Source organism: Wolffia australiana, chromosome 20 (assembly GCF_029677425.1).
Source record: "Wolffia australiana isolate 7733 chromosome 20, ASM2967742v1".
NCBI lineage: Eukaryota > Viridiplantae > Streptophyta > Magnoliopsida > Alismatales > Araceae > Wolffia > Wolffia australiana.
The window spans coordinates 6,923,947-6,996,035 of record NC_135854.1 but is presented as its reverse complement, the minus strand read 5'-3'; the positions used below and the strand labels follow the sequence as shown (position 1 = coordinate 6,996,035).

The window sequence follows — 72,089 nt, the reverse complement described above, 5'->3', positions numbered from 1 at the left end:
TTCTTCATCTGTGGCCAATAGTATCGCGGCTCAAGCAACTAGAGGGTTTGGTCGCGTCCAAAGTGACTGCCAAGATCACCAGAGTGCAGCTCCCTCAACAACTTCTCCCTCAATGATGTGGGGGGGATGCACAGCTGGTCTCCTCGAAACAAGTAATCCTCCTGAAAATGAAATCCTCTTTTCACATTTCCCTCAATGCAGGCCTTCCACGTTATGGAAAATATTCATCATTTGCATACAACTCCTTTAGGTGCTCAAAACCAAACACTTCGGTGTGTAGGTTTACCAAACAGGCAGCCTTACAACTCAAAGTGTCAGTCACCTTGTTTGTCACTCCAGACTTATGCTTGATGACAAAAATAAAACTCTGGATGAAAGAAACCCAACGTGCATGCATACAACTGACTGAGATCTGGCTATTCAATGACATCAAAGCTTGATGATTAGTGAATAATACAAACTCACGTTGGATCAAGCAGTGCTCCCATGTTTGGAATGCTCGTACCACAACACAGAATTCAAGCTCATAAGTTGTCCACTTCTTTCTGGCATATGAAAGCTTCTTGTTGTAGAAGCCACCGGATGACCTTCTTGGGATAGTAATGCCCAACTCCCACAACTAAAGCATCACAATCAACTTGAAACATTTCATCAAAATCATGCAAAGCTAAGACAGGAGCAAAACATGATTTGCCTTTGATTCTTCGAAATTCTACTCTGATTCCTCACCCCATGAGAATTTTTATTTTCTTCATACATTTAGTGATTGGAGCCATGATAGCGCTAAAATTTTGAATGAACCGTCGATAAAACAAGGCAAGTCCATAGAAACTTTGCACCTGATGGACATTTGTGGGAGTCGACCAATCCTGAGTCGCCTTGATCTTCCCTTGGTCAACTTGTATTCCATCTGCATTAACCACATATCCAAGAAAGACAACCCTACTAGTCATAAAGCAACACTTCTTAGAATTTATGTATAGTTCATTCCTTTGCAACACAATTAAAACCTCTCGTAAATGCACCATGTGTTCACCTTCAATTGTGTTATACATCATAATGTCATCAAAGTAAACAACCACAAATTTTCCAATAAAGGGTTGTAGTACCTGAATTATCATGCTCATAAATGTGTTGGGAGCATTGGAAAGGCCGAATGGCATAACAAGCCACTCATATAGACCTGCCTTTGTCTTAAATGCAGAGTCTTCCACTCATCCCCTTGGCGAATCCGAATCTGATGGTATCCAATCTTCAAGTCAATCTTAAAAAACACTTTGGAGCCACATAACATATCCAACATATCATCAAGTCACAGAATGGAAAATGATACTTTACCATGATCTTGTTGATTTATCGATTGTCGACGCACATTCTCCAGTTCCCATCCTTCTTTGGAACCAACAAAGCAGGAACAGCACATGGGCTCATACTCTCTCTAATGAGTCCATTCTTCAATAGTTCATCAACTTGATCCTATAGAATCTGATTCTCCTTGGGGCTCTTTCTGTAGTGGGGCAAATTTGGCAAACTTGCTCTTGGAACGAGGTCGATGTGGTATTGTATATCCCTCATTGGTGGAAGAGCAGAGGGTGTGTTCTCAACATCTAGAAATTCAAGTAAGAGCTTCTGCACCTGTTCAAGGATTTCTTAGGAACCACATTGGGTAGGATCCATCTTGTGTACAACAAATAAAACATCAGGATTTTCATCAATGCAAGAAAAAATCTCCTTTTTGTCAATTAAGATCATATCCTGTTTCTTCTTGCTAGGAGCAGGCTTGCAGGTCATGGGATTTATCACAAATTTCCGACCATATTTAAGGTTAAAAAAAATTCTACCTCTGTGGGTTGCATCACGGTCAGATTGCCACGGCCTCCCAAGGATGATGTGACATGCATTCATATCCACAACATCACATTGCAGTTCATCTACATATCTCTCAACAATGGAGAATTTCACCAAACAAGCCTCACTGAATTTGGCTCCAATATCATCATAAATCCACCCAATCTCCTAAGGTTGCTCATATGGTTCTTCACCATGTTTAGAGATAAAATATTTTCACTCAATCAATAAACTCCCTCAATCAATAATGACATCGTATACCTTATCTCTAATAGTGCACCGAGTGCAAAAGATATTCCGTCATTGAGGGTGCTCTTCCTTTCTTGGGATAAACATGAGTGATGGAGAGCATCAAGACGATGCCAATGAACCATCAGCGGACACGTCGTTGTTGACCCCAGCATTACCACCAGTCTATGCCCAGTCCAACCAACACGTCAAAGTGTCCTTGAAGACACCTAGGCTTAAGTACCCCAGGTAGAGCACGTGTTCACTTCTCCCATTAGCTGTTTTTTCTGTTGTTTTATTCTCTGTTTTGTGTTTATCACGATGAGTACCCCTACTCGTCATGACACGTCTGTATCATTTTAATTTCGTATCATTTTCTTTCTTAGTTTCTTTAATTATGTTGTAAAATGGGGTCCTTATTGGGCCCCTTGTTGGAACCTTTGTAAGGAGCCCATCATGCCACTATATAAGACCATGATGGCCCCACGTTCTGGGCAGATCTGGATTTTTTGCATCTTTGGCAGTTACAATCGCCGTACAAATCTCATCCAAGAAGAAGGAGAAAGAGAGGAGGAAGAGGAAGAGAGGAGATGAATGGAAGGAGAGAAGGGAAGGGGAAGGGGAAGGAAACGAAGGTGGATATCCTGACGCCTCTCACCGTCCCGCTCATTTGCTCATCTCCCGTCACCACACTTACTAGTGCAAGATCTTCCAACGTTATACCTCCGATCGTGCAACCGCTTCCATCGATAGTTGCATTCGACGGCTTTCCTGGGTCCAACGACGCCTTGTTTGACTTATGTAGGTGCTTCCTCGTGCAGCCCTTGGGGCGTTCAAGGCTTTGATCTGTCGGGTGTGTTGAGAAACTAACGACACCCGACCTCACACGCTTTGGGGACCTGACATCGTGCCACCGAGGTGTTTCACGCGATGGTCCCATTGTTTGACTTCACCGTTAAGGACGCCATCGCACTCACCTCTGGTCCCTGGGCTTCCTCCTGCACCAGCTTCATCTATTGAACATGAAGTATGCATTTAACCTCCCAGAGTGCACCCTTCCAAGGCTCATCGTCCAGCTTGCGGGACTACGCCGTCATTAAATTTTTTATCCGAGAAGTCATTTTCTCAAATTGCTGCGAGCCGCCTTGTGCTATGCTCAACCCCACACCTATTGCCGTCATTACCACCACTAAGGGTCGCCGTTGTGTTACCCTACAAGCTGACTTCCGTGTCACGCATCTCCTGTGGCTCTACACCGTCCACCATTGCACTGAATCTTTTTCGTTGACTCCAACGCTGCACCTCAGACACTACTTGAGCTATTCCAGTTCCCCCTCCCAACCCAACTCCGCCACCATCTTATTCCACCCAGCTGGTCGACAACGACTCTAACGACGAACGCCATCACCAATAAGGTAAACCATTCCCCTTTGCTTGTCAGTTATATTACGTCTTCTAGTATATTTTTGACTGCACTCCACTACGCTCGGATTAGATTAGGTGAGAGAGATTTTAACGAGAAAACTACAAATTTGAGTGTCTTTCTTGGTACGGGCTGAGCCCGTCCTATGTGCGATCCCTTTCGGACTTGTTATGTTTGGCACCGTGGTCACCATCGTTGCTCCAACGAGGGTTAGACAGTCACTGTCACCGTCATCGATCATCTACTTCGGAGCTTGGAGATTTGGTGGATCCCACTCGTCAGCCTTGCATGTACTCATCACCTAGGTCACTCGCATCACGTAGTTACAGATCTCGTTTGGGAGTTACCCGTCTGACGACGTCATTGAACGGCGTCTGACATTTCTCACTACAAGAGAGAGAGAGGTTCGCCGTAGTGGCCTTCCACGATGTTTTCTTCAAACTCTTCATTTTTATCATCCAGCTCCTCATCATCATCATTTGCATTTGAAAAATTTATCACCTTTCGAGTAGTGCAAACATTATATTTGTGCCCTTCTTCATTGCACCGATAACAATTCACTACAATATTTGGCACATATGGGCTCTTGGTTGTCGAGCTCCTCCTGGGGGGGACTGAGCCAGTCAGCCTTGGGTTGAAAGAGTTAGACCGCCCATGGTGCCCTTGGATTTCTCACCATGCCTGACATCATCTTGCAAGGGAGAAGGCCCACCTTGTGCAGTGCGAGATTTTGGCCTTCTTTGCATCAGGTGCTCAATTCACTCTACTGCTAACACCACATCAGTAAGCTTGTGAAACGGCTGAAGATAAAGCTTATCTTCGATACCCTACCACTAGATGTTCTTGTATCTTGCAATACAGTACTCTTTAAGTTCATTCAAATCAAGCCTTGTTTGCAATCGCTAGAAATCTTCAATATAAGCACGAATCGATCTATTTTGCTGTTGACAAATTTGATACTATTTATATAAAAATTATCCATAATCAGGTGGAAGAAATATACCTTTTAGCAGCTTCTTCATCTTCTCCCCACTTACAAATAAGCTCCTTTCCAGATCGCGTTCGCGTTGTTTGCACCTGCTCCCAATAAGCGGATGCACACCCCTTCAACTTGTAGGAGACCACCTTTGCTTGTTTCTCTTTTAGGACCTTTGTGTAGTCAAATAATCTTTCTTCTTCAACAAGCCAATCAAATAACTTTCCAAGTTGCCATTAAAATGAGGTATCTCCATCTTCATTTAATATTCTTCATCATGACGGCTTCTGGCGATTGTGGAGGAGGAAAACTCCACATCTTTTGGAACTTAATGATGCCGTGCATCCTCTCCACAAGATCTTGCATCAGATCCTTTTCTAGGATTTTGACTCTGAGGGGATTTCTCAAAAGTAGTAATACGCGACAATATTTGAATCAATGTGTCATGCACATTATCAAACTGCTCTTGAACAACATCTCTCAAATCATAAAGCTCTTACAAATCATACCTCAACTGAAGCATCTTCCTCAATCTGTGTTGTCTTGCCTCTTGACATCCTTTGTGTTAATGCTGAAATGATAGACTCGCTCTGATACCACTTGACGTAGCCTTAGTACACGAATGATGTAGGAACAAGACTTGAGTCCACAAGCCTTACTCTACTTGAAGGAGCTAAGTACTGAATCCACAGAACTGGTCTCTCTAACCCTTGCATCCACAAGGGGTTGTACTTGAATCCACAAGCACAAAAGCACTCTCTAACAATGAGAACACTCAGAGGGGAGAAACAATAGTTTCAACAAAGATAATAGATTTCAATAATGCTCGTTCAGGGGTACACGGCCCCTTATATAGGCCACAAGAAGTGCAGGGTCGTCCATAATGACTGTACCCATGACAAGAAAAGTCAAAACAATGAGAAACACAATTCTAACAAGCTAAAACAGAGGATAAGCAACCAACTCGCGTGGGAGATCTTTCACCGCCGTAATGGATACGATGGAATGTGAATTGCCAACGATCTTTGAGGACTATGGCAAATCACTGACTCTAGGGAGGGGAACGAGAGATTGAGGGCAGAGCCCCACCGTTCCTCATTCTTAGATCCTGAATTCGATATCCTTCTTCCTTCATGACTCTTCCTTCTCTCGCTCCCTTCTCTATTCTCTCTCAATGGAGGAAGAGGAGACCAGAACAAAAAAAACACTTCGATACTTCCCCTAGTCAAAAGGGGAAGAGGTCAATGGGCTCCTCAATTGGGTCAAAAGGGGAGATGGTCGATTAGGGATGGTCGAGCACGGGAGCCTTCATAAAAATGGGCTCCCCCATTAGAAAGTCAGACAAAAAAAGGAGAAAACATAAAGGAACAAGGGGGACATACGAGACGAGACATGAATGCGATGAGAAAACAGCGGCACGATGGAAAACACAAAACACGAGAGAGAGAAAAGAAAATAAAGGTGATAATTCAAGCATCTCTTCACCCAATCTTTGATGATGGTGTCAGCAACGCGGACAACATCGTCGACGATCTTCGATGGTGTGCGCCATCAGCATTTGACCAAACCGGGGGAGCGTGTGAGCCAGTGGACAATCAAGTCATTCATTGAAGCCAGCGCGGGGTTGCGAGGCATGGACTCTTAGCTAGGGGGCGTCCAAATCATGGGAAGCTTCACGAGGAGTTCTGGGAATTACCACGAAGCATCGCCAGGTTTACTATGGCTGCACCGCAAATGAATGACCAATGGCTGATTGAGTCACTCAGTTTGGGTGAGAAGGGCCGTTGATCGCCTAATCAATGATCATTTTTGCGCACACGCGGTCGCTCGAAATGGAGACGACTAGGCACATTGACCTGACAGCTGTACGCAGAATCTGACCAACACACCTTTAGAGCCAGCTGGGGTGCGTGCACATCATTTTTATCATGGACGGTTGTTCGAGATGACTTGCCGTTCCACGAGCGCGATGCCATCGTCGGGTTCTCAACCGGCTGACTAGGGTCCGACCCGTTGGGTGAGAGAGACTCACAGCCTGTAAAAAATACACGTGGTTGTCGATGCTGCAATTAGTGGTTTGCAGACGTTCTGGGTCTGTCCTGGTATTTGAATATTTGCGCCAAACCCAATTCTTGAGGCGTTGCACCGGCGTCCATCCGGCATTGACCTAGAGGGGAGCCGTCCGATGGTTAGGGCCGTTCCAAGGTATGTCTAGATCACAGGCACAAGGGGGACGGTGACACTGTTGGCATTTCCCTTGATCCTGCCCCTTCTTCCTCTCCTCTTCTCCTTCTTCTTCCTCTTCCTCTCCTTCTTCTTCTATTGGTGAGATCTAGGGCGATGGTAACTGCTTATAAACAAAATCCAGATCTGGGCGTCCTAGGGGACCCATCCCTCCCTTATATGGGGGGTCAAGATGGACCCCTTAGGTAGGTCCAGAAAGGGATCCATTAAGGGGCCCTTATACATGGATACGCCTTTTTTACAAAAAAAACAAAGAAAATGAAAAAAGGATATAAAGACGTGGCCTCATGGCCCATGTCTAACATGACACGACACAATGACCTAAACTCCATGTAAATGAAAATGGGAACATGATAAAACAGCAAATATGATGAGTACAAGATGGTGCGGTCATGCTTTTCACCCAGGGTGTTAAACCCGGATGTCTTCTCCGTCACTGTGATGTGGCAGTCGGATGGGACGCAAACCGATGGGTTGTTGACAAAGATGGCTGCAGTTTGGATGACACCTTTGATGGGGCCAGATGGCATGCTCCATCATTGATCTTCCTCGTGAATTTCTGAGCCGCGATAGCTGGTCTCATTTTTTTCGTGTCAGCCCTTCACCTCGAACATCTAGATTTTGTCCCTTCAGGTTCCAACATTCTTTCCCCCACTCCTTATGTCGTTAGCTGGTCTCATTGTTAGCCACCAACTCCCGAAGGGTAAGATTTTTCATTGTAATGTCAACTAGGACCACTAGCCACGTCGTTGTACCTCACCTTGTTGGACGTTCAGTTGGTCAAAGTGGGTCATTGTGGTTCAGCCCACTCCTACTCATTTAGTTGATCATCGATCCATTCAGCAATTTCCACGTATTTCACATAAAATTTTCAACGCTTTCTCATTCTCTTGTACTCATTCCACGCATTCCTATTGTTTCCCCTGTGGTGTAACATGAGCCTAACAATTCTGGTAGTCATGTTACATCAATACACCCATATCATATCAAGAGAATTATCCACTATATTCAATAAAAAAACCACAAAATATATCACAATGTGGGTCAAAAGACTCAATCAAAAGATAGTCTAGTGCAGATTGCCACAAGGAAGTTTTGGAAGGAACTCATGAATGGATATATGCTAAAAAAAATTAGGGAAGCGCTCCTTCCACTTTGTAGAGCTTTCCTCCTCTAATTCAGCAGGTAGACTCCTACTGCTCTAGTCCCTTGAAGGCCTATAACCACCAGTATTCAAAGTACTTACAAAACGTTTTCCCCCCTGTTCAATGTGAGCTTGATAATATGATAAATGTACGGTTATTATCATACACTTTATATGATTTTGGTAATATTAATTTAAAAGTTAGAATGTTATTATTTGAATTAACTAAATCTTTATGCATAAGATATATATTTAAATTTTTCACATTATCAGTATTTTTGGCTAAACTCTTTGACTTCTTTGAAGTCAAGCATTTTAAGTACTCATGAGTATTTTATAGTATCACATTGCAGAAATTTTTAGGAATCAGAAGATACAATTCATGAGAAGTTGGAGAGATTCTGAGAGTTTACAGATTCTCAAATGGAGCTTGAAAGGAGCAAAGGGTGTTGTGGGCCTTCAAAGGAGAAATCTAAGGAAGATGGGCCATGACCTGGCCTTCTTATTTGGCCCTCAAAAAGCATTACAAAGGAAGAAGCTGGAGACTACAAGGGGAATCTCTCAACCTATGGAAAAAAGAAGCAAAATGGCAAGAAAATATAACAGAAAATGCCAAAGGGGTATTTTTAGTAATTCTTCCTCTGTATAAATACTCTTTTTCTCCCTCAGTTTCCCTCACTCTGTATGTGATCTAGTAAGCCGCCGGCTAGTAGGACAATGTCTTTTAGAATCTAGGTTGTTCAACCTGCCTAATGTAAGTTTGTTGAAGTTAAGATTCAATCTTGATTATTGTCCTAACAAATCTAAGGATCCAGAATTGAGAGGAAACATTGAGGGATCATTAAGCTTTCATTGAGATTTTCGGAATATCTATCCATTCCCCTTTAAAACCTTCATTTTTTAACTCTAAACATTTATTTTGCCTACTTTCTCTCTTTAAAATCAACTCCTCTCTCTAGACCTTTATTTATATCCCTGGTTTATTCCCTAAAAATTTCATTAAGAATCACCATCCTTTGCACCTTCGAATTCCCTTTAAAACACCTTTTACACTCCTTCATTTTCTATTTCCTCATTTTGACATTTTCTCTATCCACTTGCAGATTATTTATTTTCTCTAAAAGGCATCCCTGTTTCTCTGAATATCCTCCATCATATCCCATTTGAAATTTCAAAAATTGACACAGGAATTCTATATTTGGGCAAAATGTTATCGGATTTTTCCTCTTGTCCCCGCTGTTGTGTGCTGCCCTACAATGCGTGTGCAATAGGAACACTCTTCTTACCGCTGATCTGCGTGTAGACAGCAGGTGCAGCCATCAGGAAAAAGATCACCCTCTGCAGGACGCAATTGAGCCAAGCCCCATTGGGCTGACCAACTAGGCCATTCAACCATCCAAACAGGATAGGCACCACCAGCGCCGCCCACCGTAGGGGGTGACGATCACTAGAAACAGAGATTTTTGCTATTTTATGCATTAAAAAATTAGGAAAATTTGGGAAAAATCAAGAAAATTAGAAAAAATTATTTTCTGCATCAACAAATTCCCAAAAAATAGGAAATTTTCTAAAAGTAATATAATTAATTTCTAGTGGTTTTAAAATTAGAAACATTCTAAAGCAATCTCTAACTCTCGTTTCTTATATTCCTAGTGGTTTTTGGTGTTAAATAAATTCCAGAAAATTCTAAAAATATTTATTTTTGATTTTTGTGTTAATTAAAAATAAGAAAATTAGTGTAAAATATTTTATGTTTTACTGTTTTTCCATGCATTTTATGCTTCAATTTAAATAATCAAAAATTATAGAAATTAGCTAAACAATTTGGACAAATCTTAGAAATTATATGTTTCATTGGTAACTGATTCTTTCACTTCACGCTGAAGAAAAATTCTGAAATTAGATTTCTGCCTCTTGATGGATGGACCTTTGACTTGCCCTATATTTATTATAGAGTACTTAAGTGGAAATTTTTACAAAATTTTTTTGGTTAGGCCTGAATTAAAACTATTCCATTAAAACCCTAAATTGGGTCTTATCATTGCTCCTAACGCTCATTGACATGCACTCTTATTTCCTTTTCCTTTATGATATCTCTCCGTGAAGATTGAGCTTGTCCCTAATCCAAAAATAAGGTTATATTTTGGAAAAGCAATGAACTTGTTCCCATGTCATTAGACCAACACTTCTTTACTACAGGGTGATTGGCAAACTTTAAGGATGTCTTCGGGGGTGCACCTTCCATTCATATTAATGAGATAGAAAAGAGGTAAGTGCTTGAACGTGATGATGATGACCTATTTCTTTTAAGTAATGAATCAAGAAATACTGGATACAATGTGGACTAATTAAGTAGATTCAAGTGATATGCTATGGGGCCTATTTTTTTGATAAGTTTTTCATGTCAAAGAAACATGGGCCAAGTTTTTTAATGATTCTTTTGCATAGTGAATGCATTCTGTGTGATGTCAGCTTCAAATAGACCAGGTTTCCTTCCAAGAAATCTTCATCGTTTGTATGCTTATTTGCTTGCGCTTTCATTCGTGGTTGGACTTTTGATAGAGGATCTTTTAGGGTAGTAAGAATTCCATCCCTTCTCATTTGAAATTTACAGATGGAATCAGAAGGTGATGCTGGTGATCCATAACAAATGAGGGGTAAAGCATGTCTACCATAGGTGTCCTTGAAAGGTGTGGCCTTTCAAAAGTACGATATGAAATGTCATAAATGAATTCTACCCAATGGAGCTAATTTTTTACTTTTTTAGATTTTCAATTTGTAAAGCATCACAAGCAGCATTTAATTCCCCAACTTTTGACTCTTGATTTCCTATCAGTCTCTGGATCAAAGGAGGGCCTGAATTTAAAATCTTTCTATAAATGGCAGGAAAATAACCTCCCTCTGCCTGAAATAATTGAGTTTGGTATGAAATGGAGCTTGAAATTTTATTTAACAAATATTTCCACCATAATTTCAACTTAGAAAGAATTCTTGATTGAGATTTTTTCTTAGACGATCAATGATCACCATGATAGAATCAATTCCCTTCAATTTAAGTGACCCTTCAATGCAATCCATGGTGATGCCATCTCAAATTCGGTTGGGTATTGGCAAAGATGCAAGAGTTCTGAGAGTGAGAGAGTTGAATATTTTTGTTGCTGGTAGTTGGGGCATTAATTCACTTGTATATTTATTGCATTTGTCATGCCCTGCCAGGTGACATGTTGTGATATCATTTTGACCATCCTTTGAATGCTTCCATGTCTACCAATTTCAAAGTCATGAATTTTATAAAAATTTTAGGTAATCAAGGCTCAATTAGATGGTACAGAAATCTGTTCCTTGTAGACTAACATACCTTGAAGAATAATGTAGTTAGGGAATCTTTAGTATTAGTTTCTATGGCCCTTATTATTGTTCCATAACTTGGGTTTGCTTTTTACTTGTTGTCTGAGTTCGTTTTTCTCCAACCAGTATTCCAATGATATGGACCTCTAGTCCCTCACAAGTTCTTTTTAGGATCTGCGTAATGCATCTAGAAATAACCATCTCTGATAATATAATCGTCTTTGGTCCTAAGAAATCATCAATGTGAGAACTAAGTCCTAACTATATGTTTTAATTGCATGTGTGACGTGGCAGCTTGCTCAGTGTTCGATGCGGCAGCAACAAATGGTGATCATTCATGCAATGTACTATGACAAGAGGAGAACACAGCTATGTGGCAAACTGACAACCATTAGATCATAAGCGAATAATACAGATCGGAGCTGGGCATGGTGGCCCACCACATCATGAAATGCATTTCCCTCTCAACCATCCAATGTCACTTAAACAGATCAGATAGCTGAGATTCACCGAGGTTTTATTTCTTCACTGATAAACTCTCTCTCCTCCAACGGTAAAAGTATTGTTTCATCCTCGAAAATCTTAGTGTGAAGTCATGTTTTTAAATTAAATTTCAAGACTTGATTTCCTTGATGACTGAGTGACACCTATCCTGGCACAAGAACCTTGCAATTTGATCAACAGGTAAACAAGATTCGACCCCGTCAACCAACTTACCAACAAACAAGAAATCAGGTGATAATCACCCCTTAATCTCATTTTAAGGCTTAATCTAACACAGGGTCGTGTAGAAAATAAGGATATCCACTTGCCATTGACCACCATAGAGTAGATTTTGATTTTAATTTTGATTGAACTTCAAATTTGCCTAAAACCTTATCGTAAACTCACCCCCTTGGTTGAAATTTTTGTAGGCAAATTAAATCATGGATTTTTGTATCAAAAGTGTAAAGTTTGAAATAATTCCTGAATAGGTCAAACCTCTGTTCATTTAGCTTTCATCTGGATATGATTTCATTTAACTTGAATAATACTTGATGGCAGAGTTTCTCGTTTGACAACCACATGTTAATGTCAAATGTGATTTTGTGATAGTAGATTACGACACTGATATTTAACTCATCTCTTAGACAAAAAATAAATTCATCTAGCAACCGATGCATCTGTTTGTTATCTATCTATGGACAGCTCAATATGTTATTCGGTTCCAATTTGACTGCGGAATTCTTCTTCAAGCACCACATGCTCATGTGAATTGTAAATTTTCACAATCAATTTACAAAAGCAATTTCTCTCTAACTTTAGCTCTAATCCTAAATTTGAATGAGGACTATAAGCATCTCTAAGTTATCTATCCACTCCCACTAATTTCATTTGGTTCTGATTAGGTTTGACCACTGAAATCATTGTTTGCTTGAAACATTCTCTTGAGTGTGTTGATTTTAAGATCTTGATTTGATTGGTCCTAACTTATTGGTAAACCATCAATTTGTTTCAATTTTGGCTTTATTGGATACCCATTTTTTAACATCTTTGTAACTGTACCAATTTCATATAAATTGATTGAGATTTGTCCTTTCAATCGGGGTGTTGATGTTATCCACTCCATTTTTTGTCTTTGACCAGTCAACCTCGAGGGTCATATTCAGATTTTTGCTGAAATTAAATTTCTTTAAAGGTTATATTGACACTTTTTACCTATGTTTTTCTAATTATTCCAAAGTATGGATCATTGACTGAGTCAAATTTGAAAAGTCAACCCTAATTTCATCTGGATTCCACCCCTACTGCTACAATATCAAGTTGGAATTTATTGTTAAGAATAAAAAGTTCATTCTTACCTAGTTATCTAAGTGTTGGTTTTTATGTTCAACCTAAGACCAGGCATCATCTTGCAAAACAGGTCAGTCTGGATATGAAAGTGTTCTATTTTTTAACAACCTAAAGACCACCATAAGCCCACGTGCAGAAGGTCACTTGAACCAAATCAATGATGAAAAGGCCTTCCTAAAGTAGGATATTTGATGGATCTCCTGTAATAGTAACGTCCATGTTTCAAGTTCGGACACATCAGACCCAATACCATATGGCCAGAAAACATTTGGTAGTCGTAGAATTGGTATTATTGATAATGCTTGATTCAGCTTGTCAAGGGATTGTTCAACCATTTTAGTCCAAGTAAAAGAATTATCTTTTAAGAGATCTGTAAGTGGTTGACAAATCACATCATACAGAGATCCATAATGATGATAGTACCCTTTCAATCCTAGAAATCATTTCAATTCTTTCACTATAGTGAGAGTCTTCTATTGTAGCATCTGTCAATCAATGTAAATTTCATGTCCTAAATATTCAATGTACTAGCACCCACATTTCCATTTCATTGGATGAAGATGATTCCTTGTCAATGTTCTTGAGTGACTTTTTTTGTATTATCCATAATTTATCAATGAATACCAACAAAGTTTTCAAATATCTTGATAGAAAATCGATTTCGTAAATGATCTTACTATTGCTTGTGTGATTGTGCATCTCAAAAGTGTCACATTAAATTAAAAATGACTTTGGGGGGGGGAGGTTAAAATGTTGTATTATGAATATTTTTTTGTGCATTCAAACTTGATAATTACCATATCTCAGGTTTCTTTTAGTAATATAAACATACCATGTAGTCCTTCTAAAATATTTTCTATCACTGACATTGGAAATATGTTCGGGATTGTCATTTGGCTGTATTGAACATTAATGCATTTGGTTTAAAACTTCTCATCCTTCTTTTTACCAACAAACTGGGCTAAAAAAATTATTGGATTGTCAAATAAAATTAAAATCAATTCGTTACAGAATAAGACATTACAAGATGGTTTTGTGCATATACAAGTACCTATAGGGTCTTTTGTAACTTTTTTTTATCCCTAGGATTAATTGCATCTGACTACCGGAATCTATATTATGGGGTAATGCTCTGGGTAATTAAAAAATAAGTTAATAATTTGTTTCTATCCATTGTCCACAATGATTAAGAGAGACTTCATGTAACTCATATAGATGAAAGTCTATTGCCCTTTGATAATATCTATATGCTGAATAGTTCCATGCATTCTTGATAAATTTATCGTGTCTAAAATTGAGAAATATGAGAAAATTCATATCCCTATTAGCTTATAATGTACAAAAATGGTTGATTCATCATATCGTGTGCATTAGGTGATGATAATAACATTGTAACTGATGGATATTGTGTAGCTGTGAAGTCCATCACAACACCATACTTTTATTTAAGTTCATTTAAAGAAATATTTATTGATTATTATTCCCGTATGGTGTTTATAATGAAGTCCATGAAAGTGTGCAATGACACATATATTCTAAATAGCGAAGGGTATGGTTTGGTCTCAGTCAGGTTTTAACAGAAAACCTAAACTTAGATCTAAAGTTTTGAATGGTCTTGATTTCGGCCTGGTGTTGGTCCAGTCTCGTTAGGTTGGCTAGTTAGTGTGAAAGTGAATGCCAATATTAAGAAAAAAATTTTAAGAAATAGTTAGATATTACTTTATCTAAAGTAGAAAATAGGTTCATATTTTTCAAGTATCTCACAAAGAGTGGTCCCCCTTTCTCCTACTAATCTCATCTTTGCTACACTGGGTTGTCTCGTCGCATCTTACTAGACTTCATCTGAGTACTTGCTAGTGTGTACCTAAGAGAAACAATAATATTCATGATGATTGAAAATATGCACAAAATAGAAAAGATCATCCAAAACAAATAGTAGAAAACAAGATTGTACCTTTTTTAGTCTCAGATTTCCTCCACTCCCCTGTCCTCAACTTCAGTACCCTTTCCAATACATTCCATCATTTTCATTGAAGCCTAACATTGAATGCAACATTTTCCAAATGTCACAATACCACGTACTGTAAAGAAAAGATGCTCTGATGGAGCACTCAACGCACAAATAGATAGGAATTTCTTTGCCAGCACTACAAGACGTTGATATTTTTCTGAATCAAATGTAACCAATGCATTTTTCTCATGAGACTCATGAGAACCAATGCATTTTTCTCTAGTTGATTTTGATGTTGCATGTTTGCCCAGTTTTTCAGGTTCGATCAATTCAATCGTCAATTTTGATCATCTGGCATGAGTAGTAAGTGTCTCCTCCATATTTGTCTAGTCAGTTGAGGTTGATGAACAACAGTATTGATAATGATATACTTTTCATCCTCATGGACAAATTAAAGCTTATTTCTTGGATTTAACATTGTTGCAACGGCAAACAATGGTTTCGTTATGGATAGATATTTATACTCTACCAATTTATCCTTCATTCCAATATATACATTTTTCAAAGACCTTGTTCATTTAATCCCGAATGGTACTCCTGGTACTCCTCGGTCCCAATGCATCAATCACAAATTACAACTGATTCACTAAGTTGATATACCCATAAAACAGTAGATCCAATTATTACATGTGACTGAAAAATGTTTTGTAACCTGTCTAAAATTTAGGAGTTCTTCTGAAAATATTTTCAAGGGACCCTCTCCTCAGCCATTTTGTCTAATACTTTCCTCCTCTCCCATGATGATTTTGGCATATCATGGATGGAGTTCCACTTGTTGGGGATGTCTTCGATGAGCAGATTTTTATTATCCATGCCCAACTCATGGCATTTACTTTCATAGTGTTGGATTTGCTGCAATGAAGGTCCAGTCGCAATAACAAGTTTTCAAGCCTAAACAGAATTTCTCTAAATGAAAGTTGCAAATTATACATAGAATTTTTACTTTCATCGCAATCATCATCATTTGGGTGAAATTATATCACATAAATTTATTCACAAAACAAAAAAATAAAAATTATGATAAAGTAAATTACCTAGTTCCTTTAAACCTCATCATACATGGCGCATGATGTTGGTTGGTGAACTTCGAGTCACAATTCTTCATAGATCTTTCCAAAGCATCAACCATAGTTTTGTTATTTATATCATTATGAGTTTTTATAGAAAAAATGTATAAAAAGAGAATCAGTCAGACACCAATTATGCTGAAGAATTAATAGTTAATTAATTACCTTCTGACTTGGGTTATATTCCTTCATCCCATGGTGCAATACTTCCGCCAAGTATACACCTTGATGAGATCTAACTAATTCTCGAACAGCAAGAATTCGCTCACGCAGCTGCCATACATCATCAATCCAACGCATGGTAATCCCAAGTATGGCAATACAGTTCTCCACGTGTCCATTGTAAGTGACACTTTTTCAATAGGGTGGAGTAACTCTTTCATGAAAGCATATTCATCTTAAAACTATTTTGATCTAGCGCCTCCTATTGTCTTTGCAGTTGGAATAGTTACATTTTCAGAAGCTATGAATTCAAACAATTTTTAAAACTTTGGCTGATCTACAATTGAGAACTACATATCTATGCTGACAATCAGATCCAAAATCCTTCTTTCATTTATTCTGCTTATCTGCAAGAAAATTTGGGTGCTTTGGAAAATTAACCCAAAACAGGTCTCACATGGCTAGAACCCTTAAGCTTCCTATGAACTTCAATATGAGAATTTTCTAAGTGGTCCTACAACTTCATTGTGCTACCAGTCTTTTCGTATTTCAGCACAACCTCCCTTATTTTGAAAAGCTTGCATTTATAATCTCCATTAGTACTTCTAGTAAAGTATTCCGCCACAGGTGTCAGTTTTCTACTTTGGCAAACCTGTGTTCCCTTCATAGTCACATCACCCATATCATTAGAATAATTTATTGATGAAAACAAGTGTGAATAATAATTCAAGTTAAATATCATAAATAAAATTAAACACAAAATACCTAATCTTTACCCAATTCTATTCTCTTAGCAGGCTCTGTTTCACATACTGATAATGAGAATGAGATTGAGAGTGTAAAAGAGGAAGATAATTCGGAATTAAAATGTGAGCGAGAAGAAATAAGAAGAGAATTAAATATTGAGAGCAAGAGTGAGAGAATTAGAGAAAGGAAGGAAAGAATAAAAGAATAAAAGAATAAAGGGCTGCATGGAGCAAAAGTGATTGTAAGAATGAATAAAAAAGAGGTAATGAGAAAGTGAGAGGGGGAGAAAAATATGATGAGAAAGGGAGAGAAAGCCAGTGAAGGTAGAGAGCGAGAAGATAGAGGGTGAAAGAGAGACTGTGATAACATCACTTTGACTTCGAGAAAGAGAGTAAAAGAACGTAAGAGGGAGAAAATGAGAGGGAGAGGAAGATAGTGAGAGAGGGAGAGAGGACGCTAATGTGAAAAGAAGAGGGAGAGAGTGCAAGAGGGGGATAGGGGTAGTGCATGAGAGAAAAGGAGGATAATGAGGGAGGGGAAGAAGGAGAGAGGGAGAGAGTGAATACGGGAAGTATGAGAGAGCAAGAGAGGGAGATAGAGAGAGAGGGAGAGAGTTAAATAGGAGGAGAAGGAGAGAGAGAGAGGGAGAGAGTAAAATAGGGGGAGAGGGAAATAGTGCAATAGGGGAGAGGGAGAGAGCAGGAGAGACACAAAGGGAGCTAATAAAAAAGGAAGAGGGGGATAGTGAGGGAGAAGAAGACGAAGAGAGGGAGTGAGGGAGAAAGGGAGATAGTGAGAGAGGAAGAGGGAGATACTGAGAGAGGGAGAGAGGGAGATACACAGAGAGAGAAACAGAAATAATGAGAGAGGAAAGGGAGAAAGATAGGAGGAGAGGAAGAGAGAGAGAGGGAGAAAAGGAGAGATGGAGAGAGAAAAAGGGAATAGTGGCAGAGCGAGAGAGAGTGGGATATCGGGCGAAGGGGAGAGAGCAAGCAAGGGAGAAAGGGAGATAATGAGGGAGGAAGTGGAGATAGAGAAGCGCATGAGAGGTGGGAAGAGAGAGTGTAGGAGGGAGAGAGCAAGAGAGGGAGAAAGGGAGCTACTGAGGAAGTGGGAGATAGAGAAAGCTCGCGAGAGGCGGAGAGAGAGAGAGGGTAAGAGGGAGAATTTAAGGAGTTAATGAGATCTTGAGACAGGAATAGGGGGGAGAGGAAGAGCATGAGGGAGGATGAGCATAAAAGAGGCAGAGCATGAGAGGGGAAGAGAGTGGAGGAGGGAAAGAGTATAGAAGAGACACCATGATAGAGAGAGAGGGAATGAGAATGGAAGAGTGGGCGAGAGGGAGAGGGAGAGTGTGAGAGGAAGGGAATGAGAGAGTGAAACACAGATAGGGAGAGAGGAAGAGTGTGAGAGAGGGAGAGCATGAGAGGAGGAGAGAGCGAGTGGGTGAGACGGACAGTGCGAGAGGGAGGTAAGAAGAGTGTAAGTGAGGGCTTGATAGAGAGAGAAGGAATCAGAGTAAAAGAGTAAGCAAGAGAGAGAGATAAGTGTGAGAGGAAGGGAATGAGCGTGAGAGGGAGGGGGGGGGGGAAGGAAGAGCATGGAAGAGGAAGAGGGGGAGAGGGGGTGAGGAAGAGCATAGGAAAGGGAAAGGGGGAGAGTGGGAGAGTGCGATTTGAAAAGCATGGGGGTGGAGAGGAGGACCAGGGGTGGGGAAGGAAGATCATGGAAGAGGAAGAGGGGGAGAGGGGGTGAGGAAGAGCATAGTAAAGGGAAAGGGGGAGAGTGGGAGAGTGGGATAAGAAAATCATGGGAGGTGGAGAGGAAGACCAGGGGTGGGGGAGAGAGGAGGTGTGGGATGAGGACTATTAAAGATACATCGATAGAGGATCTTGAACAGATAAATTCACCTATTGACACACACCAAAGACATCAAGAACACACTTGATAAATCATAAAACTCACTATCTTTCAATCAGCCCACACAAGTATGAAGGAATTTCAATATAAATTTCATAATAATCCAGGCCTCTATTTATATATCAGAGGGTATGATTGAAAGAAGAGGGGAAGACAATGCAATGTTGAAAATATTATCTCAATCGGATTCGTAGATCAAAAGTTATGGCCGTTTGAAGTTGAGACAATCCTAGCCCATGATATCATTCTCTCTCCTCATCAACATCCTCATTTTCTGTGTTCGTCAAGTCAAAGCACCTGAGATTCTGTATTTTTTGTATTCCGTGCCATGAGTACCTAAAAAGGACAAAAAAAAAGAAAGAGCATAAAAAAATGTTTCCTCATCGTTGACGTGGGAGCGCATCATCCTGCTACGTCATCCTCTTTCTTATTTTTTCCTTTGTTTTAAACGAACGGACATGAGGCGCCACTTCATCTTGTGCCAAAAAAGCCAAATATACTTAAAAATTCAAAATAAATCCCAAAAAAATGTATAAATATATATTTCAACTTAGCAAAATCATATATTCCCAAATTTTATGTCAAAAAATTTCAGAACTCTGTCACAAAAATTATATTGTTTTAGAATCTATTGTTAGAAAAATCCCACAAATGCAGAAGATTCAGAATATCATTCAAAAAATAGATGTAATCATTTTAAACTTGATGACATGCAAATATGAGTTATTTAATACAAATATACATGTAAATATGAGCATAATAAAGCGCTAAACATGCATGTTATTAGACCCCCCAACTTAAATCATTTCTAGTCCCATAGCAGTGGCATTTAAAATCTCTTGGTTGATCCATTCACCTTATAGTCTTAACAACCTGAGCTTGAAGTAATTATAATATCAAGTACACCTATAAGTATGGTTATACCCATATAATGCAATAATGTATATGAGAAACTCCCTTGTGATGTGGAAAGAGTTGGTGGTAATGAGTGAAGGCTACTTCTCGCCGGGTATGATACTATAATCTAGGTAATGCTTTCCCTCACTTTCTCTTATCACTTATTCACATATGATGGCTCCCCAAAAGTGCTTCCAAGATAACAAGAAACCCCATAAAATATTTTCCTTTTTATTTTTTATTTTTTTCCTTTCTTTTCTTTCTTCCTTTTTCTTCAACAGGGGTGAACCTAAATGGAAGCCTAATATGAGAATAGATAATGGCGGATCAAATACACATATTATTTGCATCCCATGCTAGTAGAAAGAAGACGAACTCAGATAAGAATACATAGACATAAACAGAGAGAGGTATACAAAGAAAAAGATATCATAAGATGGTGATATCGCAAAGAGAAGAGGAGAAGAAACTTGGGAGTAAGTATATCATAAGCATCTAGAACGATCGGGGAATAGATGGCCACCTATAAGAATGAGTGAAATTGGGTTAATGGAAAGGTGTAAGCTAGGAAAAATGGATCAATAGGATACACATATAGGATTTCAAAAGGTATTTCAAGGTGGCTTGAGGTAAGGTGATTCTGTGCTTAAGAAATAAAATATGATCATTTTTAGCTCAAGATAGATTCACTAAGTGAACATTAAAAGCTCTAGACTTAATTCACTCATTGGCGGGCGGATGATGGGTGGCTCACTTGGCATTCCCCTAAGACGATAGTAATTGAACCCTTTGATTTGCACATCTGTTCCTCACCCTACCAGATATCCTAAACATTTGGAAGAAAAACACATGCATCTAGACCATGGCTCATACAATTAAGAGACGTATTTGATCCGCTACACGACCCTAACTTCTATACACATGTTGCGAGAACAAGGGTGAGTGATTCTCAAAGATGGGCATGATTAAATCATACAATTTTATGCTACCCCCAAACATTAAAAGATGTAAGGAATAAAAAAATTTGGAACAAAATTTTTCCTCCCCCCACTTGAAATATGCATTGTCTCTAGTGCAAGCAGTTAAGAAGAAAGCTAAATTATTTTCAAACCATGGTTCTTGTGCGACTAATGTTACTTCCTTATTGTGGATGCTTGTACTCGCTATATTTTCATCCCCCACATGAATATCCTGGAAAAAGGAACAAAATAACTAGAAAGAGAGCTGATGAGATCATATTGGCTATGTGATAGCCAATTATTTAAAGCTCGAAAGCAAAAATTATTATTTAATGAATATTACTAAAATAAATTATTAAAGATGCTAGAAACTCCACTAAAATGAAAGCTATCATTAATCATGTCTATGCGATTTTCAACACCCATGTGTGCAAATTTGTACTTCAAGGTTGAGTTTTTTGATAATTCAGATGAGAAATTGTGATGTAACAAATAAAATTCAACTGCAATCCTAACAACTTATCTTTCAAATTCATGGAATGGTAATCACAGTATGTAACGGGTTCCTTTGAATGTAATAAATATTTGAGGAAACAATATGTGAAATTAAATAAATGGAATTGATCCGCTATGGGATTTACATTATATGCTACAGAAGCACCTGAAGTACTAAAAAGAATAGTTATTAGTTTTGTAATAGTTGGAGCAGCAAACTCGAATTAGGCAAGAATCTCAATTTTGGGTAGTACGAATGGGGAATTGGCCCAAAAATTGGATAGGGGTCAAGACGCAGCCGAGCGCCTAGGCTTACTCTAGTGCCCCCAATTAAAATATGTTATTCAAACTTTGTCTATTTACTCCTGCTTGAGACTTTTTCTCTAAAATTATTTCTCTTTTATAGTCATAGTTTGAACATCATGTTGTGTTATTTTTGTGAAAGGTTGTTACTTTCTACTATAGTTGGATATGGATCTCAATATTCACCCCTAGAATCATTACTTTGAACATTTAAAAAAAGCATCTGAATAATATAGGTATCACAAAAATAACACAACATGTCTTCATCAAAATATTCTTTTGTTGAGCATATATCATTTTCATAAGTATTATCCATATAAGGAACATCTGTAAGTAGCATAAGAATGTTCAAAGTTTCAAAAGGATATGAAATAGTTTCATCCTTTTGTTCAAAAAATTATTTTTCTTCATTTGATATTATATCACTTGGAATAGAAATTTCAATATCAACCACATGATTAGAAATCTCAACACATTTGCTTGTATTGCATTCAACCAAATCTTCCTCAAAGTAGTCCTCATCTGATTCTTCCTAATTATATAAATATATGGTTTAGAAAAGCAGGTTTCCATTTTTATCTTGCTTATTTTTCTTGTGAAATATAATTTCTCTATGTAACTACATTCTTTCAACAATATCAGAAAAAATAACTGACATCTTGTAAAATGTTCATAATTTTTTATAATACTTTACTTTATTCATATGTCAATTTCAGGATATATATTTTTAACCATATTATGAAGTATTCTCATTCTGAAAATACACATATTTAAATTCCTTGTTGTAATTCTTAAAATGCTCTATCAAATATTGATCACTTTCATAGGAATCAACAAGTCGAAAATTTTATTTTGAATTGATCCATAGTCATAATGCGTACTTTTAGAATATTCATGCATTTGGCTACTATGGAATGATTGAAGATGATGCCTATAATAAGTGCCATGGCTTTTCAATTAACTTGGGACATCAATAAATTTTTTTCGAGAGGATTAAAAATCATAACTAAAAGGTTCACGTAAATGTGGATTAGAATCTCTCATATATCCTCTCATAAAATTTATAAATTTGTTTATGAAGATTCAAAATCATAACATGCTATCTAACACAAAATTATAAAACGACATCTAAGAGTTATCTTCAGAACTAAGAAGAAACAATTTCATATCTGAAATTGATAATTTCCTTATCCTTGGCATACTTAATTACCTTATAAGATATTAGTCTACAGAAAACAATCACAAGAAAGAAAATAAATCACTAATGGCCATCATTCCCCAGCAACGGTGCCAATTGATAATCTCAATTTTGAGGTATGAATTTTGTCGTCGATAATTGAGATTATTCAGAAAAAATTATATTTAAATGTACTTAAGAATATTTAGATAGTCATGAGTACGGATCATCTCCACATGGAACAATGAAAAAGGACTTCATTTTCTCACTATAGTTATTATAAGTATGAGAAGAGATAAATACGAGAATATAATATGGGAAATAGTGATATCGAGGAAATATAAATAGAATTACATGAAGTGTTAGGGGAATATGGTTGATGGTGCGAAATATACTGTAGTGATCGAATGCACAAATGGTGTGATGATAAAGATAGACGAGGTAATGGGAACGCAAGTTGGTGAATGAAAAATTGATAAAAACTATAACTATGATAATAATGTTGGGAGAGAAACAATGAAAGGCAAAGACACTGACCTTAGATCCTTATGTTACCCCAGGATCACGACAATTTGTGAGTGCCGGTAAGCTCCCCCTCTTCTCTTATGCTTCTTCACACACACCCAAGACACCAAGAACACACTTTATAGATCTCAAAACTCACTATCTTTCAATCAGATCACACAAGTAGGAAGCAATTTCAAGATGAATTTCACAATGATCCAGGCCTCTATTTATAGATCGGAGGGTATGGATGGAAAGATGAGGGGAAGACAATACAATGCTGAAAATCAGAGCTGTAGATCTAACATTATAGCCGTTTGAAGTTGAGCCAATCCTAGCCCTTGATTTTCATTCTATCTCCTCATCAATGTCCTCGCTTTTTGGGTTCATTAATAAGTCAAAGCACCTGAAATTCTGTGTTTTTCTGTATTCCGCATTAGCACTTTTCATATTCCACGCTACAAGTACCTAAAAAAGGACAACAAAACAAACGAAATACAGTAAAAAAGACATCTTCTTGAGGCTCAGGTCGCGGGGCATCAGCCCGCCATGTCACCCACTTTTTTCATCTTCTCTTTGTTTTCAATGAGTGGATGTGAGAGTTTCACTTCACCCTGCACAAAAAAAGCCAAAAATACTTTAAAATTTTATATTAAATAAAATAAAAGCCCAAAAATATGTATAAATATATATTTCAACTTAGAAAAATCATATCTTTCCAAATTGTATGTCAAACAAATCCAGAAAAATCAGTCTGTCACAAAATTTATATTTTTTTAGAATCTATTGTTAGAAAAATCCCCAAAAATGCAGAAGATTCAGAATATGATTCTTAAGATAGATTTAATCATTTTAAGTTTGATAACATGCAAATATGAGTGATTTAATGCAAATATACATATAAATATGATCATATTAAAGCGCTAAACATGTATGTTATCAGTGAGCGCTCCTATGAAGATTGATAAGAGCATATGAAAAGGCATAAGGGCATATGAAGAGGCACAAGACCTTTCATATTCCCTAAACATATGTAGCATTTTCCCTCTATTAATACAGGATAAACCTGTTATCAAGTAATATAGAGTTTTCCATCATTTTCTCTCTCTTAGTTTCTTCTTCTACCTTATCTTGCTGCTAATCTAGTAGTCTTCTTCTCCATTATTTTCCTTCTTCACTTTGTATTTCATATCATGGTGATTATCTCAAATTTAGGGTTTTTAATTCGTCATTGGTAATTGAGATCATTCAATAAAAATCATATTTAACCGTAGTTAAGAATACTTAGTTAGTGATGAGAACAGATCTTTTCACAGGGAACGATTATTAGGGAATTACTTTCTTATACTAGTGATGACCAACTAGAGGATTGATGAAAACAAGATTGGAGTATGTAAGCTAGTGATATCCATTAAAAATACATAAGTTATAGGTTAATTTAACTTAAAGAGAAGAGTAAGTGATTATGATGGAGATGACGATGAACGTCGGTATGAACGAGGATAGTGAATGAATGTGAAGTGGTGTGGTGGAGAGGATGGAGAGATGAGAGAATAGAGTAAAATGAGGGTGCAAGAATGATGATAAACACTAAGTATGTTAACTATAGTGACGGGAAAGAAACAATGTAAGGCAAAGACACTTACCTAACATCCTTACATTTCGCCAGGATCACGGCGATTTACAAGGGCCAGTAAGCTCCCCCTCTTCTTTAATGCTTCTTCCCATACACTCAGGACACCAAGTACACTCTTGATGGATCTCAAAACTCACTATCTTTCAATCAGCCTACAAAAGTGTGTGGGAAGAAGTTAGAGATTAGAGGGTATGGATATAAAGAGGAGGGGAAGATCAAAAGTTATGGCCGTTGGAAGTTGAAGCAATCCTAGCCTTTAATTTCTTCTCTCTCCTCATCAATATCATCAGTTTGTGCATGTTAAGAAGTCAAAGTGCTTGGTATTTTGTGGCTTTCTGTATTCCCTGGCTTTTTGTATTCCGTGGCTTTTCATATTCCATGGCTTTTCATATTCCATGGCTTTTCGTATTTTATGGCTTTTTGTATTCCATGGATTTTTGCATTCGATGCCACGTGTACATGACAAAAGGAAAAAAAACAAAGAAAAAAAATCTCTTTCTCGGTGCTGACGTAGCGGGCACCAACTCCAATGCCAAAATACTTAAAATTTTATATTGAATAAAATAAAATGCCAAAAAAATAAATATACATTTTAATTCTGAAATTATATCTTTCCAAATTTACTGCCAAAATATTCCATAAAAATCATATTTTGTCTCGAATATTATATTCTTATAGAATCTAATTGTTAGAAAAATCTCAAAAAATGTATAAAAATCATAAAATCATTCTAAAAATATATTTAATCATTTTAAGCTTAATAACATGAAAATATGAGTGATTTAATGCAAATAAGCATGTAAAAGTGATCATATAAGGTACTAAAATGCATGTTATCACGTAGTATTAGAGCCACTACCTTAAGATCATTAGAATATGATCAATCAATCGTCCAAAAATCTTGCCTCTAGAGAACAATGTGCCCTCAAGATCAATTACAATCCTCATCTAGCCATACTCCACCCATCGATCTAAAGCTAACACCCGCAACTATCATCTCTGGCATCGCCAAGTGATAGTCATAGTGTCACACAAGGACTAGGGCTGCCCCTTACCCATGAATGACGACCATGAGCTCCAGTCTTCTCTGATCCAGATTACTCATGGTGGAAGTGAGATATGGTTGTTATGGCCATAATCATGTCATCCATGATAGATGTGTCTTGCCTATCATTTAGGACTATGAAATGGCTAATTCATCCTGGACTACACTCAATTGTGAGCTCTCATCTAATCCAGAATCTATTGTAATGGACCTGACCAACATACTCCACAACCTTTTCCTCATTCTTAGTCAACTGTCTGATTCTTTCACGTCTAAGTACAAACCCCTATAACTCTTTAAAAAATTAACACCAAAAGATATAAATCTAAATTGTGGATTGTATGAATGTTAGAAACTAGTTAGTTATAATTTGAAAATATCTCAATAATCAATCTAAAGTTAGGTGTTAAAGAGATCAAACTTATCACTAAGGTCAAGGATGTGCAAAATTTGAGGACCAGCCTTCTTTCCTTTAACTCTTGAATCACACTTCTCAAAAAACACGATTTTAATTTCTATGGAGTAAAATTGATATCAGAAACAAATATGATCCTAAATAAATGCTGAAAAACAGCTTCAAAATTGATTCATGGAGTGAAGTATCTCTCTAGCTTTTAGACATTGATTTTCAAAGAGCAAGGAGAAAAGGGTTTTAAAGTTAGGTGATAAGTCAATTTTAAGTGTTTATAATGTGTGATATTAGGCAAATCAACTTATACAAAAAATTTATAACTCCTTAATCACTAAATAACCTAATATAGAGTGAGCAAGGATCAATCCACAGGGAGGAAAGGTATCTAGATTTAAATTAGGATTTATTTAATAATGTGGAAAGATGAGAAGGATGATGGAATTATCTTTATGTATTTATCTACTTTCGTAGATCAAAAACATAAAGATCTAAGTGGTGATTTAAATTAGGGATATTTACCTAAATCTAAATTTATTCTAATAAAACTATAAAAAAAAAAATCTATTTTTATCCAACCTTGCTTTCACCTCTCTGAGTGATGCTCTCTTCACATTGATATCTTCATGGACCCCTACATTTCGCCCGGTGTCTTGACGTCTTACTCAAACATGAATCAATTAATGAGAAGAGAAGATATTGACTAATCTTTTGATGAAAACACAAATTTTCTTGTCGCCTTGGGCTTTGTTTCTCTCCGGCTAGCCATTTGCTAGAAGCCACAACAAATTGGAAGAACTAGATGCTTTGAAAACTCTTTTCTTTCACAACTTTTCCAAATTTTCAGTACATAACAAAACATAAACTGAAAAATTACTTACGAGGCCTTTTATAAGCATTCTGTAGGCCACAAAATAGGTGGTTATCAGAGGAAACCACCAAAAAAATCTCAAGTCAAAAAGCCCTCCAGGTCAACAGTTATTGCCGTTTGAGTAATGTTTATTTTAGGATTTTTTCGATTTTAAGATATTTTCTGATTTTTTATGATTTTTCTAGCCTTTTCTCAATTTTTTATGATCGGAATGATCCTCAACCATCAAATCGTCCGATCATCATGATCAGTAGAATTTTTCACCATTTGATCTCCTCTTAAAAATCGGATTGCTTTCTAGCCGTCAGATACGGTCCAAAATAGTCGGATTAGCCGCAAGCCGTCCGATCGATGTACCCCAGGAACATTGGATCTTCTTCTTTAAAGTCAGGTTCTTTTTTGGACGTTGGATCTGGTTACTTTATAACCGGATCACTCGTGGACCGTCCGATCAATGCACCTTTGACCTGCAGAAAATAACAAAAGAAGAGGAGGTAAGCTGACCTTTTAAATGAATAGCCAGATAATCCCATATGGATGAATTTAAAAATAGTTTTAAGCATAAATAAAAATGCAAATGTAATCCATTGAAAACTTCTTATTTGGGCCCATTTCTCCTCTTGCCACGCATACGTGAGCGCCCACGGGTGCCCCGTCAATGCCACTTGTTCCCTCTGGGTGCTGACATGGCCCACCACGTAGTTGAGCCTGCCATGTCAGCCAGGGCCAGGTGGTTAATGGGCCTCCTTTTGCGCTTTTAACATAAGAAAGTATTCAAAAAACTCCATATAAATTCTGAAATTTTAAAATTAAATATCTTTTGATTTAGTCATCCTTTTAACATGAAATTTTCACCAAATTTTATCATCTAAAATTCTATTTTTCATTAGAACAACTTAAAACATTAAATTATATTCAAATTAATTCAAAATAACTATTTATATATTTTTTTAGGAATTTTAGATAAGAAACTGATAATATGCAATATAACTTACAAAGTTAACCCCAGAAATGCATGAATTTTTATACATAAACAAGTATGAACTGCATATTATCATTAGGGCTCAAAACTGTCCATAGGGACTGAGAAATTAGAAAGGGCATAATTGTCATTTATTAAGACTCAACCATTAATATGTATTGATTGTGATTAGACAATATGAAAGAGTAATCATGTTAATTTCAAATTTTTATATTTTCCCATTTTTCCATTCATCTATTAAGTTAAAAACCACATTCATCTATTAAGACCAAAAACTAGGTGTTATGCCAACAATCTCAGCTTCAAAAAAAATACGGAAATGTCAGTTCTATTTACTACATCATTTTACTCAATATATCATAATTGGATAGTTATATTTTCTTGGAATTAGTGTTCATAAAATCATCAATAAATTCAGCCTTAAATACCAAAAGGTAGTAATCAGGAATTTGACAAACTCATTAAAAAATCAAATGAGGTCAACTCTGGATAATCATTTGAACAGTTAGAGAAAATATGTTTATTTTCATGTCATAGAAAATCTAATTACTGAAACAGTGATTTATCTTTTTTACCATATGGTCAAACTAAGTAGTCTTTTAATATAACTATGGATGCTATTGGATCTTCACTCTCATCCAAGAGTTTTTACATCTGCAATGGTTGTGAAAAGAGCATTATCATCTTCTCCTTGGTGTTATATTGGGTAGAAACCCTTTAGCCATAGAAGGCATACCTATGGGCCGGATGTCATGATCCACGTTTATAACAGACCATGTTGAGTTTGCGTCCATTGTTTAGTAAGAACCATTCTATCTTTAATGATAAGAGGAAATTTTTAATGGAAGTGTAGCCTTGGCTGTGAATGGATAATTGAGTGCAGTATTAAATATGTTTCCATATCGTTAATGCAAATACTCACAGCCATTAAAGTATTCCCTAACATATTAGAATTAATCTCATTTTATTTAAGATTATAATAAAAAGCAATCTTATTTTTTTAGTAATTTTTATATTACATATTATGATTTTTTTTTATGAAGTATAATAATTGAGTACAGTATCAAATATGTTTCTAAATCCTTAATGTAAATACTCGCGGCCATTAAAGTATTCCCAAAAATATTAGAATTAATCTCATTTTATTTTACATAAAATTAAACGCCATCTTATTTTTTTAGTATTTTTATATTATATGTTATGCTCATTTTTATGAAGTAAGCATAATAATAGTGTATAGTATTAAATATGCTTCTATATCCTTAACGTAAATACTCATAGACATTAAAGTATTTTCTAACATATTAGAAATAATCTCATTTTATTGAAGATTATAATTAAACATAACCTTAATTTTTTAGTATTTTATATTACATATTATGGTCATTTTTTATGAAGTAAGCATAATAATAGAGTATAGTATTAAATATGTTTCTATATCCTTAGCGTAAATACTCACAGACATTAAAGTTTCTCTAACATATTAAAAGTAATCTCATTTTATTGAAGATTATAATTAAACATAACCTTAAATTTTTAGTATTTTATATTACATATTATGCTTATTTTTTATGAAGTAATGCATGCCAGTAAATTATATGACCTCCAAACTTCTTGTATAAATTTTATAAAAGATAAATTATAGTTTTTTCGGCAAAGAAGTGTTCATCTTGCTTAGTACAGTGTCTTAACTTATTCTCTTACCTTAGAAATATTTAGGCATTTGTCTATCCTTTAGCACAATTCCCCCTGATCAAGATTTTATTTTGAAAATTTCTTGATCTTTTTTATTCTGTCATCTTTGTTTGGGTTGTTTCTCCTGCACAAGAGTTCCTCTTTCATCTTTCTCCATTTGATAAATGTTTTCTGATTTTCGTGGGGTTTGAACATGAATTAAATATGTTGAATCTTGATACGTTCCTTGTATGATTTTATTTGAGTCAAGCATTTTATAATTTAATGTGTACATAACTAATATGAAACATATTTGAAGGAAATTTCAGTGCCTTAAATAACATTGGCCTAAAGATACTAACATTACCTGGAGTTGTCGGGGTGAAGACAAGCTCACCTTGAATAGTAAATCATCTTAACTTACTCTCCAACCTTAGAAATGTTTAGGTTTGTATGTACCCTTTAGTAAGATTGCCCCCCATCAAGAATCATTCATGAAATTTTTTGATTTTCCATATTATCTCCTCTAGTTTACCCAGCGCAAAATTTCCTTCTCTTGTCCTCCCCCATTTGATCATTGTTTTCTTATTTTCTTGGGGTTCTTACATCAGTTAAAAATCTTGATTCTTGATTCATCCCTCAGTTAAAAATCCTGGAAGAACGTCTGACTCTGAGGGAATCTGACACTTGAGGAATGGATGTCGCGGGGAGAGAGCGAGAACGAGAGAGACAGAAAGATGACCCCTTACTAATGGATCTTGGTCGGCCGGGCTGAAATGGGGAGCAGGTTGTTAAACCCATCATGATGTTAGTGATGCTTTAGATGTCTGTAAGGTAGGTCATGTTCCATCATTGATGATATGGTTGATGAGAATTTCACGATGCCACCGAAGACAGAGACATCCATTAGTGCCTACCAAGAGTGATGGGGATCAAAGGAGACAAAAATCAGTTATGACCATGCCAGTTAGTTCCAGACCTGTGCATGCCCCCCTCCCCTACTATTAATTGGACAATGTTCTGTGAAAATGGCCCATCAGTCACGTGAACATGAAAGTGTATAAAGATACTACCTCTTTGAGATAACTCGTTTTCCGGGGGGGGAAGTTATGTTTACATATCGAAGAGTTTGATTCCGAAAGAACCCCCAATGATGGGAGAATTGGATCCAATAGCATTGGAGAGTTCATTGAAGAGATCCTTCTCCTGTATATGACTAGACACATTGGTCTGATGTCCTGTCTTGACAAATTTAGGCAGGGTTTCCCAACTTCTGCAGCAACTAGACATGGTTGTTCTGTTCTGTTCATTTTACAAGAACAAAAATTGCACGAAGAATCGCACAGGGCCTTGTTCATTGTTCCATTCTTTTTTCTTTCAAAAACGAACAAAATTCGCACACTCGCACAAAACTATAACAAAATTCGCACAAAGCGAACAAAAGAACCGCACATGAGTCTGTGTGATGTTCTGTTCGAATTTGTTTTTCTTCTGTTCGGCAAACCGAACAGAACAAACAATTTGCACAAAAAGAACAGAACGACCATGTCTAGCAGCAACTGACAAACACGGCCGAGGTTGCCATTTAGGAAACATCGTCCCCCCATCAACGGTAAGAGCCATCGTCAAGGGCTAGAGATATGGTACAGGTAGGATTTCAAGGGGCGATTCTGGTGATGGCGAACAAGACAACGAGGCGTCAAAGATTTTTTGCACAAGGGCTGGTGTCAAGCATCAAGCTTTCGGTGAAGTGCTGAGATCTGCTTGTCTAGGTCAAGGCTGAACTTCTCGAGGGCTTTCACTTGTCCCTCGCTTCGCTGTGCTGTGGCTTGAATGGTGGAGAATTGCCCTCGCAAGTTGGCAATTCAAACCTCTATTTCCTCCACTGTAGCTTTATTCCCTTCCCCCCACTCCTATTGGCATAGACATAAAAGATGATGGAGGCTGATCTCTGATGCCAAATGATACTGTGATATGATGATCCCTCTCGTAGCTTAGCCCACTAAGGGCATTTCCATTTTCCATCTTTGATTCCCATATCCTCTAAGTCCTTTTAAATGATACATTCCTCCTTGTTGGAGGGCAGGCCTTTGAACTCTTACATGAACCCATTTTGGAGTTGATGACTCGGACCGACGACACCCACCCCATCTGTCTGTTGCCGTCCCCTTAAGAGACGACCACCCTGCAAATCTTCTTCATCATTGTCCTCTCGGCGATGTGCATCCCGGCCGATCATCCCTCTCTCATTCTCATTTCACTGAACAAACCACATTGGTTCGTATCATACTGCTCCCTTTAACTCAACTGCCTATGAAATCAACTTGCCAAAAATCCAAATTGAAGATCAGTGTTCAGTCGTCCAAAATGGAAGGGATAACGGTAGAGAGATCATAAATGCAAAGAATGGAGAATCGTATGGAAGGGAAAATAGATAACAAGTGATCACGGATCTGGGAGAGAAGAGTGAGAAACGGCACCTAAAAGATAAGGAGAGATAGCGACGGGGTCCTCTTGATCTGTGCAAGTGAGAGAACGGCTAATCAACAAGATGAGCAGGAGAAGGGGAATTGGAAAGCGAAAGAGAGACTCACGATGTATTCTTCATGTCCTCTAATAGAGAGAGGGTTGCCTCACTCTTCTTGAACACTTGGCCGACTATTGCATCACTCCCCCAAACAGATAGCACATGGATAGGGGTCATTCTAGGTATCCAAGGATCATGAGAAATCACTAAGGACGGTCTGCTTTGTTCCAAAGGAGAGAGACATGTACATATAAAAGGAAAAAAGATCAAGAGAAATTAATATTTGAGAGGGCTTCTATGGTCCAATAAACGAAAGGACACATTAATAATCATATGATTTAAGTATTTGGAAAATTATAAAAAGTTTCAGACCTGAATTTTACCGCTCAACATTTTTGCATTGTCGTTTCATATTTAAGCGTCCTGTATTGCATACTTGCACCAATGAGGTCCACGGTATAAGGCTTCATACGATCTGAACTTATAACACCCACGGACCCATTTATCGTGGCCCACCATGTACTCTTAAAAGTGGGGTTTCCCAATTCTTCTCACTCAAGAAATATCTTTTAATTTTCCCAACTGTGTATAGGGATTGACAGCTGGGAGACTGCAGGAGCAATAAGTCCGATAGCAACAAATGGCATGCCGAATACCCAGACGACTGCCAATTTTTGCAACAAGAAAGAGAGATGACAAGAAGAGGAAACATAGATTGAAACTATCAAGGAAAATGTCAAAAAAACCTTAAATTCAAGATTATTATCTCATACACTGGTCCGCAAAAAAATTAGGCACAGAAATGATTTTGTTAATCGATGGTCAAGTTCCCTGTACAAAATGAACACAGGACCAAATTCAAGAAAGATTAAAATTGAAAGAGGGTTTCATGACTCTTAGGGATGGAAGAATGGCTTTACCTTTACAATGATTTTGTCCAAGAACAGTTTTTTCAGTAACCAGACACCCCAATTTGGTTAATTCAGTCATCTGGGTGCTTAAATCCGAGGCTCCAGAGCGTGGCCAAACCAAGTCTGCGCATTCATGGGAATCTTGAAAGGGCAGCGCCGCGGCCACCACCACTTCATTCCTCTCAGATCACACATTAGAGGAGTGTAGCACGACGTATTGCAAAAGCAAACCAATCCCTTCAAATCGACTGTGTAGAAGTGATAGAGTCGATGGCCCCGAAACTGTTCAAGCAGATCCTTTGGCATGCATCCGAAGAGGTTCCAATTCTTCTCCTTCAAATCGAGCACCCAGAAAACGATCTCGCAGATGTCGCCTTCCTCCTCCAATCCAGCTATCAAGAAAATGCAACCCCCATGAACCAGAATATGAGAACAAACTACGCAAGACGACGGCATGGCCACGTCAAGAACGGCCCAATCTCCAGAATTCAGATCAAACGCCAACAGATGATCCGGACCGCGGCTTAATATATAGAGAATTCCGTCCAAATACGCAGAATTACCAAGAACAGCAAATTTCCCCAATATCTGGCCTTTCAATTCCCAATCTCCTGTCCTCGAGTCAAACATCTGGGACAAGACACGGTCGGCGGTCGACACAGAGACGATCTGGTATCCCGCTGCCCCGTAGTCAATCATCCCCAACACGTAACTCTGTCCATGCGAAGAGATCATAGCGGGGATCTCGCACGCAGTTCCCGAAAATAAATTGCACAAAAGTAGAGATAATTTGCCATTCTCCGATAGAAAAAGCGGCCCTCCCGAAGCAAGAACGCCGCGGAATCCATTACCGAAGAATCGAGATAGAGGAAAAGGGATCCAACGATCGGATGAGGCCTGGTAAGCCGCGGCAAAAGGATCTGAGCAGTCAAGATCGGCGAAGAGCACGAAGATAACGTCATCGACGAGATTGAAACGGCAGGGCGATGTGGCTGAGTAGATCAAGGAGAAGATATCGGATCTGATGATGTGATTCCACCGTCGGCAGACAGTTCTTGCGGAGATCAACGAGGAGACGGGAAGGAGCGAGAATACCTTCTCCCAGAGGCAGTCCGGTAGCTGATCTTCCGCCATAGCCGATCGATCGATCTCCCGAGCAATTGAAAGCTTCTAGAATGTTAAAATTCAATTTTGAATTTATATGAATCCTTAATGGGCCTCCGACCGCTATTTCTTTTTCGGAGTAAAAGGCCCAGTCAACGACGGTCAACGGTTAGTTTGACTTCATGATGGCGTTGACTGAGGCTTCAACTACGACTATGAAAGTGATGACGATGACCATGATCTAGCCGTACATACTTCATCGACATCTCCGTAGTGGTCGCCCGTCCCGAGCCCAGTATCTGATGACGATATCGGACCGGATATCAGATGTCAGATTGATCATTAGATTTCGATATGAGATGTCAGATTCGTTAACTGGTACCAGTATAGTGCAGGGACGCGGACAGGTTGATTTTTTTGTCCCGGGACGAAAAAATCGTCCTGTCCACGGGTTTGGACCAAATTTGGGACGAAAAAATTATCCCATGGACCGTCGGACGGGACGGTTTTCGTCCCACGTGACGAAAAAACCATCTGTCTGGAGGTCTTGGACAATGGGCCGACGAATCTGGACGAAAACCCGCCAGATTCACATCTGATGTTTGAGATGTAGCCACGTGGCCCCGCTATGCCAATTTGCATCAAAGTCCCTGTATTTTTACGCGCGTGCCAACTGACGCCGCCCAAAAATAATTGTACATATGTCCCTTCGCATTCTCTCTCTTCCCTATTTTCCTAAAAAACTTAGAATATATATATATATCTATTAATATAGTAAAAATATAAAACGGGTTTTTTTTCATCCGGGACGAGGGGATGGGACGGTTTTTTCCCTGGACAGGATGGAAATCCGTCCCGGGAGGACTGGACGGGACGGTTTTTGTACCGTTGGACGAAAATTCGTCCGGTCCTTCGTTCCTGCACTGAATCTGACGTCGGACGGGACAAAATTCATCCCGTCCCGTCCATCGTCCACGCCCGGGACGATACAGAACTATAGGTACCAGTGTTTGTTTCGTCCAGAGGCCTACAATATCCGGTATCCAATGGATATTTGATACATGTCCAATATCCGATATCCGGTATCTGAAGCCACCTCGATTTCATTTGGTTATTGGGTATGCAAGGGATATCAGACGGCCGAACACTAACTCTCCGTCTCTAGTGACGTCAGCACCTGCATGGGTCGACATTATCGACAACCTGAACGAGGTTTGAGCAAGGGATTGGAAGCTCTGGTCTTTCTTTACTGGATGATGATGTTCTTGGATCATGTGAATGACGATGAAATATTAAGACTCTGTATGTCTACGTCTGTTGACATCGATGCCGTCATCTGTTGACCGACATGTGGATGTGTTGACCGACATCTGTCGTCATCGTCATCTGGATGTGCTGATTCCTACTGATGGGTTAGAAGATGGACGAGATATTCCACAGACGTTGACCCATACACAAGTCAACCCTGTCGATCAATGGCCGCCGTCAACGTTATAAGAGACGAGTCGTCATCTCTCGCCGTCATTCGTCCTGGTCAGATGACGAAGACGAAATCGTCATCGCCTTTGTACTGTACTGGTGACGAGGACGAGCAAGATACCCGTTCCGTCTCGTCCCACGGTTGAACGGGGCGGCGGACGGGAGCAATTTATAAATATTTTATAAAATGTTGTTAGATCGATCATTAAAATTCAAATAGAAAAGTATTTTTTATTGTACCTAAGTGGGACATAACGTGAATTCGTTACAACTCTGTCATCGAGAATTCTCCCCGCGACATTATATAATTCTTTCTAAATCTCTGTTCTATCCGATTTTCTCCGGAAAATGAGATTTGTCCGGCGATAATCAGTCGATCTCGCTCGAATTTTCGTGTTGTTCTTATCTTTCTTCCGACAAATTTATGCTAAGAAGACCAATTATTGGAATTCTTTGAAAGAAATCATCACGGACAAGAATACATGATACTTGATCTTTCCCGCTTCCCGCCCATTGCGACGAACTCTTCCGATCTTTAATCCTCATTCACAGTTGATCGAATTCGTAGAAGAACAAAAGTTTTCATCGAGGACACGATCGATCAGCAATGCCATAATTCAAATACAAAACCTCGGCGGATATCTGCAGAAATCGGGAATCCCTCGGCACGAACATTAAATCGATCTTTCCTGCTTTCCGCAGATAACATTCTCAAATTTAAAAGAAGGAAAGAAGATTCAATCGAGGAATTCGAACGATTATTCTAAGAAAAACCGATTTACACTACCGTAATTCAAATCCGAGAGCTCGCCAGATAGCTCCAGAAATCGGGAATCCCGCCGCGAGAAAGAATCCGAAGAAATCGCCGGAGCTGGACGAGCATTGACGTGAATCTTCTGCACGGCGCGATTAGAAGAGTGAAGGGGACGATCCACAGCGCGAAATCCAGCAGCAACATCTCCGATTATCGTCCTCCGATGAGAAGACATCCGCAATCCGTATAATCTGTATAAATATTCAATCAATCGATGAATATTATATATATTGTGTATGATTCTCTTGCATGATTGAATTCGAAAGGAATGGGGGCTCGGCCAGGCTGTAATGGCCGACGCCGTGAGGGAGTTCGTCTTGCTGTTGAATGTGTGAAGATTTATACGGATTATATTGATGGTTGTTTTATACGGTGATTCTATCATTGACGGGATTCAAGATAGATTTGTTGACTGATTCGGTGGATGAACGACGTTGACATCCCCTCTAACGCGAATAAATTATCTCTCTCTACAATTTAACTCTTCATCTCTCTCTCTACTCCATCATTCTCTCTCTCTGCGCTGTCTCGTTCGGACCATCACTCTCCATATCTCTCTCTCCACCATCATTCTCTCTCCCTCTCCGTGTTGCCTCTCTCTCTCCTACATCCGTCTCCATTGAACATATCTCTCTCTTCTCCATCATTGTCTTTCTCTCTGCGTTGTCTCTCTCTCTCCTCCATTCTTCTTATATCTCTCTCCTCCTCCATTCTCCTTCTCTCTGCGTCTGTCTCGCTCTCTCCTCCATTCTTCATATCTCTCTCTCCTCCATCATTCTCTTTCTCTCTGCGTTGTCCCTCTCTCCTCCATTCTTCATATCTCTCTCTCCTCCATGCTCTTTCTCTCTGCGTTGTCTATCTCTCTCCTCCATTCTTCATATCTCTCTCTCCTCCTTCATCCTCTTTCTCTCTGCGTTGTCTATCTCTCTCCTCCATTCTTCATATCTCTCTCTCCTCCTTCATCCTCTTTCTCTCTGCGTTGTCTATCTCTCTCCTCCATTCTTCATATCTCTCTCCTCGTTCATCCTCTTTCTCTCTGCGTTGTCTCTCTCTCTAACTTCCATCATTCTCTTTCTCTCTGCGTTGTCTCTCTCTCTCTTCCATTCTTCATATCTCTCTCTCCTCCATTCTCTTTATCTCTGCGTTCCTCCTCCACTCTTCATATCTCTGTCTCCTCCTTTCTCTTTCTTTCTGCGTTCTCTCTCTCTCTCCTCCACTCGTCATATCTCTCTCTCCTCCTTATGCTTTCTCTCTGCGTTGTCTCTCTCTCTCCCCTCCATTCTTCATATCTCTCTCTCCTTCGTCATTCTCTTTCTCTCTGCGTTGTCTCTCTCTCTCCTCCATCATTCTCTTTCTCTCTGCGTTGTCTATCTCTCTCTCTTCCACTCTTCATATCGCTCTCTCCTCCATCATCCTCTTTCTCTCTGCGTTGTCCCTGTCACCTCCATCATCCTCTTTCCCTCTGCGTTGTCTCTCTCTCCTCCATCATTATCTTTCTCTCTGCGTTGTCTCTCTCTCCTCCATCATTATCTTTCTCTCTGCGTTGTCTCTCTCTCCTCCACCATTATCTTTCTCTCTGCTTTGTCTCTCTCTCCTCCATCATTCTCTCTCACTGCGCTGTCTCTCTCTCTTTATCATTCTCCGTCTCTCTCTCCTCCATCATTCTCTTTCTCACTTCGCTGTCTTTCTCTCTCCACCATCATTTTCTCTCCCTCCATCTCTCTTTGTACTCCATCATTCTTTCTCTCTCTCTTCGTTGTCTTTCTCTCTCCTCCATCAATTTCCATCTTTCTCTCTCCTCCATCACTCTCCATCTCTCTCTGTAAATCATCATTCTACCTCTCTATTTCTCTTTCTACTCCATCATTTCCTCCCTTGGTTCTCTCTCTCTACTCCATCATTCTTTCTCTCCTCCATCAAACCATTTCTCTCTCTACTCCATCACTCACCATTTCAGTCTTTACTCCATTTCTCTCTCCTCCATCACAACCATTTCTTTCTCTACTCCATCATTCTCCCCCCATCACTCACCATCTCTCTCTCCTCCATCACAACCATTTCTCTCTCTACTCCATCATTCTCTCTCTCCCCCATCACTCACCATCTCTCTCTCCTCCATCACAACCATTTCTCTCTCTACTCCATCATTCTCTCTCTCCCCCATCACTCACCATCTCTCTCTCCTACATCACAACCATTTCTCTCTCTACTCCATCATTCTCTTTCTCCCCCATCACTCACCATCTCTCTCTCTCTGCACTCCATCATTCTCTCTCTCCCCCATCAATCGCCATCTCTCTCTCTACTTCATCAATCACCATCTCTCTCTCTCTAACCATATGGGGACAGCGAGGATCTTTCGATGTGGGACGTGAAGTCAACTGCCACCGTCAGAAGAAAACGTAGAGTCTACGGCGTAGACGCCCCAGAAAAGACACATTACTTGGAGAAATACGCATTTCCCTCAAAATAAATATTTCCCTCAAAATTTAATTTAAGAGGGCTTTTCATTCTTCAACATTCAAGACTTGGGGGGCCGATTTATTTCTCGAATATCATTGGAAAACTAATGAAATTTTTATACCTCCTTGAATCAGGTAGATTTTCCTGTCTAACTGACTCAGATAATTGAAAGAAATATTTTATTAGCCCTGATTTAATGCGGAACCCATTCTATTGATTCTTAAATGGTAGTTTCCAAAATTATTGATTCTTAAACTAGAAGAAATAAAATATTAGCCCTAATTTAATGCGGAAGCCATTTTTATTGAAATTTTAGGTTCTTGATGGATGACTTAAGAAGGCCTATGGTTGAGGTAGACACAGGAACAAGTGAATTTCTTTAGCTGTTGTTCATTAATTACATTATAAAAGCATTTCAAAAGATAAAAGGGAGAAAAGTTTCATTGTTCAATAATTACATTATAAAAGCATTTCAAAAGATAAAAGGGCGAAAAGTTTCATCTTATGTATTTAACTTGTTGGGTATTTATATCTGCACTATTTATGAAATACCGTAGTTTTACATGTTATTCATCAGGAGCTGCTACCATTTTCTGAAATCAATATTTGTCAATTTCCATGATTGTTAATACCATGGGTTTTTACCATCTGTTGTTGTAACTTCAACCAATGCTCTTTATTATTATACTTCTGCAGGACAGTAAATATATTTCCTCCATTGATCACTGGTGGATTAGTCTCAAGGTGTCAACCTCATTTGAATCTATACCTCACGGTGACCATTATACTAAGGAACATCATGAGCTAGACTTTGGACAAGGTTTTAACTCTCATTTTAATTTCATTTTCATTTTTTCATTGATAGATGAATTTAAGAACAGGAATTGGTTGTGAATACAAAAGAATTAATGAACTTACAGCTACCTTAGGTATGAAAACTATCCATTCAGCGCAGGCATAAAAAAATTATAAAAATCGTAAATATTGGGCATGAAGTCTAGACATTGTATTTCTTGTACTTTTGTACATACAGAACTATTATGGAGAGAAACACACAAATTTTGACCTGGAAAACAATTATATAGGTAACACTTGCAACCCAAAATAATATTTGTGTTTTAATCGGTGTTTATTATTAACGTGAAGCCAATCACACCTCAAAGTTTTGTTTAAATGCATTGAAAGAAATATTCATTCATTATTATTGCCGTGTGATGTTTATAATGAAGTCTATGAATACGTGCAATGACCTAGTAAATTATGATGAGATCATAATACAACAATCATCAGTCTTTGAACATGTATTCCAAGCATTCATATTCAATGATAGTCGAGACGGAGATCAAATTATTCAGATAGAATAACACTATTTGATCTTTCTTATTTGATAAATATGGTTGATCATGTGGCTGTTCATGTGGAGACACTAAGGACAAATGGTGTGTGGTCTTTGAAGAAAGATTTCATTGAACTGATCTTTATGAATCCTTGCATGGTAGTATACCTAAACATCAATCAAGTTGATGCATGTCACAGTTGTATCAGGGATCTGTCGACCTGAGACACCAAAGACATCTTGTGGATGGATGATTACATTTTGACTATGGCTTACGAGTCTCTAACCATGGGATTCAAATGAGTCTTAGCTTAGATGTAGTAAGAAGCACACTGAGGTAATTGAGTGGTTAAGATTGGATCATTAGCCCTCGGTATAGGGGAGAATAACTCAACGAAGATGATGTAGCAAAATCCATGGCCAGAATATTGGAGAGGAAGTTCAATCAAAGTCCCATGAACACTACACTTATTATACTTCTACTTTTCTCCATCCACCATTTTCTGAATCCTAGAATTCTTAGTCTAATAGAAAGCTTTTATACAATGTATAATGTCGAGTCTTACTCTGTAATAAATGTTATTATTTATGTTTATATAACATTGATCCTAAAAAGTTTTCTTTCATAATATATTTTCATAAGCTTAATCCACAGTTTCTCATTGATATAGTATGTGTTTAACTAATAAATGTTTGGTTCTGGAGGTTTTATTGATTGTAAGAAATCACATTTCAAATATCCAAATAAGTAAATCAATTCAAATTTTATATATGAGACTTTAGATGGTGATCTGGTTAGCATGGGCACCTAAGCTGTCCCCCTATTAATACCTAATTGAGTATATCCACTAATATCCATATATATTTGATGTGTTCTCCTCTAGGCCCATGTATCAGTCTAGTTAATAACTCTAATGAACCAATAAAATCTAGTGGCAATCATATTCGTTAACTATATTGCCACATTACATAATTATTCAAGGATAGCTTTTACCTAATTGCTAGGTTAAGTTTTTGACCTGGGACCTGCTAAGCTGCACCTCATGCTCTAGAAAATATAGGGTCATGATTGAACTCTCCCATGGAACCTTAAAAATATCAATTATCATCATTTACCATAAAATTCTGAATAATTTAGGGTATGGTTAATGATCAAACGCTAGTCCATTATTCTGATTATACTATTGAGTAACATAGATTATTGGAGATTTTTTTCTCTAATATATCCACAACCCTCGCCAAATGATTTAATGCTTCTTCTTCCTCAAGTCAAGCTCCTCTAATACCGAAGACGGAGGATCCCATATTGAACACTTAATCACAATTTTGTATTTCTTAGAATATATAAGTGAATATTAGTTTGAATCTCGTGATTAGGGTCTCTTAACTTGTAGTGAAAACATACCTATCTATTGAGAATCAAAAATACTATGCTAATTTTTATAGTAATTGCATATATTTTATGTGTTTATTTTTATTTAAATGATCATAAATTCATGTTATTAATCCCTAAAATGATTTTTTAGATTTTGACAGGTCCAATTTTTAAATTTTATGGTATTTGAACAAAAAAATTTGACATTAACTCCATAAATACTACTTGTATAAGTGAGGAAATATAAATATATATTATAATTAAATATTTATAGGGGTATATTATATTTTTAAACGAAGTTATGATTTTCCCATTTCTTATTTCTATGGATTTTTTGCCATTAAATCCATAAAATTCATAAGGAGATTAATTTTATGAGTCATAAAATATATATTTGGAGTTATTTAAATATGTTTAGGGGTTTATCAAATATTTATAATGAAATTATGATTATTTCCCAATTTGGGTGGTAGTTGTATGGAATTATCTCATATTAAATTCATAAAATTTCATGCCATACTGGTGCGTATATGTAGTTATTGCTGCTGCAATCTACAAAGAAAAACTCATCCACTCACTCAATTCAGGCCACTGCTTCAGAACTGTTGGCTAAGGTTATTTATAAGTAATTATATTTTCCACAATAAAACTCCATTAAGATTTTCAAATTTATAAAATAAAATTTGAATAAATTAGGTTAAATAGGAAAATTACATTCACATATTTTGGAACCTATTTAAATTATTTTCATTGATTAATTTTTATAAAATGATATTTAATTTTTAAAAACATACAATGATTATTAAAATAAAGATTAAATACTATTCAATAAATGTTTTCTGCAAATTTGACCCGTACAAGCTCTATGCTAATAAGGAAAATTATAAATATTATTGTATAAATTAGAAACCTTAAACAACACAATTTAATATCAGTTTGTGGTTAATCATCCATCTAAAAGCTGCATGTGGTGTCTTTGGTCTAAGGGCCACTTATACAACCATGACAAGAATCAACACGATTGGCATTTAAGTATATACTGTTCAGCTACTAATACAGATAATTTTACTGAACTTTTCCTTAATGAGCACCCATTGTCTATCCGTCATGTTGCTAAACTAATGGCAACAGGATCAGCACAAAAAAAATATATGAAAATAAAAATATCTGAAATTAGAGAATAAAATTTCACCTTAGTTTGAAGTATTTCATAAACCTGCAACAAGGCTAGCAATGGCACAAGCAAGTATAAAATATTTCACCTCAAATTCCTTTAAATTATCTGATATAAGATGAAATTTATTTTCTTGTAATGTTAAGCTCAAGAAAATATAAAATTTTAGATATATATCCAAAATAGTGCCAACTCAAAATTCAAATCACTCTGAGGGACACCAGTCCCCTGTAATGGCGCCGATTTGATGAAGGCAAATTTATGTATTTAATTGAATTGTAGTTTTAGTTTTAATTTTCCTAAATCAAATAAATTTGATGAAAATAGAACATCACTCAAATGTATAGTAGTAGCGAGGTCATCTCCACAGAGGCTGGCCTTTAGATATGAATTTAATAGTTGAGTTAGATTAAGGTTAAGAGAGATAGGGGGAGAAGAAGGAATTATTTTTAATTTATTTAATTAGATATAAAGTAGGAGGTTAAGAGAATTTAAATAGTGTTTATAAGAGAGAGATTAATATATATAATGCCATATAGTTACATTAATTTTATAATACAAAGATGCAGATCATAGAAGTTTATATGTATATAATAAGTAATTTTAAATTTTTAAAAGGAAAAATATGGTGAAAATAAGCAAAATCAAGAAATTTTCCTTGATGCCTGGCAAGTGTTTGTGAAAATATCTCAAAGACACAAAACTTTGAATCAAACTTCAAAATCAGATTTTTAAGGAGATTGAGATCAGTACTACGATTAAAATGAGGATTCAAGGATAAATTTTTACCAAGAAGACTTCAGCACTTAACCGTAATGCCCTGATTCAAGTGGCGAAGGGTTGGGGCGTCATTCGCCGTTCCCTGACTTTGACACGCATCTCTGTTGCTCTCCTCCATGATGGCAGGCTCTCCGTGTGTCTTGGAGGTCTTCTGGCGCTATCTCGAGCTTTGTTAGCTGTCAGAAAGGTGTCACTGTCCCGCCATTGCTCTCGCCACCGGGGGAAGGGTTTCCCATCGTTGTTTCTTTCTCGGTCAAGAGATGAGAAAATTCTGGCCACGGTGCCCCCTTTAAGGCCTAGGAGGGATCTCCCTTGGCTGTAGATAACCTGGACTGGCCATGGGGATCCTCCCAGGATGTTAGATCACTTGTGGCAGTCCCCCTCAGTTGAAATCTACCATTCTGCTAGAGGAGGACAAGGGGCAGGGGCAATGATAGACCAAATTGGCCCATACCATTGGATGCCATGTGAAAAAGAGTGAACGTCTGCGATCACATCGCAGTCGTGGACCCTCTTTAAATTTGGTGTAGCCACAGCCACATCAGTGTCCTCACCACGTCCCCTTCAGCCCTTTCTACAATCCTGATTCACTCATCAAGAGCCATGCCATCCTCTTTATCGACCACACCCAATCAAAAGGCCAGAAGAAAGAAATAAGGAAAAATAAGTCAGATGTGACACAGACTGTCCGATCCTCTAGATGAAGATCAGACAGTTGGGATTAAAATGCCACTTATGCTTTGGCCCATTGTGACGGGGACTTTGAGCTGGGTCAGCTCAAAGCCCAATCAATCCTCTTGTCATTTATCTTGAAATTGCAACCCATCGTGCCACGATCCATCTTGTTGCTTGGCAGCCCAGCTTGGTGCAGAGCTGAAAGAGTTAGTCAGAAAAAACATCCCATGTCAAAAAATTTGAGAAAAAGTAATGCTATATAATAGGTCAAAATAAATAAAAGACTACCCACTCGTGCATATGCACAGGCCCTTGTGGGCTTCTCTATGGGCTCCTTGGTGGATCGATGGGTTTGAGCCTGGTGCCACAGCTTGTCGGCCATGGGTGGGCTTGAGCACCCTGCACTGGCTTGTGTGTGGGTAGCTTGAGCATTGCTGCGCACTGGCTCAGTCCTAGCTGACATATATTCTTTCTTCCTCTATCTTTCCCTCTTTATTTATTTCTTCAACTTTGATTTCATCCCTGCAAAATCATAGATCGACATACTAGAGGGAGCACTAGTCTCATTAAAATTAACAATGTTTTGAACACATTTTTACTAAGAATGCTTGGACTTGTGAAATATGTGAAAATTTTTGGGTTAGATGCCTTGGTTCCGCCATGGAAAACACGTTTCATGGATGCAGAATCATGTCGATCAATTCACAATCGATCTTTAAAACAAAATTTTGAAAGTACTCGTGGTGACGACGTCAACGCATCGACACCGGACGCGTCACCACAGTCATCGGAAGTCAACACGACTGCTGAAGACATGCCGCCATCGTCACCGGATCAAGTTAACACGCCAGCATCAGGCACGTCTCCACCCACGCATGCTCCTTCATGCATCCTGACACGTTGCCAAAGGCAGATCCATAATTGCCCCCTGACGTGACGCAAAACTGCATCGTTCGTCACGTCGTTCATCTTTATTTTATTTATTTTAACTGTATTTTCTCTTTCCTCCATGGCCTATAAGTATAGGCCATTGTTTCAAGAAGCAATTAGGCAAGTCATAATTCAGGAATTGAGTTTTTGTTAACTCTTCTTGGAGGACTTGCCCTAGCCTCCCCTTCTCCTCCAATCGCTGCTGCCGTCGCCACCGCCAGTTATCACCCACCCTCTTTCTCTCCCTTTCCTTGTCTCTTTCTTTCCTTTTCTCTCACCCGCCAACACCACGACCCCCCGCGCCGGCCGCCAACCCTCACCGCGCACGCGGCCGCCCGCGCACGCTGGGTGCCGACCGGCAGCCTTGCAGCGCCGCGCGACCGCGCGCCGCGCCACGCGCTGGCCGTCAGCCCTTGCTGAGCATGCAGCGCCGCGCCGCGCCGCGCGCGTCGTGCCGACAGCCCACGCGCGCCGCGCGCCGCCACACATGCCGCGCGCCGACTGCCAGCCCGCGTCGCGCACGCGGCCACCAGTGCCCACCGGCGCCTGTGCACGCCAGTGCCACCGACGCCGGTCGTCATTGACGCCGTCCGAAGCTTCGAGCCGCGCGCGCTCCGTGCGCTCCGGATGCGCTGCACGCCCTCCGCGCTCTCCGCGTGTCGCGCGTTGGCGCTCTGCGCGCTCAGCACCCAAGCGCGCTGCTCCACGCGCTCCGTGCGTTCCGAGCACCCTACGCGCGCTTCGCGCGAGCGGGTATTCGCCTACGCCTGAATCTCCGACAACTACATCACTGCTCGTCTGCCACGCCCAAGCATCCTGGTTACCAAGCAGTCTGGCTTAGCCCGGTCAACTCAATACCAGGGCCGTTCAATGCCTGGAACGCCCATATATTTTTGTCTAGTGGGTCATACAACGCACGGATCGCCCAGTCACGTCACGACCTAAATTTCCCGCAGCCTCATCACACACTACGGTGCTGAGGTAGGCATGAACTCTTTGGTGTCGAGTGTTCTTCGTCCAGTGTTCCGCGAGGATTCTTCCACCACCGTCAGATTTGATTTGATTTTCTTGGAACTTCAACAAATTCTTTCTTTCGTGAGATTTCCCGCGGACGTGAATTCGTAATATTGGATTTGGTGCTTCGGCATCGTCGCGGTGGTTGAAGACATTACTCCCGCCCTCGACGAGGAACGGGGCTGCACCACTATTATTTCATCGGTTTTAAGTTTTGAATTCGATCATGTGGATTCTGCGGTCTGTTTTATCCCTCCATCCAAACCTGTCCTACGTCCTCCACCCGTCGTTGTCATACCTATCCCCACAGTCGTCTTTTTCCCTAGTTGTCCTGCATCAAGTACCTTTTGGGGAACTCGTTCCACCCTTGACTTTGCCGGTCGGAGTTCATTCTGAAGTTGTTCATGCGTCCGTCCTCCAAAAGTATCCATACGATCACTCAGCGCTTGGATCTCCACGTCTTCTTCTTCAACTCTTCTTGAAAATCTTGAAGATCTCCTCACCATGAAGACACTCTTCCTTGGATGAGTGGAGAAAGGGAGGGGCTCTCAAATCAGGTTTGCCTGGGTGCGTAAAATGAGACCCCTTTCCCTCTTTATATTTCACTTAAGGTTTTTCTCAAAAACCTGGAAGAGACATCAATTTAATAGTCTGGTAAGGAAAGAATCAAACAGACAAGCCTAAATATTAATTGAAAGTACTCTAACTTTCATATTCTCATTTTTTATGGAATTTATTTCTTTTAGTCATATGTCCATGGTACAGGAAGCAATGACTTACTTCTTATGTCTTTTTTTCAAAAGAAGAAAATAATTAATCAGCTCTCAAGTTATACTACATAGTTGTGTATGTGAACATTGTCGTCACTACATCCTTCTGTAGTAATGGCCAAAATATAGATAAATAGATAGATTGTAAATGAGGTGTATATTAAGGCATTTAAGACTTTGTCTTGTAATGTGACTTCTAGTCTAGTCCCAAATTAAGCTCCCTTTGGGTTTGATCCTAATTTACTATGTTTTTAGTCCCACAAGATCATTTCCTCGTGAATAGTCAAAGTAATTTTCAATGAATCGATGTGTCAAAAAATCACAGTTAAATTTAAAAATTGATTTTCGATGATGTTCAATTAATTATCCAAAAATTGATAATGCCATCATCTATAAGGATCAGTTCACATGCCACAATGATGAATTTGTCATCCATCTATTTGTCCATCCATTCATTCATAGGTCCACCATCCAATTCACCCTTTGTTATCTAGTTCACACATCCATCAATTTACTATACAACCATGAACTAGTCATTCATCTATTATCTCCCATGTACCATCAATCTGTCGATAATTCATATATTCATTGAGGTCGATGATAAACCCTAATTTAGTCATACAAGTATATGCATTTTAAATTAATTTTGGGATCATTTTATGTGTATTACATTCCTCTTTGCAAGAATTTTAATCTCAAGCACTAAATGGAACAATTCATCTTAATGTAATTTTTTATGGATATTACGTGGCCGTCAAGCCAGTCACACTACCATGTTTATTTAAGTTCATTAAATAAAATTTTTACGTTCATTATTATTCCGTGTGATTTTTATAATGAAGTCCATGAATACATACAATGAATTGGTGAATTATGATGAGATCATTATACAGTGATCACTAGTCTTTAAATATGCATTCTAAATATTCCTATTCGATGGATAGACGAGACATACATCGAATTATCCAGATAGAATAGCACTAGCTGATCCTACTTATGAGATAACTATAGCTGACTCTTGTGGCTATTAGTGTGGCGACACTAAGGACAGATAGTGGGTGATCTTTGGAGAAAGAGTTCACTGAATTGATCCGTAAAAATCCCTGAATGGTATTATACCTAAACGTCAATCAGGTTGATTGAAGTTGGAGTTGTATAAGTGATCTACTGACCTGAGACACCAATGACATCTTGTGAGTGGACGACTACGTTTTGACTATGACTTACGAGCCTCTAATCATGGGATTCAAATAAAATATTGATCAAATGTAGTAAGAAGCTTACGGAGATGATTGAGTAGTCAAGATGGGATCATCTGCCCTCCGTATAAGAGGAGATTAACTCGAGGAAGACGATGCAGAAAAAACCCTGGTTAGGGTAGTGAGGATATTGGAGAAGACCTTCTCCAATGATCCCCGTTACGCATCAGTACTAATCGAATGACGTATTAGTGTTTGATGATAAACCATACCCTAAGTCATTTGAAAGTCTCGCGCGGATGATGGATTATACATATACAGTAACCGATGATGGTAAAGGTTCCATGAGAGAGTTCGAGACTACTCGGTATCTTCTAGAGCACGAGGTGTAGCTTGGCACCCCACGGGCTAGAAATTTAGCCTATTGATTGGGTTAATCGATCCTTATTTAATTAATCTATATGTTGATATAGTTAATTACGAAGGTTGGTCAATAAATGTTATTGGGCCATTAAAGTTATTAAATAGAATGATACATGGGCCTAGAGGGTCACATGCACAAGGTCATAAGGGCATTGATGGATATATTTTACTTTACCCTAATGCTAATTCAATAATCCAATCTGATAGCTTCCTTAAACTTTAAACACAGCCCCATTATTTTGAAAACCATGCAGAAATTTGTCATTTAATCTGCTCTAAAATGTAGTTTACCACCAAACTCTGGTAAATATCATTTAATAATCATTGCATGATCATTTTCAAGAGCTTTCCAGAGTAATAATATTAGATAGAACACAAGGCGCAAAATCAAATAATAGTTAGGCTTGTCCATTTGATTCTTTCCTTTCCACTCCACCCTAATGCTAATGCATAAATCCAGTCTGAAATTTGTCAATTAATCTGTCAATTATTTACAAAACCACGCAGAAATTTGTAAATTAATCTGCTCTAAAACCTAGTTTACTAACAAAGTCTGGTAGATATCATTTAATACGAACTAAGCAGAACATAATCATTTTCAATAGATTTCCAAAGTAATAATAATAGATAGAACGCAGAGCGCAAAAATTAAACCTATCAGAGCTCCATCGAAGCTCGCTGCGACGATCGAAAGGGAGAATTGGCGACCCTAGATCGATCGAGAGCTGTTCCTGATCCTGATAAAATCAACGCATTACGATGTTGCCTGCGTTGATATGATATGGCATCCAGTTCTTCCCAGCGCCGCTGCGTTTTCGGTATGTATTTGAATCTTCTGCGGTGCCGTTTTTTTGAAGGATTACGCTCGAATGATTTCTTTTTCCGGTGAAGATGACGAAGATTCGACGTTTTGCAGTGGGGAATATTCCATATGATGCTACGGAGGAGCAGCTTGTGCAGATATGCGAGGAGGTTGGCCCCGTCGTCTCTTTCAGGTGAGGTGCTCCGAGAACCTTGAGAATTCCCGACGTTCGATGCTTCTTGGAACTTGTATTTTTAATTTCTCAGCATAGGTTATCATCCTGAAGTAGTAATCAGCGAATGAGTGATGAAATAAATAGTGAAGTTCACTCCGCGAGGCAGAAATTCAAACCCTTTTGATTTCACAATATAAACAAATAAACATTGATTGAATTTTTTGCCTGATGATCTTGAATTTTAGCAAAGGGTGTCACAATTGAAGTAAAGAATTTATCTAAGAACTAGATATATTCCAGGCTCGTGCTCGACAGAGAAACAGGAAAGCCCAAGGGTTATGGGTTCTGCGAATATAAGGATGAAGAAACAGCTTTGAGTGCTCGACGGAATCTACATGGCTATGAAATCAATGGCCGGCAATTGCGCGTGGATTTTGCCGAAAATGATAAAAGCGCTGATCGAGGCCGAGAGCTGGTACGCTTAATTTCAAATAAAATAAGGTGTTATCTGATTTGTGCTTTATTTCATGTCTTTGTTGGTCTTACTTTCTAGGAACAGGCTTCAATGCAAATTGCGTTTTGTTCTGCTAAAGGACATCAGAATCAATTCCGTTTAAAGTTATTCAATGCTGAGGATTTCCATGTTTCAAACATTGCATAAAAACTTCTGTTGCCTTCTTTATCTGCTAATGCTCCTGCATTCTTATCCGTGCTGAGTTTAATTAAACGTATTTGGAATGTTTTTGGGAAAGCAATTTTTTTTTTTAATAATTCTTGAACTGACTTTGGAAGACCTCCTTCCCTTTACTTTTTTGTGTTTATCTTCCATTTCTTTCTCAATCTATCTCTTTCATGTAAAAACTTCTTGGATAAATGCGAAAAAAAACTTGTCTAATATCAATTCGATGCTTAATTTTTGACATGATTATGTTGGAAATATTGAAGATCTATCTAAGCTATTTCTGAATGAAATATTTTTCTTAGGGTCGAGGGGGCCCAGGACTGGCATCAAGTTCCGGTGAGTTCATCCTTTGATGGTTTTAATTTTCTTATATCATCATCGCTGAATGAAATTGAAAGCGTCATTCACATGCCTGAAAGAAGGTGCTCCATCAATCCTGGGAGATTCATCTCTTCATCAGCCGATCGGTCAACAGTTGGCAGTTAGCGCAGCTGCAACCTTAGCAAAAGCACTTGGTGAGGCTTCACAAGTACCTCTTGGAGCTGACCCGCTAACTCAATATTTGTCAAAAATGTCCAGACATCAACTGTCTCAAGTCATGACCGAAATGAAGGTAATTTTTATATATTATACTCATTTTGATGTATCTAATTTGGGATTTATAGTTTTCTTCAAATCAATCTAATAAACTCAAATTTTAGAGCTTAGCAACACAAAATGGCCCATTGGCTCGACAACTTCTGCAGAGTAGTGTGCAATTACCCAAGGCTCTCTTCCAGGTGATATACAAAATGCTTTCCTTTTATCTTTTCCTCCGATGACAAAACTAATGTCAAGATTTATAAGAAAAGGGGAGTGGTAGAGTAAGAAAATTTCTTCTGGTGAACGTAATTAGATTGATGATATTGCCTCTATATCGGTTTAAATGTGTGCTTGAATTCGTGATGACACAGGCCCAGATAATCCTCAATATGGTCACGCCACAAACAGTGAGTTTCTTCTTCTTATTCAGAGCACTTGGAATCATCTGGAATCTAATCCGGCATCTCTTCCATCTGCAGCTTCAAAATCCAAATCTTCGGCAGCGGCCTTCTTCTTCTTCTTCTCTAGCTCTTTCTCAAGATGGCCTCGAAGCCCAGAAACCCATTCCCCCGCCTTTTCATGGGCAACCACACATTCAGCCTGGAATTCTGGCCAAGCTGCCAGAAGTGCCAATTTCGGGCCCCGGGACGAGTCCTCTAATCCCGCAACCTCAGCTTCAACCAGGTCCGCATTTATCTCATGCCCTAATGGGAAAGCCTGGAGTGCAAATATTCTCTCAGCCGCACGTAGGGTTGACTACTTCCTCGTTGACCTCCGGGTTGCCCTCTAGAGGTTTGCTTCAACAAGACAGACTTATTGCCTCTGTAACCGGAGGAGTCCATTCTAGTGGCATCATCCAACAACTGCCCTCTGGACGCTTTCCACCATCCCAGGTCAACTCTCTCATCTCTCTCCTCCCTCCCTTCTAATGTTTGTCATCACTGGAGACGATGATGATGTCAAAATGGTCATCGTAATTGTCTTTCCACTGTCCGCTTGGCACTCTCCCTCTTCGAGCCTCGCTCAGATGACAAACTGATCATCGTGAATTGTCTGCGGACAGGATGATTCTGACTGTAAAGGTGAAGATTATGAAATCGTCATCATCATTCAAGCTGCATACAATGATGATGACAGGACTGCTTGACAATGATGATTTTATGTCATCATCTGCTAAAACCACTCCCTACTCCTGTGAAACTCCTCTGCTTCTGTTTCTTTAAAAAATATATTTATTCTTGGGACTTTCTTTCTCTCTCTTTCCGTTCCCTCACTTTTAGCCTATCGATTTTCTCCTTCTTCAGAAATGCACTTTATGGGATAGTTACAAATTTTCCAATCCATGTTTTTATATTGATTATTCATATCTATCTCAGGATTTTTCTGTATTTTCTGTTGAAACAGAGGATCGCAGCACATTTACCAGGAGAGCCTGGGAGCTACTCCTCACCTGGTTATGACTCTACGTGGAGCTCTCAAGTACGGATTTCTCAAGATGGAGTTCATCTTCCAAAGCGTCCAAAATTGGAAGAAACAAGCAGTGACTCACAAATTGAGAGCTCTGCTGCGTATAGAAGTAGGACCGATGCCAGTTTACCGGTGGCGAGCCAAATGATTGGAGGTGATGGGGCGCCACAGTTTGATAAGCATGCGCCTCAGGTAACTTTATTATATCATTAATTAATTTTTTCCCATTGATGTTAATTATTAGGGTTGGTTGTACATTTCCGATCAGAAACCCAAACCATATGGGTGAGTTTCTGACTGCCCAAATCCCTGGCGTGGTGGGTGGTTCGATTTCGGGTTTAAATTCGAACTGCCCATCACTCAATTCCGCAAGTGGTGTCACGGGACCGTAGAGGGTCAGAGGGCCTGTATATGGGAGCCGCCAACTTAAGAGCTAATTTTATTGGATTAAACATTAAAAATATGTTCCTTACTGGGATTCGAACTTCCCACCTGGTTTTCAAGGACTGGCTCATTGGCTACCCACTCGCATGACCATTTTGAAATTAAGTCATTGCATTTTTTATAAGAAAAAGAACTAGAAAAGTCGCCCCATCCCAGGCTTTGTGCGGTGGGTGTGCCAAGTGCTCACTGGGCTGGTGGAGGTTGGTTTGAACATTTAAACCGAACCCCCCCAAACTACCCAGCTGCCCACGACCCAGGTCAAGGCCAACCCTATTAATTATTCTATTTTTTGCTGGAGCCATAAGTTATTTGATAGGATCCCCCATCCCTACCAGGAGTATTTCTGCAATCTGTCCTCACAGTAGTCCCTTAAATGCCTATGACCTTGGGGCACTCAACAAAGTTTTTGCATAGACTGGGAGATACCCCGGGAGTACTTGTAACCATCATTATTTTTCCTTTGATAAAACCTTCTCAAAGGTTTCTATCGTTCTTATAATTTTTTTTCTTCCTTTCCAAAAAAAAGTCTTTCTTCTGTTTCTTCTTTTCCAAAAAAAGTCTTTCAGCTTCCATTTGCTGGATGGCCTAACTGATTTCTCACAATTCGGGAATTTCATATTCCTCTATTTTGGTTTTGCTCTAATATTGCGCATTCATGAAACTCTAACTTAGTCATTTTAGTTCAAATGCCTGAGGCATTTGAACTATAATGACTTAGTCATCTTCATATCAGGTCAGGTTGCATTTACCTAGGTTTTACCAATCGATTTTAGCATTATATGTATCAAAACTCTTCTTAATAAATTAAAACTCTAATTGCATAAAAAAAATATGTTTGAAAGATTTTTGACAAGGACTTTTATGATTTTTTTATAAATATTTCTCCATTATTCATTTGCAACGGTTGAAGATTACACATGTATATCACAAAAGTTTTTTGCTAACGATTTTAGAGATCCAAAAGTTCATGATAAGTTGATGGGTTGGCCCAGTTTACCCTTCGAATTTCATCAAATTCATGATGTGTTCTGTTTGTCATGAAGCTCTATTTCTTTTTAATTTCTTGATTCCACCTTTTTATATTACAATCTTTATGTTGGAATTCCTGGATTCTCGACTTGAGATGTTCTTATGCATTCTTTGTTGTGCGAATTTGGGTTCTTTATCTTCTGTCAAAAAATGTAACATCGTACTTATTTTATTTGCCATTAATCTAAAGTCTATAATTTAATAAATAATTTACTGAACCTGGAAATTAAAATTTCAAATTTCTAAGCAGCAGCAGATGCAAAAGGCTCTTCTGGAGCAAGTGAAGTCGCTGACGGCGGAGCAACTGAGCCTCCTCCCGCCAGATCAACGGCAGCAGGTGATTGATCTACAGCAGAGACTGCGAATGCTGGAGGGCCTGGATGCTGCCACGTAGCATCTGTTATCTTCTTTCAGGTCCATTTAACCTGTATTTTATCCTTATTCATGTTCCTTATGGTCACAAAGATGATGGATGATTATAGACTTTAGTCCATGTCCATTAATAATCATTTTTTACATAAGCTACAGAAGAGGAATTGAGATTAACAGCATGGTGATTATGTCATTTCCTCATCTGTTAACTAAGAGCTGTGTGATTGCCTGAAGATGCTTTGTAAAAAATGAGTGTTAATGTTGTTTGTCTCTTGTGTGAGGAAATTACAAAATAAATACAATAAATAAATAAAAGAAGATCAAGATGATGCCCTTTTCTCATTGCTAGAGGAACAGTGTTGAGAGAGAAGGCCAATCAGATGAAATGATATTTAGTACAAAATGTAAATTTTGGTTACAGTTGACTCTAATCTTCAAATAAAGAAGTGAATTGAGTTCAGAAATTATCACCCCACAAAAATCCAATAGTGCACAAGAGTTCTGATTGACTCTTCCTTACCTTTCTCCACTCTTGTGTGCTAGGTTCTCTTTGACTGTCATCTCCACAAAGTAAAAATGATGAGCTAATAGATGTGTGTCAAATAATGCCATGACAAGTCAACACTGGATGAAATAAGGTACTTGATGATTTAGAGAGAGAGAGAGAGAGAGAGAGAGAGAGAGAGAGAGAGAGAGAGAGAGAGAGAGAGAGAGAGAGAGAGAGAGAGAGAGAGAGAGAGAGAGAGATAAAATGTACGCGTTAAGACAGGAAGATGAAGACTGAAGTGTGAAGGGCTTACCATGAGCCCCTTTCTCCAGTAAGATGATTTAATTTTGCTTTTAGTTTGAGTCCAATCTTCGAGAATCTCAATTCAATAATAAACTTGATAGATTAAAAAATTACTTATTTTACCCATATCACAATTGTAGCCATATTTCCAAAATATTTGTGCATACTTCTAGGATGGATTTATGACTTAAAGGTTAAACATGGATAGAGGGCAGAGTGATAATCCTTCTAGAAAAAAATGGATTCAAAACCCCCAATAGATTCTCTGGTATCAACCCTAAAATTTATAAAAACAAATAGTTTTGAGAATCTACAGCTTTGCAAAGGACTGAGTTTAGATTCTGCGAAAGGTTCTGTGTAAGTTCAATCGATGGCTCACAAATTACGTATTGTGATGTAAGTAAACTGTCAATCTATTTTAAAACTATTTTATATGATTTTTTATTAGAAAAATAAAATAAAGATTAGCTAATTCGATTATGGCACCAATGTAGTGCTTTTTGTAAAAAAATTCTCTACACTAGTGCCGCTGTTGTTGAAAAACTTGGCTCCTTAAAGGTGATTTCCCCTCTTTTTTTGACAACATATTTCCTATGCATTGAACTACAATGTTACTAGGCACAGTCACATAAATGTGATTATATTATTCAATTTTGGTGGCAATCTTTTTTGACAGCATATAGTTACATGTATAAATATTAAAAAATAAAAGGATCATTCATAATAAAAGGATGATTCATAATTTAATTTTAAAATATTTAAATTTATAAGATCTCTGCATGTGGCATGACCAATTTGAATAGTAATAGATCAACAGTTTGGTTAACCATCCCAGAACTATTCATGTTGGTCTGGACATTTGATTTCTCCATGAAATAAATGCAATAACTTTAGAAAAAACATGAAAAATAAAATATTATTATATTTATCAGTTTGTTAAATAATAAGATAAAATAATTCATTTGATATGTCTAAGATTCAAAATTAATATGAAATATTTTTTGTGACATCAAAGGACACATACCTAATTCATTCTAATATATCAAACATGTTCATGATATTTTATATATCTTAAAATACATTGTGAGTTCACATCTATTTTTTTGGTACTTAATTATCGACTTGTAATATCTTAAAATAAATATATCAAAACTTCATGTATCTATGATCAAAATTAACTATACTATGAATAGTTCTACCATCTAATTTTATTTCCCATCATAACTCTCATATTAATTCAGACATCATAATTTTTAAACATACGATCTTTGGCTGAAATTCAATTTTTGGTACTATGATGTGAAATATGACATATAGAATGCAATAAATCAGCTCAAAATTTACCTCAAGGGCATTCAAATGTAAGATATGTGTACAACTGATTTGTTTCAAAATTTAATAACCATAAAAAATCATCAAGATATTTCACTTCCAACTGATGGTGGAATATGTTCTATAAAATATGTACAACATATATCAAGTTTTTCTTTCTGTTTATACTTCGAATTTCATAGAATATTTATGCCCATTTTGAAAGCTTTAAATTACTTTTAGAAAAAAATAAAATTAGTCAAACGAATCTGTAAATTCGTTATTATAAAGTTTTCTCTACAGAACAAATGGAAAATCTCAACTATAAGTCAAGATGTGAAAAAGTTCTATAATACTCTATTGCCTTCAACATTTTTCTCAAAATATGATAATGTCTGCAGAGAAGTAATTCACGATATTCACATAAATAAAATTTCTATTCACTAGAGATTATATTCATATCTGTTGCATTATAATCTTCTATGATTAACTAGGTTTGAGTTGGAAATGGACTTTTTTGGGAGTCAATCTCAACTCCCTTACATTTTGCTTGATCATATAAGGGTCGGCAATGCTTCCCTCCCTCTTCTCGAGAGATTATATCCTCTTTAATATTATTGATTCGTGCTCCCTCATCATCCTTTATAGCTGCTCCATTATTTCTTTCATCATTCGGAACATATATTCATTAAAGCTTTTGTTAGTCACATGTAGATTGAAATTTAATTTGAGAACTAGACTAAGGTTGAAAGTTTAATAGTTGTGATCTATGCTAAAATGGAGGTCATGGTCTGCGGTTGACATTGCTGTCCCCTTTCTTCCCTTTAGTATTGCATTAGTTTGTCCCTTGGTCAAAATACATGGTGTGTACTTCAACCTCCAGGATGATAATCACTGATAACATCATAATTCTAATACTAATATCACATATATTCTGTACTTATTTTTATTGAAATGGTCATAAATTCGTATTATCAAGCCTTAACATGATTTATTACATTTTTAGAACGAAGTTCTGATTTTCTTGATTGCAAGAAATGTTAACATAATTTATGGCATTAATTTTATAAAAAATCTTATAACTCAGAATATATATTTTGGATTCATTTAAACATATTCATGGATTTGTGATATCCAGATTTTTTATATTTTCGTTTCTTATGGATTTTCCGGACCTTAATTATCAAAGAAAATAATTTGTAAGACACAAAACATAATCCCAAAATTTTTTATCAGTTTTTGAAAATTTTAGGGCCTCTTAAATTTTGATGACATGCTGGCAATCCACCACCCAGATCAAAGGAGAGAGAAAATCAGATGGCTTAGATCGCTCCAAATTCAAATGATGATATCTATGAATGGTTAAATCTGAAATAATTAGGGTAGTTCCATTTCCATTTATTTTATAAATATACACTCTGGGATTTTATTCCTAGTAAAAATGAGAGGAGCTTTTGCTCCTCCAAAATCTTTTTGGAGTCCGTTCTTATGTCTTGAGGGTGAGTGATTGAATGAACAATCTGATCAAGACACATGTCAGAAAAGCACGATACGGCCAGTTGAACATGTGACAATGAGGTTAGTATGATATTTGCTTTTTTCAAACTCATATATTTGTGCTTTTTCCTATGGCACAGCCATCAATATTCTAGGTTTTCACCATCCCCCATGCCACAACCAACTTTGCCACTCGCTGGCATGTATCCGCTGCCATCCCCATGTCCACCAGAAACTGTAAATTCACATCAGTTGCCACAATTTTGCTGCTTTTTGATGTGCATCTGAAGCCATTTACTGTGCAATCCATGACAGTAAATTTTCATTCCACTCAATTCATGACACTACCCTGGCATCAGCCAAGACAATTTAATTAGATTTAATTAATTTCTCATCATAAATATAACTATCCAAATTAGATTTTTAAATTTTGAATAAATTAGGTTTAGGTAAAATATATTCTAATTATTGTAGAATTAGTTTGAAATATTTTGATTACTTATTAAGTTTATCAAATAACACTTAATTCCTATAAAATATAAAAATCTATAAAATAGAAATATTAAAAATTCATTCTTTCAATTCTGTTTCTTAGTGTATTCAACCCTTACTCCATGCTCATACGGAAAAATTATAAATAATGTTTCCTAAACCAAAAACTTTAAATAACATAATTAGCCCTAATTTCTGGTTTATCGTTGACATTCCCTTGGAATTCGTTAGAGTTGCAAACTTATAAAAAGTAATTACTATTTTAGTTTTCTTTTAGAAAGAAGATAAGAGAAAAAATGCACAAGTTTATATCTATTCATAAAGTCTGCATAGACTAAGTGAGTTTCTCTGTATATTTTTCTTTTTTTTCCAAATTCTTCTCTTCATGTCATCCATCTTAATCTCTACATCCATGCCTTTTCACAATCTTTTTTGGTCCTCATTTTTGGGAATTTTGATATCACTTTCAGTAGGTTCTCTATTAATTCATCATAGTTATGCAAGAACTTGCTTCCACATTCTAAATTCATCCAGACCTTGATAAAAAAATGCATAGTTTTGCATTATAATTTAATGATAGGGGCATTTCCTAAGGTCCTTAAATCTCTTCTATGCTTCAATTAATGAATCATCTCCTTTCGTAGATTATTTATACCATAAATGGGAAGATTCATAATAATTTTTTTTATCATCTGAAGATTTAAGTGTCGCATCTGAATTCATAATTTACTTTTTAGCTCTATCCTTTAGCGAGTGAGGAAACACATACATCTTCATGATGTCTACGTACAATCCTGCTATATGGTTCAAAGAGCACACATCTGTTAGTCCTAAATGAGCATTGGGATCTTCAGTAGGTAAAACATGAAAGGGGGGTTAAAGTTGGGGAAAGCATTATCAATTTGAAATTTTATTCTTCTCTTATTGGAAAATTAATAGAAGTAATATCCTTGGCCTATGGGATCATAATTCTCTCTCATTTTCATTTGTCTATCTTCAGTATTTTGAGGTAGTACTTGCTCATCATAATTCCTCATTTCAAAATTTCTAATATTTTAAAACTTGCAAATCCTTTGCTGAATCACAATTCGTTTTCTTCAATATAGTGTTGTACCAAACAATTAATACTAATGAAAGGATCAATGCAAACCTCTAAAATACACCTCTGAAATTTTCATGCACTAAAAAATAGTTGTGAATGAAAAAATACATAAATAATTACAAAATATTTTTTCTGACACATAAATTTATTTTCTTTATAAAAATAATGTCAGAAAATTATTTTCAAATACCACGAAATATAAATCCGTTATAAAATTCTAATAATGAGTTTTAGATTTAATAATCTGCATTTATGATTATTTAAATGAAAGCACACGAATATTTTTATTAAATTACTATTAAAAATAACATGACATTTACAATTAATACGTAGCTTTGTTTTTATTTTGATGATATTCAAAGATAAGGATGGTCCTTCAATAAGAATGTTTTACTTATAAATACATAAAAACTCTAATTATATAGAGGAACATCTTGATACAGGTATTCAAAAATTCATTATTTCAGAAGAGCCTCATTGTCCTTAAAGCCTTTGCACTACATCATTATTAGATAAAGTTACTACTTAGCAGGTAACATGGTCAGTAGTGTAGAAAAGTTCAATTTTTTTTGAATGTTATATTAGAAGCTTCATGGCTTAGGAATCCTTTTTTGTTATTTTTAGTAAGATAAAAGTCTTGGATTAGTAGTATATTAGCATTGGAAGCTCTCACTATTAGGATTCAACCCAAATGGTACATAGCCACCCCAATTTCGTTCGGTCAGATGTATTTTTCTTGGTTTACGCAAATGTTTTCTCCACATAAATTTGAGCAACATTTTCAACTGAAAATGTTGCTTCGAATCCTCCCAGCTTGTTCATTTGACATTAGATTATGCGGAAAATATCATAAATCAATTTACAGGCCCAAATCTATTGTAATCAGTCCAAATTGTTTATCAAAAGGGACCATTAAATACATTATTTGAACCAATCTATGGATTGAAGAGTTCTCTGGAGATTCTTTAATTTTATTTCTCAGAAGATTTATTATAAGTGAGAAAAATATTTTGATACCATACTAATGTATGATTTTTACATTTTGAGTAGTTATTTATTGATTTTATTATGTCAATTTTTCAAATATTTTTCAACTCCAAAGTGATGGAAATATATGTGGCCAGCAAGCCAATCACACATTCCACATCTCGTCCCATGTTCATTAATAGAACATATTCATTATAGTGCACGTGTGATGCTTATAATAAAGTCCATGTATACATGATCAGACTTGGGGAATTATGATGAGATCTTAATACAGAGATCACTAGTCTTTAATCATGTGTTCTAAACATTCCTATTTGAAGGATACGCAAGAAGGACATCAAAGTATTCGGATAGAATAACACTATCTAGCCTCACTCATATGATGAGTATGGCCGGTCCCGTAACCAATAGTGTGGAGACACTAAGGATAGATAATGAATGCTCTTTAGTGGAAAGAGTTCACTGAATTGATCTGTACGAGTCCCTGAATGGTATTTGAAGATTACGTTTGAAGGATATTTTTAACACAATACTGTGATGTATGTTTTGATGAATGTTCAAAGTGATGTATGCCTCAATATGGGTTGTGATCGAAGCACAATAGGCCCTCATTCAAGTAGTTGATTGATTGTATGTGAAACTAAAATAAAAGCCTTAGATATATTAAAAGGTTACTTAGTTTGGCCATAAACTAACCAAGTCAAAACGTGTATTTAGGACTTGTAATTTTATGAAATGAAGATAAACATAGTCTTTACCACTGTCCAGATATTAGTGTAAATTTATCTTCATTTGATTTGTTAAAAAATGTGTTCAAAATCTTAATTTCTAACTTTGAGTATTTAAAGCTGAATTTATTTATAAGTTAATGAAAATTAATTATGTCAAGACAATATTATCCAATGATGATATCTTTATTTAAATGTTGTGCTAAATTTAATATTATTTTAAATCTCAAGTCCTTGGCATAATGGCTAGTTTTTGGTCTTAACTCTTGAAAGGTATATTGAATTTTGATGGCAAAATTGTAAATTTAATAAAATTGAAATTCAAATGATTATTATTTTATATTGCTTAATCATAATCAATGAATATGAATGTTAGACTTTTTGACAGATTACCATAATCCCCTTTTGGATTTTTATGTCCATATATGCAGTTTTGAGGCCTAATTTCAAACTCCCTTATCCTTGCTCTTTGAAAATCGTAGTCCAAAAGCCAGAGATATCTCTTAAGTCCTCGAGCAATTTTCAAGCAGTTTTTTAGCATTCTTTGAAGAGATCATTTGTTTCTAACATCAATTCAAGTCCATAGAACTTAGAATCGTGGTTTTTAGTGCATGGTTTCTCAAGATTCAAAGAAAAGAAGGTTGGGATCTGGACTTCGCACATCCTCGATCCTGTGATACGTTTATAATTTTTAGAAATTTTTTTATTCTCATTTTGAGCTTTTATTCAACAGATGAATTTTTCTAACATCCATACAAAACCAAATAAATTTGAATCACATCATTTGGTTGAGTTTGGAAAGTGATACAGGGGTTTGAAGTTGAATACGAGGAATTGAGTGGTGAACAAAGGACATTGAAAGATTGATCTTTGGAGATTTCCCTGATTCATTTTTGAATATTTTATGAGAGATAATATTTGTGAAAAATTGTGTTACTCAACCGTTCCAGGTAGAATCATTGCATCTGGTGCAGTATTGAAAAAGATATTGGAATTTTAAGCATCAAAGGTCAAATGCGAATCGAGAATTTTATCCAAAGAAAAACGTGGAGGAGAAAAGGATTGAAGAAAGAACTACCACAAACAAGGAGGTATTATTGAAGGGAAGTCATAGTGAGATTTATGAATATTTAATTCAATATAATTTTGACATAAAAGTTTTCTTGTTGAAATACTTAAAATTGATCATTGTCTTGAATACTATTTCGAGTAGCCATCAATACTAAGTGTTGTTGAGGAGAATACATTATTCATAAATATACTATTATTGCTAGATCTTTGTGATTACTCAGGCCAAGGCTTTGGCGGCCATAAGAACAAGGCTTTGGGGGCTAAGTTGAAGTAGATTAAGCAGCGTCATTCCGTGGAAGCCTTTGAGGATTGAGGACGACAAAGCTTCATGGACTTTTTCTTTTTCTTGGTATCCTTGTTCAGCCTTATTTCCAAGTGATTTGCTTGGGAGGCATTCACAAAAACTTGGTTAGGACACATCATCACCTTGGGACGGATACCCCCGAACAGTATTAAGGATTGGCCTAAGCTGTCTAAAAATAATAATGTGTCTTCCATTTCCTCTACCTCACTTCTTAAATAGAAAAATACTAGGCTAATTAAAAAAATAAAATATAAATAGAGAACCTAATTCACCCCCCTCTTAGGTTGTTCCTTGGCCACCTAAATTAAGAATATCATACAGAACTGTCAATCAGGTTGATTCATGTCAAGGTTGTGTAAGTGGTCCTTAGACTTGAGACACCAAAGACGTCGTGTGGACATACAGTTGTACTTTGACTATGGCCAACGAGTCTGTAATCATGGGATTCTAAACAGTCTTAGTTCAGGTCCATCAAGAAGTTCACGAAGACGATTGAGTGGTCAAGATGGGATCGTCCACCCTCAGTATAAGAGGTGACAGCTCAAGGAAGACGATGCGATGAAGTCCTTGGCCAAGGTAGGGAAATATCAAAGAAGTGTTCTCTGATGATTTCCGAATACATCGGTACAAACTCAGATGATTGATTAGTTTTTGACAGTTGACCATACCTTAAATCATCCAAGGAGCATCGAGTGGATGAATAAATGAAAACGATTCACAGCGGAATGACATCAATAAAAACATTAAACGAAGTACCTTTCCACCGATCGCATCCATAATTTCGTAGATCCTAGAGTGAGCCAAGTCAAGCTGCTCATGTGTGCAACCTCTAGACATATCCACGTGGTTCTGGCATGTCGGATTTCCTCCTTTTCGTGACGAACTCCCTTCTTTCTTTCTCGGCATTGTTACGTCGTCCCGATCACATCGCGGAGGGAGAGGGGGGTGTTGGGATATGGGAGAAGAAGGGGAAATGCCCCTAAATAATTCTGGTTTGGGTGAATTTTTTTCAGGGCGTTCCCCTATTTATATCAAGTTGGTATTTTTCATAAAAAACCCCAAGAGTTGAGTATATCTTCTCATGTCCAAAAGACCATTTGCGTGTGACCCTCTAGGCCCATGTATTAGTCTAGTTAATGACTCCAGTAGCCGAATAACCTTTATTGGCCTTCCAAATTAATTAACTATATCATCATATAGTTATTTAATCTCGGATCGATTTAACCCACTCAATAGGTCAAGTCTCCAACACGTGGGGTGCCTAGCTACACCTCGTGTTCTAGAAGATACAAAGGAGTGTGTATCGACTCACTTCATGGAACCGTTCGTTATCGATTACAGTGTATGTAGTCCCTTATCCACTTGACGCTCTTGGGATGACTTAGGGTATGGTCAACTGTCAAACCCTAATCGGTCATCCGAGTTAGTACTGATACATTCAGAAATCAGCAGAGAACTCTTCTCCGATATTTCACTGCCTTGGCCAAGTACTTAATTGCATCATCTTCCTTGAGCTTTCACCTCTTATACTAAAGGTGGACGCTCCCATCTTGAAAACTCAATCATCTTTGTGAACTTATTGATGTACCCGAATTAAGATCGTTTAGAATCCCATGATTAGAGACTCATTGGCCATAATCAAAATACAACCATCCATCCACAAGACATCTTTGGTGTCTTAGGTCTACGGGCTACTTACACAACCATGACGTGAATCAACCTGATTGAAAATTCAGTATAATACCATTCAGGGATTTGTATGGATCAATTGAGTGAACTCTTTCCACTAAAGACCACCCACAATCTATCCTTAGTGTATCCACACTAATTGGATGGGAACGGCCATACTCATCATATGAGTGAGGCTAGATAGTGCTATTCTATCCAGATACTTCGATGTCCTTCTCGCGTATCCTTCGAATATGAATGTTTAGAACACATGCTTAAAGATTAGTGATCTCCATATTACGATCTCATCATAATTCACTAAGTTTGATCATGTATTCATAGACTTCATTATAAGCATCACACATGCACTATAATGAATATGTTCTATTAATGAACATGGAACGAGATGTGGAATACGTGATTGGCTTGCCGGTCATATATATTCCCATCAGGAATATACATACATGGTACCCGATGACAAACAGGTTCCATGAAGTGGGTCGATACACACTCCTTTGTATCTTCTAGAACACGAGGTGTAGCTTGGCACCCCACTTGTTGGAGACTCAACTTATCAATTGGGTTTAATTGATCTGACATTAATTAATCTATATGATGATATAGTTAATTAATTTGGAAGGCTAGTAAAGGTTATTGAGCCATTAGAGTCATTAACTAGACTGATAGATGGGCCTAAAAGAGGGTCACACGCAAATGGTCTTTTGGATGTCGAAAGATATAATTAAGTTTTGGGGGTTTTTCTGAAAAATACCCACTTACTATAAATAGGGGAAGGCCTTGAATGAAATTCACCCAGGCTAGAATTGTTCAGGGGTCTTCCCCTTATTCTCCCCTCTTCCAACAACCCTCTCCATGCCTGATGCGATCGGAATGGCACAACGACGATGACGGAGATTGAATGGGGCTCGTCAATGAGAAGGAGGAGATTCAACGTGCCGAGGATCGCGTGGATATGTCAAGAGGTTGCACACTTGACCAGCTTGACTCGTCTCACTCCAGGATCCAAGAAATCAAGGATGCGATCCGTGGAAAGGTACTTCGTTTTATAGTTTTAATGATGTTGTTTGATTTCACAAAAGTCTTCCGCTGCCGATCATTTGTATTTTTTCGTCCTGATCTAGGCCTCTAGAACCCAACACAGAGGCAACCAAAAGATACCTCTCTGATGTGTTCACATGTTATTGGGATTACTCACATCTACTTCTGCATCTGGATACATCTAGAAAATCTGAAAAAGTGTCATCATAGAAGCAATGGAATGGAAAAAGTGTTTATAAGATTGTCATCAGCAACATTATATGCATTGAAATCAATGGGTTACATGGAAGGTATCTTTGCTTGTTCTAGATGCCAGATTATTTGACATGAATGCTCGATATATCTTTACAACTAAGACCTTAAATGTACCTTTATTAAGGATTATTTTTTATAAAACAATAGCCATTGACGTCACCTGAATTCAGGGGGATGCATCAATGTCCACTTTAAAATTTATGACTAAAGACCATAAATTAGACCACTCAGACGTATCAACAATGGGCATTGTGGCATATGGACATTATAATCCAGCTGCTAGAATAGTATTTATAAGAATAAATTAAATTAATCATTTCTGATTAATTTTACAAATAACTGATAAACTAAAAATTTGTGGTACTTAATTCTTTTTTTTGGGAGTTAATAAATAGTATTTATAAGAAGCTGATTTTACGTAAATATGATTAGCTAATGATAAGCATGGCTCTCTCCACAATGAAAAATATATATATGGATCTAATATATCTTGAATTATAATTAGGGGAAGTGAAGATATACTTTATAAGTTAAGAAATATGATGAGATGTAGGTATAAGGATAAACGAATGGAATAGTTAATGCAAATAAATGATTATAAATATGTAATTAAATGAGTTGGTTACAGGAATTTGGGGAAATAACATAGTCTATAGCTTCTGATTTAGACTACAAAGAGATTAAGGGTCACATTCAAGTGGAACTAGAATTGAATAAGTAAAAGATTCTATTGAAGATTCTAAAAGCAAGCTACCTTCTGGCTGTGCAATCTTATCCGAATTCCTTCACTCTAGCTTAGTAAGCTAGCTTTGTAAGCTAATGGTTTTAGTGGTCGACTGAAGTATGTACTAGAGGAATGCCAAACCCAAAATTTTCAAGTACCCTATTTCCTCCTTAGTAATAATGTACATGGACAACTTGGATCCACCATGTTCGTGAGTTTATTTAAGATTTTTCTCTCTTCAAAACAAAGATACCTCACAAATCCTTGATTGATCAATCGTCTAGTCACAATCTTTTGGTAAGGACTAGACTGATTTTCACTGTTCACTTGGTGATGCTCGTCCTGTGTAAAAATGTTGTCAGTCCACAAAAAAAAGGCAGATGATAAATATTATGTGGTCGTTAAGCCAATCACACCACCATGTTTATTTAAGTTCATTGAATAAGATATTTACGGTCATTATTATTCTGTGTGATGTTTATAATGAGGTTCATGAATACGTGCAATGACATTGTGAATTATAATAAGATCATAATACAGTGATAAGTAGTCGTTAAACATGAATTCCAAATTTTTTTATTTGATGGATAATTGAGATGGACATCGAATTATCCAGATAGAATAGCACTAACTGATCCTACTTAGATGATATGTATAGCTGATGCTATGGCTATAAGTGTGCCTACACTACGGACAAATAGTGGGTGCTCTTTGGAGAAATAGTTCACTGAATTGATCCGTATGAATATCTGAATGGTATTATACCTAAACTTCAATCAGGTTGATTCATGTCACGGTTATATAAGTGATCCACTGATCTGAGACACCAAAAAATCTCTTTAATGGACGATTACATTTTGACAACGAATTACGAGCCTCTAATCATTGGATTCAAATAATTCATAGCTCGGATGTAGTAATAAGCTCACAGAGATGATTGAGAGGTCAAGACGGGATCATCCATCCTCGGTATAAAAGGAGATTGACTCGAGGAAGATGATGCAATAAAATTCGTGGCCAAGGTAGTGAGGATATTGGAGGTGTTCTCTAATGATCCCGTTATGCATTTTTTTTTATCGGCAAAAAACACGGTGCCTGGTACGGCCAACCCCAGGGGTTGTGGCCGCAGACCGATCCATCCGTGCCCTGGACGCCACCCAGGGAATTTTTATTCATAAAGTGAAGTGTTTGTCAATGTTTATAGGCGTGGAGTGAGTATAAATATCCCAATTACACTCGGATCCCACTCGCCCACGCCCATATTTGAGAAAAAGAAAAGATACATAAGTGATACCTCGTAGGCGCTCGGGGAAGTGTGCTCATCGTCGTCCCACCGGAGCCGCCCCGCGATGATGATGTAGTGCAGGAGGTGTCCTCTCCTTCGTCAAGTGGGATCGAGGAAGTTCGTGGTGAAGGCTCTAGTCGAGGCGGGCGCTGTCCACGCCTCTAGCTCCAGCATTCCACCAAATCCTCCAATCCCCCGGGCCTGGCGTCACGAGGATGCGCCGTGTGCAGAGGGTGGGTATGCCAAGACGATCGAGGCGATAGCACCCTCTAGCTGTGGGAGGGATCGCCTGCCAAGAATGAAAGAGAGAGGAGGGGATTCGTGCATGTATTGCGTGGTTGGCGAGGGCATCTGCTGTCTGGTTGCCCTCTCGGATCTGGTGACGAAAGCAGGCTATGCGAGAACTGCACCGCATGATGTCTTGCCATGCACGGAGGAGTCGCCACTGGGAGCATGTACCTAGACGAAGCATATCAACTAATATTTGTGAGTCCGATTCCACGACGATATTGTGAAGGTTTCATTCCTCATAGAGGAGTAGACCATCACGAATCACCATAGCCTCGGCTACTGTATTAGTTTGTATGCCATAAAAAGTAGAAAAGACAAAAGTATACTCCCCGTATGGTCTCTGAGGATACCTCCTCCCCCTGCTGGCCCTAGGTTCCCTTTGGCCACACCATCCACATTCAATTTAAGAATGCCTATTGGCGGTGGAAGCCAATAAACAACTCGATACTGAATGCGGATGGGGACTGGGGTCACCTGAATGCGGATGGGGACAGGGGTCACCTGAATGCCGATGGAACGGAGGAGGTCGTAGGCGAGTGCTGATCGACTGACTCGAGGGGGAAGTAGATGATGAATGCGCCGAAGCCACAGCTAACCTCGGCGCGTGATGTCCACGACGCGCATGGGCGTACCTGCAAAACGAGAAGAATTTTGCCCTTTCCAGATCTCCCATAGAAGATAAGCTATGGTGATGTGGAGGATGGGGCGCCGTGTAGAGCGGTTTGGCGAGAGGATAAACTTGCCAAAACACTCAAACGGGGTCAGAGGACGAAGGCGGTCGGTGATGAGGCGCCAGCATGCTAGTGCTGTCTCGCTGTGGAAGAAAAGGTGGTCCATCGTCTCCGTGTGCGGGAGGTTGGGGCAACAATGGCAGCGGGAACTGAGAGAAAGACCTATACGAGTCACTCGGTCATCAGTCGGGAGGCCGTGGTGTAGGAGTCTCCAAAGGAAAAAGGAGATGCGCGTATGGATCGCCGGATGCCAGATGCGGCGACCCCAGTGCTGTGGGGGGGACTTCACACGGATATGCTCCCAAGAGGAGCGGCACGTGTAGGCTCCGTCGGGTGAGAGTGTCCAGATAGCACAATCAGAACTAGAGTCAATTGGCGTAGTCTGGACCTCGGGTAGTGTGTCCAAAGGGAGACCATGATGCTCCCACAAGTGTGGCGTGTTGCCTCTAAGCAACTAGGTCACAGTGAGACTCACTTGGTGTGGTACGAACTGTGGGTGGCAAGCGAGTGGCTCATTAGCATGCCAGGTATCGTACCACGCGCTAATGTCGCCTCGGCCTATATGCCAACGTGTGACTTGGACCATCTCAAGCCAGTGGCGCTGCCACGTCCTTCAAGTTTCTTTTGAAGCATGTCCTGGACGTCCGAGAGGCGTCGGATCCCTAGACCCCCTTCATCCGTCGGCCGACATGCTTTCGCTCAAGAAACCCAATGATGACGGCTCTCTCCCTCGAGGTGACCAGACCATAAGAAACGCGCACATAGGCGTTCCATAGAGTAGAGAACGGTGAGAGATAGTGAGTGGACCGCAAGAGTATGTAGCGGGATACTCATGAGGACATGCCGAATAAGTTGGATACGTCCTCCTGGGGATAGGAGACAAAGTTTCCATCCCTCTAATTTCTTTCTAAGCTTGCCCAGCACGGCATCGAAGTAGTGATGACGAGCAGGGCCATGAAAGATAGGGCATTCGAGATAATCAAACGGAAGGCGTCCTCGTGAGTATCGTGTATAATGCTGGAGTATCTCTGAGCGCCTTATAGTGGTGGAAGGTCCCACAATAAAGCTACTCTTCGAGGCGTTGACGAGCTGGCCCGAAGCTTGCTCGTATGCTGTAAGGACACTCATAAATTCCTTAATGGATTTTTTGGATCCATTGAGGAACAATATGGCATCATCAGCAAATAATGAGTGCGAGAGAATCAGGCAGCCCCTCTTTGTAAAATACGGTTGGATGAGGCCTTGGTCGATCGCCCGTGTGAGCGATCGGCTGAAGACCTCCTCCATCAATATAAATAGGGTAGGTGAAATAGGGTCACCCTGCCTGAGTCCCTGCGTAGCTGTGAAAAAGCCGGTGGAATTTCCATCCATCAAGAGAGAGAAATGGTTCTCCCTAATGCAAGCATCGACCAGTGCGATGAATGCATCCGTAAATCTGAAGCGTCGCAACACTTCGGTGAGGAAATTCCACTCAACTCGGTCAAAGGCCTTTTCCATATCAAGCTTGCTGATGACATTGGAGCCCGGGATATGAGTGTCTATGGACTGGGCTAGCTCATTTACTAGCGTGATATTGTCATGGATCTGTCGACCCTTGACAAAACCACCCTGTTCTGGCGAGATAAGTATATCAAGGAAGCGCCCTAGTCGGTTGTAATGATCTTGGATGCGACCTTGTAGCATACATTACAAAGACTAATCCGGCGAAAGTCTCGGAAGGAAGTTGGAGTGTCCACTTTTGGAATGAGCGCTAAAAAAGCGCATTTCCAACTTCGTGCGACGACTTTACTCCTAAACACCTCCTTGATAGCTAGCACCAAGTCAGTGCCTATGATATCCCACCACGCCGTATAAAATTCTGCGGTGAATCCATCCGGTCCTGGGGCTTTATTACGACCCAAGGAAAAAACTACCTCTTTGATTTCTGCTCGGGTTGGAAGGGCTAGCAGAAGTGCATTGTCTTGGTCGGTCACCAAGTAAGGGATAGAGGCAAGAAGGTCCTCGCTCACAACAGTGGGTTGTGAGGAGAGAAGCGAGTGATAGTACTCCACTCCTGCGGCTGCCAGCTGGAGGGGGTCCTGACTGTACGTCTCTAGTAAGGTTGTATAGTTCGGACGCGCTCTGTGACGGATAGAGGCGTGAAAGAAACGCGTGTTTCTATCACCCTCTCGCAGCCATTGGATACGTGATTTCTGGAGATAAAAGATCTCCTGACGCCGCATAGCGTCCTCGAGCTGCTCTCTAAGGCGAAGCTGACGCTCTCCCATATCATCCGTCCAGCCCTCCTCTAATCGGCGGTTGATAACAACTAGTTCCTTCTTAAGTTCTTCGACCGGTGCGTGCACGTCGCCAAAAACATGTCGGTTCCACCATTTTAGGTGAAGCTTGAGATTCCTCAGTCTATAACTGAAGTTCTCCATAGGGGATGTAGAAATCGAACCATGCTAGTGGCTTCATACATAGTTGTAGAACTCTCTATGCTCTAACCACATGGTTTGGAATCGAAAGGGTGGACGACGGACCCGATGGCTTGAGTCTGGGAGAAGGAGGATCGACGTGTGGTCCGAGTAAAATCTTGGGAGGATCTCTATCGTGATGGTGCAATGCATCAGTGCAATACTATTGATAAAACATCGATCAAGCCGTTCGTACATACGCGCATCCGCTTGACGCTCATTACACCAGGTCCACTTCTCCCCTATGGTTGGTGGGCCACTAGCAAAGAATCGTGGATAAAGTCATTGAAGGCTTGCATAGAGCGTAGCCGAGGTGGGCGGCCCCCATGGCGCTCACTAACATCCCGTATGCAGTTGAAATCGCCAGCTATAAGCCAAGGGAGATCAACGAGTTGTGAGTGGGAGAAGATATGTTGAGCAAGTTCCTCCCGAAGGACCTCCTGCTCGGGGTGTCTGTGCGTGGCATACACGACAGTAAGCAAGTAGGGCTTTGGGGAGTATAGTACGTCGAAAGTGGCGTACTGTGTCCCTTCAGCCAAGAGTGTGACCGAATACTCTCGCTTCCAAGAAGCCAGAGCTTATTCGTCGGATGGCTATAAACATGATCCATCCAGAGTTTCCTCGCGATGGAATGGGAATGATCCGATGTGATCATCGGTTCAAGGAGCCCCACTATACCTAAGTGATGCCTATTGGTAAGGGATAGGAGACGTGTTTGGGTGAGAGGGTTACCGATCCCTCTACAATTCCAAATAAGACTTGGAATCATAAATCTATCGGCTCACGTGATGCACCCGAGATCGAGTGTTGTATATGCGACGTGAAGGTGGGGCATCTGAATGGTGTCTCGAATAGGGAGAGGTATCCATGTCAGAATCCTCCGAGAGAGAGATTTATGACATGTGTCC

General features: G+C 38.4%; 2 protein-coding genes and 1 long non-coding RNA gene across 13 annotated transcripts; 1 reads left to right on the top strand and 2 right to left on the bottom strand.

Annotated features, from left to right (window-relative positions):
* Positions 1-30,943: 30,943 nt before the first annotated feature.
* LOC144716155 (F-box/kelch-repeat protein At5g15710-like) lies at positions 30,944-34,570 on the bottom strand. Of its 8 annotated transcripts, none has more exons than XM_078591221.1 (6): positions 33,351-34,570; positions 33,177-33,261; positions 32,803-33,094; positions 32,498-32,647; positions 32,384-32,422; positions 30,944-32,214 (listed from the first exon to the last, which is right to left on the bottom strand). In XM_078591221.1, exon 1 carries the CDS (start codon positions 34,473-34,475, stop codon positions 33,429-33,431), a length of 1,047 nt encoding a protein of 348 aa, XP_078447347.1. In that variant the 5' UTR covers positions 34,476-34,570; the 3' UTR covers positions 30,944-32,214; positions 32,384-32,422; positions 32,498-32,647; positions 32,803-33,094; positions 33,177-33,261; positions 33,351-33,428. The 8 variants fall into 8 exon arrangements, with proteins under 8 accessions (XP_078447347.1, XP_078447346.1, XP_078447348.1 ...); XM_078591220.1 differs by having other exon boundaries at positions 33,204-33,261; XM_078591222.1 differs by having other exon boundaries at positions 32,498-32,650; positions 33,177-34,570.
* A 1,775-nt stretch (positions 34,571-36,345) lies between these two features.
* Positions 36,346-37,286, bottom strand: LOC144716111 (uncharacterized). The gene is made up of 2 exons (XR_013584817.1): positions 36,712-37,286; positions 36,346-36,613 (listed from the first exon to the last, which is right to left on the bottom strand). It is a non-coding gene; the product is annotated as an uncharacterized LOC144716111 (long non-coding RNA).
* Positions 37,287-49,504: 12,218 nt separating this feature from the next.
* On the top strand, positions 49,505-54,579 carry CSTF64 (cleavage stimulating factor 64). 4 transcript variants are annotated; one of them, XM_078591260.1, is made up of 10 exons: positions 49,505-49,695; positions 49,794-49,872; positions 50,155-50,329; positions 50,839-50,872; positions 50,956-51,149; positions 51,238-51,315; positions 51,490-51,525; positions 51,598-52,011; positions 52,523-52,777; positions 54,306-54,579. In XM_078591260.1, the coding sequence occupies exons 1-10, from the start codon at positions 49,659-49,661 to the stop codon at positions 54,450-54,452; spliced, it is 1,449 nt and encodes a 482-aa protein (XP_078447386.1). In that variant the 5' UTR covers positions 49,505-49,658; the 3' UTR covers positions 54,453-54,579. The 4 variants fall into 4 exon arrangements, with proteins under 4 accessions (XP_078447386.1, XP_078447388.1, XP_078447389.1 ...); XM_078591262.1 differs by having other exon boundaries at positions 49,506-49,695; positions 50,959-51,149; XM_078591263.1 differs by having other exon boundaries at positions 49,506-49,695; positions 54,312-54,579.
* The last annotated feature ends 17,510 nt before the right edge of the window (positions 54,580-72,089 follow it).

Coding starts and splice junctions, on each gene's coding strand:
- LOC144716155 (XM_078591222.1), bottom strand. CDS start 34,475: ATGGCGGAAGATCAGCTACCGGACTGCCTCTGGGAGAAGGTATTCTCG.
- CSTF64 (XM_078591260.1), top strand. CDS start 49,659: ATGGCATCCAGTTCTTCCCAGCGCCGCTGCGTTTTCG. Junction 49,873..50,154: donor GGCCCCGTCGTCTCTTTCAG/GTGAGGTGCTCC, acceptor GATATATTCCAG/GCTCGTGCTCGACAGAGAAA. Junction 52,778..54,305: donor TTGATAAGCATGCGCCTCAG/GTAACTTTATTA, acceptor CAAATTTCTAAG/CAGCAGCAGATGCAAAAGGC.